Below are 72,089 nucleotides of genomic sequence, written 5' to 3' on the forward strand. Positions count from 1 at the left end.
CTTTGCTGTCACAGAGTGGGCCTCCACGGAGCATTTGCCCGGTCACTGCTTTCCCCGGCCGTCTGTCAGGGCAGTTAGGCTTCTCCCATGTTCTGACTGTTGTAAAGAGTGCAGCTGTGCACACATCCCTCGTGTCAGGGTTTTCCTGCCCTTTGGATGCATGCCCGGGGTGGAATTGCTGGCTCATGAACACATTTCTATCTCTGTTTGAGTCTTCTCTGTACTGTTTTCCCTAGGGACTGCACCACTTTGCATTTAAAACACTCTTAAGGTTTCCTAGAATGTGCTCTCCTGGCAGTGAACACACACAATGGAACTGGGCTGCGGAAGCTGTAAGACCTGTGTGGAAGTCTGAGCTTCTCTGAGGGTCCCTTGTTTGCTCACAGTACCAAGGCAGGGGATATTGAAAACTCCTGATTTACCTACTTACAACCAGCAGAGGGCAGTAAGGACATAGTTGAAGACCTTCACGTTCTTTTCTTTTTTTTTCTTTCTTTCTTTCTTTTTTTTTTTTTTATTTAAGAAAGGATTAACAAAACCATAGGGTAGGAGGGGTACAATTCCACACAATTCCCACCACCCAATCTCCATATCCCACCCCCTTCCCTGACAGCTTTCCTATTCTTTATCCCTCTGGGAGTATGGACCCAGGGTCACTGTGGGGTGCAGAAGGTGGAAGGTCTGGCTTCTGTAATGGCTTCCCCGCTGAACATGGGTGTTGGCAGGTGGATCCACACTCCCAGCCTGTCTCTCTCTTTCCCTAGTGGGGCAGGGCTCTGGGGAAGCAGAGCTCCAGGACACATTGGTGGCGTTGTCTGTCCAGGGAAGTCTGGTCGGCATCATGGTGGCATCTGGAACCTGGTGGCTGAAAAGAGAGTTAACATATAAAGCCAATCCCATTGTTGAACAATCATGGACCTAAAGGCTGGAATAGTGCAGAGGAAGAGTTGGATGAGTTTTCAGAAGCTGCAACTAAGTTCTAATTACTTATTTTTGATTCTAAGTAAATAAATCCCTAATTTGATGTGCATTATCAAAGAGACAAACTAATCTTTTTTTTTATTTACTTATTTATAAAATGGAAACACTGACAAGACCACAGGATAGAAGGGGTACAATTCCCACCACCAGAGCTCCGTATCCCATCCCCTCCCCTGACAGCTTTCCCATTCTCCATCCCTCCGGGAGCATGGACCCAGGATCATTGTGGGTTGCAGAAGGTAGAAGGTCTGGCTTCTGTAATGGCTTCCCCGCTGAACATGGGCGTTGACTGGTCGGTCCATACTTCCAGTCTGCCTCTCTCTTTTCCTAGTAGGGTGGGTCTCTGGGGAAGCGGAGCTCCAGGACATATTGGTGGGGTCTTCAGTCCAGGGAAGCCTGGCCAGCATCCTGATGGCATCTGGAACCTGGTGGCTGAAAAGAGAGTTAACATGCGAAGCCAAACAAATTGTTGACCAATCATGGACCCAAACTTGGAATAATCATGTTCTTTTTTTAAAATTTAACTTAATTCAATTTTATTTTATTTTATTTGTAAAAAGGGAACACTGACAAAACCATAGGATAAGAGGGGTACAACTCCACACAATTCCCACCACCAGAACTCCATATCCCATCCCCTCCCCTGACAGCTTTCCTATTCTCTATCCCTCTGGGATGGACCCAGGGTCATTGTGGTCACGTTCTTAAGGACCCTTCATTTCAGTGCTCAGACATACACAGCCTCGTCCAGTGGATGAGACAAGTCTCTGATATTTTACTCATTGATGCATTTCATTATCATTTTCTTTTCACTCATGGAAATAGGACATTGTTATTAGTTATTGTCCCAATAACTAATATAGTCAACATAAGACATGTAGAAGTAATCAGATCTGCTTGTCTCATTTGGGTAAGATGGGTGAGACTTCGTACACTCACTTGGCCTTTGAGTGGTGGAGACACCGTGCTCTCTTGATGCGGACCCTGAACAACAACGCCTGTCACTCGGGACACACTGGGGCTGGGGCCTGCCTTGTTCTGCTGGTCTGCTTTCCAGTTACTGAGGAGCTGCGTGTAGAACAAAAGGAATGGTGACCACCTGCTGCCTCTCCTGTTCTTCTAGTTAAAACTTCCTGTTCTAGGGCCTGGGTGGTGGCACAGCCATTTAAGCGCACACAGTACTAAGCACAAGGACCTGCACAAGGATCCGGGTTCGAGCCCTGTTCTCCACCTGAAGGGGGAAGCTTCACAAGTGGTGAAGCAGTTCTGCAGGAGTCTCTCTTTTCCGCTCCCTATATCCCCTCCTCTCTCAACTTCTCTCTGTCCTATCCAATAAAATGAGGAAAAATGGCCACCAGGAGCAGTGCATTCTTAGTGCCAGCACCGAGCCCAAGTGATAACTCTGGGGACCGAAAAAAATAAAATCCTGTTATGGGAACTCCCAAAAGACTGTCAGCAATAGTAACTGTAAAGACTAGAAAGAAAAAATAAAATCCTTGTCCAACTGGTGGATGGATGTCTTAAGCTAATGGGCATTTTGGGTCAAGAGACTCCAAGGAAAAAGGCCCAAGACTATCTCCTGTGACAAATACTGCTGCCCTCACAGACCGTGGAACACATGATGTGGACATAGCACTTCCTGCGGATCCAGTGGTCACATGCTACTGCCATGGTGGTCTAACACTAACTGTCATGATATTTTTTTTTGTTTAATTTTTGCTTCTTTCCCCTTTTTGTTGCCCTTGTTGTTTTATTGTGGTTGTTATTAATGTCGTCATTGTTGGATAGGACAAAGAGAAATGGAGAGACGAGGGGAAGACAGAGGGGGAGAGAAAAATAGACACTTGCAAACCTGCTTCACCACCTGTGAAGCGAATCCCCTGCAGATGGGGAGCCAGGGGCTCGAACCGGGATCCTTATGCCAGTCCTTGTGCTTTGCCACGTGCGCTTAACCCCGCTGCGCTACTGATGGACTCCCAACTGTCATGATCTAAGTACACTTACAGAGATGTTTTGGGGGTTTCTTTTCCCAGGCCTTCATGTGAGGCTGAATTTTGATAATAAGTACTCTGTTGTAGTTTTGGTTGAGATCACAGTCCACTATGCGGTGTGTGTGTATGTGTGTGTGTGTGTGTGTGTGTGTGTGTGTGTCATAATAACAGACTTTGGAAACAGCACATGGAATAAGAACTCATTTTAACTTGGACAATGTGCCAGAGTTGTTTTCTAGTTAGCCATCTATACACTTGGGATCCCAGTCTCCTCGTTAATATCTCTGTTTACAAAAATTAATGTTCTAGCCTTAGTCAAGAACTTGTGACTGCGAATACCTGGTCATTTCCCAGGATTCTCAAATATAGATCCTAGAATCTGGTCTTTAGTGAAGTAATTGAGAGATAATGGAAATCAACAGCAATGATATACTGAGCTAACAGCATAAAGAAAACCTAAAATTCAGTAGAGCTATAAAAATATCCTAGTATGACTTCCAAGTCTATGCTCCTAAGTTTGCTAACCAAAATGTAAAGTCTATGCAAAGAAAAAGTTCAACAAAGTCAGAGAAAGTATGAGGAAATGTATGAAAGAAGTCTAACAAATCAGAAAGACAAAGAATAAAGGTAATGAGTTTAAAATAAAGACACTCCTCAAGAAAGGTAGAGACAAAAATCTAAATCAGTGATCTGGAGAATAAGGAAGAAACCATCCCCAAAAAATAGCAAAAAGAAAAAAAATGAAAGAAATAAAGATAATACAAGGCAACTATGGAATACCTTCAAGAGAGATACCATTAGCATTATAGGTCTGCCAGAAGGAGAAAAAATGAAAGATATTTTAATTTGAAGAAATATGTGCTGATAATGTCTCCAAATTGAAGAATATACACAATCATATATAGAAATATTCAAGAACTCCAAGAAAAAGAATCCAAAATCTAAGCTCAGCAGAACACACAATACTTAAAATGATCAACATACAAGACAAAGAAAGAATACTAAAAGCAGAAAGATAAAAACAGCACAAATACCTGTATGGGAACTCCCAAAAGACTGTCAGCAATAGTAACCCTAAAGACTAGACAGAATTGGCAGGAAATATCCAAAGTTATGAATGAAAATACATACAATCAAGCATGTTCTAAATAGCTAGGTTATCAATCAACTTTGAAGAAGTGATATAGATAGACTCAGGCTAACATTAGTTAAGTGAATTCAGTAAAACTAAACCAGTCCTACAAGAAATACTAAAGTAATCTACATAAGAAAAAATAGTGATTGTTCACTCTGTGTGCAATAAATGAAGAAACAATCAAAGCCAAGTGATTTACATACAATACATCAAGAGACCTCTGATGTATTGAAGAACTGTTACCAAAGGAGTTAGGGAGTTGCTTGCAAGGGTGAAAAGAGGTCAATGAACTTATTGGGAAGATACTGGTGCTTTTATTGGTTGGTAAGGTGTGGTTACACATTTTGAAGAGATGTGAAGTTGTACTTATAAAACATTTATGGCCACGTAAACCAAGGTTACACTCAAAACAAATAAAGCTACTATATAATTAAAGAATGCTATCTTTGAATCAATAGGGTCTAACAGACAATGTCTGATAAAATAGAACCTAAATAAATATTCATTAGATGATTCTATGAATAAATAGCTACTGAATTAATACACAAACAAAAATAACTAAAAATAAAACAATTTAGTCATTTAAGTTAACTTTCAAATCAAAGAACTTTGTTTTCTGTCTGCTCCTTATCTATATTCACAATAGGAAAATGTTCTATGTCACAGTTGGGTGACAGTAAATACGTTATCATGAAGCAGGCTAAGCAGTTAAACTCAGATATTTTGTACAATAGTTGTCAACAATAATTAACTAACAGAAAAAGCTCTATTGCATGAAGGTATTGCATAGAAGTTTATCTCAAATGAGCAGACATTGGGAAATGGGACCACTACAGCTCCCATGCTCTACTACCAAGCCATAAATCACTGCTTAGAATAGAAAAAGGCATATAAATTTCCTTCTTTTCTGCACAAAAATAGCAGGCATGTTACTACTCATTCTTCTTCTTAGTAATGAAATTCTGATTGGTATGATAGCCCTGAGATATATTTCTCAGGCAATTGATAACATTTCTCTGTGGTGATCAAACTGATGAATTTCTTTTGCATGTTTCTTTCTAAAGATATTTACATTTCTAGGTGTTCTATAAGTGCCTGACTCCAATTTTACCTTTGACTAATCTCTTTAATAAAAAGAGTATTTATAGATTATAAAATACTATCATGGACATGACCATTCTCTCAAGGATGTATATATTCAAGACAAACATAATCTTAATTATGTCCATTCCTTTTCATGTGAAAAAAATGACATCAAAATTTGTCTTAATCCTTTCAGCTTGGTAGATGTGGATGCCTATAAACAACAGAGATTTAGTTCTCGTTCTCACAGTTCAGGAAATTGGGAAGTCTGACATCAAGATGCCACTAGATTTCTTATATTTTGAGAGACTATTCTCTTGTTGATAGATGGCTATCTTCTAGCTGTCTCTTCACATAGCTGGAGGCATGTGGAAGCTTTCTGGGATATATTATAGCAGGACATTAACTAGAAACCAGCACATTGGAGCCTAGGATTCAGCATACTGATGTTGGGAGACATGTATATTCAGCCTGTAACAGAACTTCACAGGACGTGGGTTTTTCCTCTAATATAGCTTATGTCCAAAATGATTCCTGTCTCTGTGCTTCTAAGGTATCTTTTCCATTTTTTGTTTGTTTGTTTGTTTGTTTCATGTGTCTGAGACAGATGTAAGTTTTAGTTTCTTTCCTTTTTAAATTGAAAAAAAAGAAACATTGACTAAACCACAGGATAAGAGAGGTACAACTCCACACAATTCCCACCACCAGAACTCTGTATCCCATCCCCTCCCCTGACAGCTTTCCTATTCTCTATCCCTCTGGGAGTATGGACCCAGGGACACTGTGGGATGCAGAAGGTGGAAGGTCTGGCTTCTGTAATTGCTTCCCTGCTGAACATGGGCGTTGACTGGCCGATCCATATTCCCAGCCTGCCTCACTCTTTCCCTAGTGGGGAAGGGCTCTGAGGAAGTGGTGTTCCAGGACACATTGGTGGCGTTGTCTGTCCAGGGAAGTCTGTTTGGCATCGTGGTAGCATATGGAACCTGGTGGTTGAATAGAGAGTTAACATACAAAGCCAAACAAATTGTTGACCAATCATAAACCTAAAGGCTAGAATAGTGCAGATGAAGAGTTAGGGGGTCCTCCATTTTGTAGATAGCTAATAGGCACATTTTAGTTATATTCCAAAGGGCCTGTGGCTATACTAGTGCTGTTTTTTTTTTTTTCCTTTTTTCCCCTGAGCCTGAAATCTGATATGCAGGTGGATCCAAGTTATTGTCCAGGAAGGTGATTTCATGGCTGGAAAAGGGACCAGAAAGCTGGATCAGGGAAGAGAGCAGCTCCCTAATATGGAAAAGGGGTATAAATATTATTGACTATAAACCCCATCGATTTGATCTGATCTGGGGCCCATATTCAGCTTAGGAGCCTATGTGACCTCTGCATCTCTCTAGATCTGAGCTCACATTCTGTGGTCATGAGTAGGAATGTTCCAAGCTGCCTCAATATCAACTCATCTTCCTCAGGTGTAGCACAGAGTATGTTGTCCAGCCTCCCTTCAGAGGATGAAACACTCTCTACCACTGTTGATCCAAGTTGAAGGCAAGGTTCTATGGGGGCCCACAAAGGGGTCTATTGTGTTGTTCCTGATAGAAATGACCAGTAACAATGGAGAGAGAGATTTATTTGAGGTCTAGGCCTATTATGTCTGTTTGGGAATCTCTGGACTCCTGGATTAGGGCCCCAGCTGATGGGGTGGCCTGATAATGACTAAAGAGTCATCATTAAAGTATGCCAGTCTCTTGCCCTTATTCAGCTTTTGCAGTCCTTGCTTTGCTAAGGTTAGTTTTGGAGTGAGAGAACTGTAATAGGAAATAGGTGAGGAGGATATCTAAGTCTAAGTAGACACTATTTCATTATAAACTTTATACTGACTCACTACAGACTATTGTGTAATTTTGCATTCAGGAATATATTTTGCCCTAATTTATGGATACATGTGAACATATGCCCTACTTACAGCACCTGGTCTATATCTAGGATTTGGGACTTTGTTAGGAAGTGAACCACTTGGAATGGAATTAGAGAATCCTATGAAAGGAAAGGTCTCACCTGAGTAATGAGGGTGAAGGGTTGACATTCCACGCCTGACGTCTCTGGACACAGTCTGAAGTGAAATATGCTGATGTGGGACTCGTTGCGTTGATTAGGTTGGGATTGGCAGATGCAATATCATTTGGTCTGAATTGATATAAGAAGGCAATAGAGAGTTATTGCTATAATCACATTGTTTGGCAATTGGGTTAACTTTGAAATATCCCTTTGTTAGGATTTGCTGTATCATACTTAACATCACCATAATTTATGTCCTTTGACATTATTTGTATATAGCTGTGTCACCAGTTGCTTCTAACCCTAACCCTAACCCTAACCCTAACCCTAAAAACCAATGAACCCACCTTCTCTGACCCATCTTGGACAGAGCTAGAAGGAATTATGTTAAGTGAACTAAGTCAGAAAGATAAAGATGAGTATGGGATGATCTCACTCATCAACAGAAGCTGACTTAGAAGATCTGAAAGGGAAACTAAAAGCAGGACCTGATCAAATTGTAAGTAGGGCACCAAAGTAAAAACCCAGTGGTGAGGGGTAGACATGTAGCTTCCTGGGCCAGTGGGGGGTGGGAGTGGGCGGGAGGGATGGGTCACAGTCCTTTGGTGGTGGGAATGGTGTTTATGTACACTCCTAGCAAAATGTAGACATATAAATCAGTAGTTAATTAATATGAGAGGGGGAAATCAATTGTATGTCTCAAAGTTTCTCAAAAGACAAACTGAATCTTTTTAATATATAGGCTATGTATTTGATATGCGGACTCTCTCAAAAGCCTAGACCAAGTAGATTAGAAGCATCCAATAGCACAGCTATATACAAGATACTGGGTACTGTACAGCAAACCCTAACAAAGGGACTTTTCAAAGTTAACCCAATTAACAAATAAAGTGATGATAATATTAACTATTGATTGTCTTTTTGAACCCTAAGACAGCAGGAACCTCACTTCTTCACTATAGAGCCCCTACTTCCCCCAGTCCTGGAACCCTTGGATAGGGCCCACTTTCCCGTATGCATCTCCCAATCCAAACCAAATAATATTGCATCCGCCGATCACAACCTAACCAAAGCAACGATTGCCACCTCAACATGCTTCACCTCAGACTGTATCCAGAGACTTCACGTGTGGAATGACAACCCTTCAGCTTCATTACTCGGGTGAGACCTTTCCTTTTATAGTTCACTCTAATTTCATCTCAGGTAGTTCACTTTCTAACAAAGTCCCATAACCTAGATATACACCAGTTTCTGTGAGAGAGAGCTTATGTGCACACGTATCCATAAACTACTGCAAAATATATACCTGAAAGCAGAAGTACACTAGAGTTTGCAGTGAGTACCTCCCTAACACTTCCTCTCCACTATTCCAAGCTTGGGATCCATGATTGCTCAACAAATTGTTTGGCTTCATATGTTAACTCTCTTTTCAATCACCAGGTTCCAGATGCCACCAGGATGCTGGCTAGGCTTCCCTGGATTGAAGACCCCACCAATGTGTCCTGGAGCTCAGCTTCCCCAGAGACATACCTTACTAGGGAAAGAGAGAGGCAGACTGGGGGTATGGACCGACCAGTCAACGCCCATGTTCAGCGGGGAAGCAATTACAGAAGCCAGACCTTCTACCTTCTGCAACCCTCAACGACCCTGGGTCCATGCTCCCAGAGGGCTGGAGAATGGGAAAGCTACCATGGGAGGGGGTGGGTTATGGGGATTGGGTGGTGGGAATTGTGTGGAGTTGTACCCCTCCTACCTTATGTTTTTGTTCACTAATCCTTTCTTAAATAAAAAATTAAAAAATAAATAAATAAAATGTTATAAAAAAACTATCTAAAAGTTATGCTACATGTATATGGTACTAGCCCTTTCTACCTTGTCAATATTCTTACAGAGAAATTCATCTTAATTATTCTCATTAGAATGCGTTAAGCAGTTATATTACTCAGGACCAATAAATTAACAGTTCGCTGTTTAGTGATATAAGAACAAACGATGAACCGCAGCTCAAACACAGGTTTTCTGCAGTTGTCACAGTCCTGCTGGCCGTGCAGCGGCTGCCAGAACAGGCACACGGTGTCAGCGGTCCATTCTCATCAATATGTTACTGCAGCTTCCCAAGTATAAGTTCAGTGCAGAAAGCTTATGTCAATGATGTCAAGAAATGAAAGAATGACTTCTCACATCCTCCATAACATTGTGCATACTTGAGATGGTTTTTCGCATCATTTTTCTTCATTTTCCACGAGAACTAAGCTTAGATTGGTAGCTCAGGGAATATCATTTTCACAAGGACATTCTTCGAATTTACATTTTAGCCTCAGAGTGCAATATGCGGACTGAGCTAACTCTTATTAATACATATGAATGCATCCTTCTGACGCTCATAGCTGTAATAATGAGATTTCTGCAGTATTCAGTAATGCTCCACATACCCTGAGCAAGACAGAGAAGGTAGGGAAGTGACATCTCACAACTGCTTCCTCCTCAGAGCCTTCGCTGAAAGGTTTTAAAGGATGTCTTTAATGTTCCTTGGTGTTTGCAGTTTCCAAGCACTTGCTGAAGTTGTGATTTTTGCCCTTTCCAAATCACAGAAGAAATGGAGTTGACCATAGCCTGATTCCAGCCACAGCTGTTTTCAGCAGAATGGAAATCATTCACCTCATTGCTTTCCTATAATGAGCAGAATATTTGGATTGATATCTTTGTTTGCTTCTCTTTTAGGAGAGAAATGGGGGGGGGGGTTGCACCTGGCTGAGTGCACATGTTACAGAGTTTGAGGACCCAGGTTCAAGCCACCGGACCCCACCTCCAGGGGGAAAGCTTCATGAGGGGTGAAGCAGGGCTGGAGGTGTCTCTCTGTCTCTCTCTCTCTCTCTCTCTTTCTGCCTCCCCCTTCCTCTCAATTTCTGGCTATTAAGTAAAGATAATTTAAAAAAGAAAAAGAGAGAGAAATTGTCAGACTTTAGGTTAGGTCCAGTCTTAATGCTCAGGAGAATCTCCAGCCTGTTTTCTGCCTCATTTTGACCAACTTGCATTCCCAGCAGTGTAGAGGGATTCCTTTTTCTCCTTATTTGCTGTTGTCGTCTTTCCTAATCTATGATATTCTCACTGTTGTCTTTGATTTCTCTAAACATCCATGGCGAGGCACTTTCTCATCTGTCTGCTGGCCCTTTGAGTCACTCCTTGGGTGGAGATTCTGCTCCCAGACTCTCCCCATCTTTGGCTGAGGCTGTCCTGCTGTTGCTGAGTTGGGTGCGTTATTTATGCATATTGGGTATCCATCCTTTGATATGCGGCGTGTAAAGATACCTCATTCTGCTGAAAGTCTCTCTGTTTCCGTCACGGTTCCTTTTGCTGCACTGAAGCTCTTCAACTTCATGTAATCCCACTGGCTTACTTTTGCTTTGGTTTTCCTTGCCATCGGATCTGAGCAGAGTCTTATGCCTGAGTCATGGAGGTTCCAGGTTTTAATCCCAGTACCACCATGAACCAAAGATGAACAGTTTTCTGGTCAAAAACAGTGACAGTCACAACATATAACAGCAACAACAATAAAGAAGAATGAGGCGGAGGAGAAGGAGCTAGGCGGTGGCAACCCTGTTAAGTATACATATCACCACACACAAGGACAGGAGTTTGAGCCCCCCGCCTGCAGGATAGGGAGGAGCTTCACAAGCGGTGAAAGGGGTCTGCAGGTGTTTATCTATCTCTCTCACTCTCTATCTCCCCCTTCTTTCTCAATTTCTCTCTGTCTTGTCAAAGAAAAGTAGAAAAGGGCGGGGGGGGGTGGGTGGAGAAATGGCCACCTGGTGAGACAGATTCCTTGTGCTAGCACTGAGCTCCAGCGATAACCCTGGTGGCAAAAAAAAAAAAAAAAGGAAGAGAAGAATAAGAAGAAAAAGAAGGAGGAGTAGGAAGAGGAGAAGGAGGAAGAGGAGGAGGAGGGAAGGAAAATGATCCATTCCAGTAAAAAATAAATAACATTGAAAGTGGCTTCCCTGGATCTGGTTTCAGTTTTTCAAAACAAAACAAAGAGAATGAAAATTATTCTGGTGTTTTATAATCAATTTGCTTAGAACTTATTTAAAATTTTGCCAGGTTTATTTATTGAGTCATTGCAAACATAAGCAATGGTTAATACTAGTGACAAACACCAAGTTTAATTTAGGAAAACAAAGCCAAATGAACGAGAGGGTTCTCTAGATTCACAGACGAAGGACAAACACGCCTTGTTTTTTTCCCATGGAAAATTAATCTGTGTTCATTTTGATCCAAAGGGACGGAGAGCATAATTCTTTTAGCTTGCCAAGAAATGTTGGGTTCTTTTTTTCCCTTTTCTGAATTTAACTAAAATCACTGAAAAACTAAACTAGTAAAGAATATTCAAGTAGGGATTTGTTGTGATCATACAGAAGGGTTTTCAGAGATTTATCTTATTCTCATTAGAATATTACCAAACTTTTATATATTTAATAAACAATAAATTAGCTGTTCAATATGCAATTACATTAGTTTAATGCTCCAAGAAAAAATGGCTGACGACAGTCCAGATGCAGCTTTCCTGAAATCCTCACGCTTCCACCAGTTCTGTGTTTGATGTGTAGGCAGGGGTCCACTTCAGTCACATGTAGGCTCAGTTTCAGTAGTCATTTCTCATCAATATTTTATCGACGCTTAATAAATAGAAATTAGTACAATGAATAAAGATTAAGTAAAAAAAAAACTCAAAGAAATGAAGTAACAATTTTTTGTAACCTTAATACCATTTTGCACACATGAGATCATTCTTACAATATTCTTTCTTCATTTTTCACAGTAACTAAGCTTCAATTGGTAACTCAGGGCATATCCTTTAAGATTCTGATAGGAGAACTATTACCCTCAGAAACTAAAGTGGCGAACCAAGTTTCCTTCTTAGGCTTATGGCTTCTTAGATTGATTTGTTCACCTTCACAAGAACAGTGCAAGCATTATAAGGCAGTTGTGAGATTGTAAGGGTCCTTATTGATGTTGTGCTGAGGCCACTGAAAATCTACTTAATTGCTATGTTTTTGGAACTAGGATTATTGCTGGGGCACGTTGTCTATGTAACTACATCACCATTCTTGGCAGGCATTTCCCCCTTTTTTAATCTCTCTTCTGTTTGATACAGACAGACAGAAAGAAAGAGGGAGAGAAAGACAGTGACAGCACTGCTGTGTCACTCGCCAACACACACAAACACACATACACACACACTCACACTCACACACACACTCACACACACACTCACACTCACACACACATACACACTCACACACACACACACTCATACACACAAACACACATACACACACACTCAAACACACACTCACACACTCACACACACACTGACACTCACACACACACACTCACACACACACACTCACACACACTCACACACACTGACACTCACACACACACATACACACACACTCACACACACACTCACACACACACAAACACACATACACACACACACTCACACACACTCACACTCACACACACACTCACACACTCACACACACAAACACACATACACACACACTCACACACACACTCACACACACACTCACACTCACAAACACACACACAAACACACACACACTCATACACACACTCACACACACACATACACACACACTCACACTCACACACACACTCACACTCACACACACTCACACACACACACTCACACACACTCACACACACACTCACACACACACTCACATTCACACACACACAAACACACACAGAAACACACATATACACAAACACACATACACACTCACTCACACACACACAAACACACATACACACACACTCACACTCACACACACACACACACACACACACACTCACACACACACACACACACAAACATGCAGGTACTTACCAGGGGCTTGAACCCAAATCTTCATGCATGATAAATGTGCTCAACCCTCCCAGTGCTATTTGTTTAATTAAACTTACAAGTTTTAACACTAACTCTAGCTATTGACTTGTATCCATTGACCCTCAATTTCACATGACAATTTAGAGACTTTTGAATTTATGGCTTGGAGGCTTTGCTTCCACACAATGTTTGGGAATCCAGAAGTATTTCTGTTCAGAATTCCCCATGCAAAACATTTTCATAGACTTGGATAGAATCATGGAATGTCTTTACAAACATATTCCTTTAGCAAATATGACTTTTTGCACTTTATTTTTAGATAGCACTGTGAAGAAAATGAAATAAATCCTGGAACCACTAAGTCCTACATTTTTCATGCTTTTTCTCAACATGGATTCAGAAATGACATTTTGTTACAACCAACTCAATCCTCACATGTGCAGCAGAAATGGAAAGATACAAGCCTATTACTTTTTAAAAATTTTTTCTTATATTTATTTATTCCTTTTATCATTTTTTATCTTTGTAGTTATTGTTGTTGTTATTGATGTTGTCGTTGTTGGATAGGACAAAGAGAAATGGAGAGAGGAGGGGAAGACAGAGAGGGGGAGAGAAAGACAGACACCTGCAGACCTGCTTCACCGCCTGTGAAGTGACTCCCCTGCAGGTGGGGAGCCGGGGGCTCGAACCAGGATCCTTTCGCCGGTCCTTGTGCTTTGTGCCACCTGCGCTTAACCCACTGAGCAACCGCCTGACTCCCCAGCCTATTTCTTTTTAAAGACAGAGGAAACATGTCTGATGTGCAGAATATTCTTACTGTATACCATGGGCAAGGATTTGGTTCTTACAAACTTAAGCAAAATTACTCTTCAAAATTTGTCTGCAGTAGAACTCTGGGATGACTTATGCAAAACAGAGAGAATTATTTATAAACCCCATGCTTAACTGACAGTGTAATAGCCATCAGAGAGAAGTTATTCATAAATCATCGATTATTATCTTGAAGTGGTGAAATTATTATGGTCAAACTTTGGAACTAAATCTTTAAAACTGTCCTTAGACTTAAATTCCATGAAATGAGAATATGGAACCTAGAGATTAAAAATTAAAAGGTTTGGAGTCAGGCAGTAGCACAGGTTAAGCGCACATGGCGTGAAGGGCAAGGACAGGCATAAGGATCTGGGTTCAACCTCCCCACCCCCCCCTACACCCAGCCCCCCACCCCACCCCCAGCTTCCCACCTGCAGGGGAGTCGCTTCACAGGTGATGAAGCAGGTCTGCAGGTGTCTATATTTCTCTCCTCTCTGTCTTCCCCTCCTCTCTTCCATTTCTCTCTGTCCTATCCAACAATGAAGACAGACAACAATAATAACTACAAGAATAAAACAACAAGGGCAGCAAAAAAAGGAATAAATAATAAATATTTAAAATAAAAAGGAGACATTAACAAAACCATAGGATAAGAGGGGCACAACTCCACACAGTTCCCACCACCAGATCTGCGTATCCCATCCCCTCCCCTGATAGCTTTCTTAGTCTTCATCCCCCTGGGAGTATGGACCCAGGGTCATGATGGGGCATAGAAGGTGGCGTGGAGGTTCAAGGCAGAGGAAGGTGAGTGGAGTGAGTTGGTGAGGCTGGCGCTGGTGTTCGCGTGCGGAGGGCATTCTCTCGGTGGCCGGTGGCCTGGCTGGCTGCGCCGGGGCTGGTCTTCTTCCTCAAGGCCAGTAACACTTGAGATACCAGATGGTCTCGTTGTTCAGCCGTGGTCCAAAGAGTGGATTGAGTTGGGCTAGAATCGCAATCGCTCCAAAGAGATAGCAGCAAACTGGACAGGTCACCAGTCTGGTGATGATAACTCCAGGTTGGGACTCTTCGGACAAAGCCCCATGGTGAGAGGCACCATGAGGCTGCTGTGCCATGGCGGCCGCCCCAGCTGCCCTTCCTGGCCCCCGCCGCCTGCTCAGGCCCACCCGCAAGTGTCAACTATCTTTAAAGTTTTATCACACATAGTCCCAACCAAGAATGGAGGAGAAAGCATGATTTTCAGGAATCTTAAACTTTATTCAAGAAAACTGAAAGAACATCCACATTTTGGAGTACATGAGTTCCAGGAGAGAGGGAGAGAGAAATAGAGAGAGAGAATTGGATCCCTCTCTGCACCACCACTGGTCACTTCCAACAGGAATGTCATCACAAGCCCTCTTGTGGGTCCTCTCAGTACTTTGCGCTCACCTTAGAACAGCCATGGTAGGAGTATCCTGGCTGCCACTCAAGGAAGACAGACCCTGAAATGCCTGCCCTGCGATATGCCCAGCTGCGACCATGAGCTGTGAGCTCAGACCGATAGGGACTCAGAGGCTACACTGGCTCTGTTGATGAATAAATAAATATATATCTGCCCTGGGTCAGGTGGAGGGAGGTAAATAGTTCTAGCCACAGAATAACTTCAAGAATGGGAGCTACTCTCTGCCCTTACTCCAGGTCTCTAGCCCTTTTCTCTCTACTCTGACACTATTTTTATCAAACAATATTTTTATCCAACCTCTTACTAGTGATCAGACTCAGGCAGGGACTACCATAGATGTGGGTCCCTGGAAACATGCCTAGGGTGGACCTCCTAGCTTTCTTCCACCCTGGGATGGCTGATCTCATCTGTACTTTTCCTACTTTGGGGCTCCTGCCAACACCCATGTCCAGTGGAGAAGCAATTACAGAAGCTGGAACTCCAGCCTTCTGCTCCCCCAGAACAGCTCTAATCCATACGCCTAGTGAGGGAGAAGTGATAGGAGGGAGAGGATAAGAGGGCTCTGAACTCCAGCTCCGTCAGGGCCCAGAGAAAGGATGAGAAGGGGAGAAATATTTGGATGAAGTAATAGGGCCATATGTGGCTTGGAGGGAAAGAGAGGACTCCACCTGGAAGAAAAAACGTACAAATACAAATGTAGACAGAGAAATGGCAGCCCATGTCTGCGACCTTGGGAGGTGCACAGTGGACTGCAGTACAGGGATCAGGGATTCTGCATTCAGGTGGTGGGAACAGTGGGGAATTATACCCCTGCTGACATGTAATTGTGTGAATTCATATTGAATCACTAATAAAAGAGAGCGAGAAAGACACCACAGCCCTATGTTAACAGGCTCACCTAGGCAGAGAGGGAGCGCCAATCACCTTACAGGCACCCAAGCCCCCTCTTCCCCTCATGTCTAAGCCACACCCACACCTGTCGGCCACTCCCATTTCCTTCCCCAGCGCACCTGCCTGAGGAGCCTGTGTTCTAGTCTGTGCAGCACTGTTTGTGTTCCCCCAGCTTCTTCCCATCATGTCTTAAGGCAACACTCCCATGAGGTCCCATGTTATACAACTGTCGAAAAAGCATTCTATAAAAGTGTTCCGTTTGAACCTGTGAAATTTTGAGAACTCATCCCAGGATTAGAGAAATAGAGCACCAGATGGGGCACCTGTGTTCCCTGAGTGTGGCACAGGGTCAAGTCAAGCCGGGCATGACATGGGAAGTGAGAACATCTCTACCTTCAGTGGGGAGGGCAGGGAGGGAGCTAAATTCACAGTCTCTCCAATCAAAGACACCTGAGGTAGGTGGCCCAAAAGGAAGAATTGAAAAGCCTATTAACGTTTATCACTTCTTTTATTCAAAAACATTTTAAAATAAAAATAGAGACAGAGAAATCATGAGGGGAGGGGATACATAGTGGGAAATAGAGAGACTCGCAGCAGGGGCCCAAGGCTCAAACCCAGGTCCTTATGCATTTTAACATGTGCACTCAACTAGTTGTACCGCTGCCTGGCCCCTTAGAAATTCTCACTGCTTGGGGGAGTCGGGCGGTAGCTCAGAAGGTTAAGCGCATGTGGAGCAAAGCTCAAGGACCGGCCTAAGGATCCTGGTTCAAGCCTCTGGCTCCCCACCTGCAGGGGGGTCGCTTCACAGGAGGTGAAGCAGGTCTGCAGGTGTCTGTCTTTCTCTCCCCCTCTCTGTCTTCCCCTCCTCTCTCCATTTCTCTCTGTCCTATCCAACAACGACGACATTAATAACAACAATAATAACTACAACAATAAAATAACAAGGGCAACAAAAGGGAAAATAAATAAATATTTTTAGAAAGCAAAACAAACAAAAAAAGAATTTCTCACTTCATTGATACCATCTGCATGTTTAAAAGTTTGTGTTACTGGATGGCTCTGTGAAATACAATACATCCTATTGGGTTCTAGTTTTCTCAGAAGGAGATGATCCAATTACCATTATTCTGACCTCCAGTTAAAGTTCTGAGACTCTCAGAGTATCACCGTAAGTTAATGAAAATACACAGTCGGGGGGAGACCACTGCATTGGTGAAGAAGATGCCCATCTATCCTTGTGAGTAACTTCCATCAGATGTGTGGCGTGACTAAGCTATTAGTTTGAGAACTGAGTTACTAGATAAAGACAAAAGGCTGAAAATTTAAAAATAATTGTTTAGGTAGGCAGGATAAAATACTGCTTTCCAGACAGTGGCTTGCTGGCTGGTATTGGAGATCATATGTTTGCAGTGGGATTTCTCAGAGAGATAGAAAGACTGTCTCCAGAGACATCGCTGTTTAGACGAATAGGTGGTGCAGATGGTGCGTGTTGAACTTGTCTTCGTCTTTTTGTTCCGTATAAGGATGAAAGAGTTAGGGGGCAAAAGAATAAAAATAACCTGAGGTGGTGAAAGGATGAGTCTACTATATACAAACTCTTGCCTGGGTCTGAAGGACATGATTAATACAGATAAAAAGGAACTGTAAATAGAAGATTCCCACTGGGTTTAGAAAGCGGCTTCTGTGGAGTTTTCAGTAAAGAGGTTCAGAACTAGAAATCACCTTTTTTTATGCCACGGGGACAAGGAATATATAATAAATCTTGAGCAACAGAAAAAAAATGTAAACAGTGATTTGTGAACTTTTTTTATTGAAATGCAAAGGATTAAAGGGACTTAGTGTAAATGGTTTGGCAACTGAAGGCATTTCACAAAAAGCATGTGACCCCTGTGGTGTGCAGGAGAAAAATGTGTTCTCTCCTGAGACAAACTTAGGAACAAAAATGTCTGTCATTGCTGATCAATGTCTGTCTGCTGTGGCAGCTGAAGACTCCCACTTCTGCATCTAGGGGACACCTCGTTTATTTCTCTGTCACCAAAAATCTCCAGAAGTAAATCCAATTACTCAGCATAGTTCATTTTTCATCTTGTTTTCAACTTGGCATCTGTTTAGAAAAAAAAAACAAAAAATAAAAAACCTCTAACTCCTTTTGAAATCTCAAAAGCGTTCCAACCTTGGTTTGGATGCATGAGTAAAATGGGAACCTGACCCTTTGTCCCTTGATCACATAAGACGAGAGCAAGTCGGGGTCAGCCTGGAACAGACTGGACATGAGAACTTCAAAAACAAAACCACGACATGCATGGAGAAACGCCACTTCTGCTTCCCCACCTCCCCATTTCTCAAAAGTAGGAAGACTGGGAAATCAGAGGTGACTTTCATTCAGCTCAAAGTTAAGCTTTTCCCTTGCAGAAATTATGCTTCTTATCGCCTTGTTGTTGCTGTGTTGTTGTTTGACAAGAATAGCACTCAACTATAAGTTGGTGGTGCCGGAGATCAGGCCTGGGGCTTCCCACACGCATGTGCTGTGAGTTACCGTTATACAATTTCTTCACACTAGACTTTCTCATGAATAAGAAAGTTTGAAAGTTTCGGTGAGATTTTAATGGTGAGAGAACTGTGAAATATCAAGCCAGGAAGATAAGCTTTGTTTTTTTAAAAAAAATATTTTTCAACTTCATTTATTTTGTTTGATGGGACAAAGAGAGAAATATAGAGGGAAGAGGGAGGTTGGGATGGAGGGACAGAGAGAGAGAGAGAGAGAGAGAGAAATACCTGCAGGCCTGCTTCACCACTGGTGAAGCTTTTTCCCTACAAGTGGGGGCCGGGGGCTTGAACTTGGGTCCTGCACACTGTAATGTGTGCATTTAAGCGGGTGCTCCGCCGCCCAGCCCCAGTAAGTTTTTGTTTGTTTTCATACAGAACCACTTATTTTAAGAGATTGTTCCAACTCACTTTGATTGTTCCAACGGAGTATGTAATCATGCCTAAGAGATGAATTTTCAGTCAGAAGGAGAGAGAACAAAGGTTTGAATCTGCCTGGCACCAGAACTCTTGGATAGTGGGTTTTTCCAGCAGTTTGAATTTTTATTTATAAAAAGCAAACACTGTCAAAAACCATAGGATAAGAGGGGTACAACTCCACACAGTTCCCACCACCAGAACTCCATATCCCATCCCCTCCCCTGATAGCTTTCCTATTCTTTATCCCTCTGGGAGTATGGACCCAGGGTCATTGTGGGGTGCAGAGGAGTTTGAATTTTTTTAAGTTTTTCTTTGTTTCCCTCTCAGGTGGGGAACATGGGCTAGAGCCCACCTAGGTCCTTGCTCATGGAAACGTGTGCATGTAACCAGGTGGGCCATGAGCTGCCCCAGACTTCAGAAATATTTTCCTTTGCAGTTCTGAAGAGCCAAGCACAGAATACTTGGAATGATGAAGTTTTCATGTATCATGTGATTTACGTTGTACAAGAAATTATGTTAGAATAAAATCAATGTTTTGAAGCCATTTTCGGGAGTCCGGCGGTGGTGCAGCGGGTTAAGCACACGTGGTGCAAAGCGCAAGGACCAGCTAAAGATCCCAATTCCAGCCCTCAGCTCCCCACCTGCAGGGGAGTCGCTTCACAGGCAGTGAAGCAGGTCTGCAGGTGTCTGTCTTTCTCTCCCCCTCTCTGTCTTCCCCATCTCTCTCCATTTCTCTCTGTCCTATCCAACAATGATGACATCAGTAACAACAGCAATAACAATTACAACAATAAAACAACAAGGGCAACAAAAGGAAATAAATATTTTTTAAAAAAAAAAAAGAAGTCATTTTCATTTTATTGATGATTTTTTTTTGCGTTCTTATAATGCATCCCTCCAAAAATACTGTGATTTTCTTGTTCTGTTTATTTTGTTGATTCACTGGCTGTTTTAAATCTTGGGAATCCTGAAAAACCAAATATATTTTCCATTTTAAAACTAAAAACCACAATATGTTAAGTTTGCTAAAAACAGCTGATGGAAACCTTGTACTAAATATAGCTTTCAAAACCCATACATAATTCTGTCACTGCATTTGTTTATGATGTTTACTTAAGAGTCAAAAAGCACATCAAGGTTACAAATAACTTTAGCTTTATAGGGAAGATGAAAAACATCACTCTACCAAAGAAATAACCAAATAAGAACTTGATAGGAGTTGTCTAAAAGTGGTTCAATTTTGAAAATGCCCGAGTTAGAACATGATTCATAGCTGGCTGCTTTGGAGAGGAAAGTAGGCCCCCCCGTGACGTGGTTTGGCAGGAAGGCGCACATGCACAGCACACGTTAGAAAGGTCCCACCTTTTCTGCCTGTAAAGCAGTTCAAAGTTGTCAGCCACACTTGCAGGAAATATTCTTATTCATAATTAAAATAATAATGCATGAAGCCAACTTAATTAAGGTGGGAAAAAAGTTTAAAAGCACCTTTAAACATCTTTATTTGGGGACCAGGCAGTGGCACACACATTACAGTGCTCAAGGACCTGGGTTCAAGCCTCTGGTCCCCACCTGCAGGGGTTGAGGAAGCTTCATGAGTGGTGAAGCAGGGTTGCAGGTGTCTGTCTCTCCTTCTTTCTATCTCCCTCATCCTCTCTTAATTTCTATCTCTAGTCAATAAAAATAATTAAAAATTTAAAATAAATTAAAAAGAACAATCTTTTTAGAAAAAAAGAAACTTTATTTGCACAGAAACACAGCCACTGGTTCATCCTGAATATGTGTGTGTGTGTGTGTGTGTGTGTGTGTGTGTGTGTCCACCAGTACTACCTACCTCAAATACCTGTGGTCATATTTGTTGAAGATATTAGTAAGATAATATGTTGACTCATGAAACTATCACGGAGCAGAGGGAATTGTTTAATCTGATTTAGTTAGGTTATAACTGAGACATATGCAGTAGTTACCAGTATACCTAATGATTGCTATAAAAAAGGTACATTTACTCCGTCTTTACAGAGTCAAAAATCACTGATGACTATAAAATTAACTCTAATAACTGGCGTCCTTTAATCAATGTGCTTCGGCTTATTGCATAGAAAGCAGTCACTGGCACATCAGGGTTTAATCCTATGGCGTATGATAGCATTACGACTGGCCCATCTTCACCTCTTTGTCCATTTTGCTGCACCTGAAAGCCTTGTGACATAAACTTTTCATTTGTTAAAACTCTAGACAAAGCCTTGAGAGTTTTATGTTTTTTAATTACTGTATCAGAGCATGCGTGTCTAAGGGCCACATCCAGCCACTAGCGTCTCATCCAGAAGCTCTCTGGTCTCTATCTCTCAGCTGTCTCTCTAGTAAAAGAAACGAATCAATATGTATCTATCAAAGGGTGACAATATAGTTGCCACCTTTTACAACAATGAAAGTAAAAATATGTATTCATAGAGAATGCACTTACCTTGCTCTTTCTAGAGATCAGCAGAGTGACCAAAGCTTCAGATTTGTCTCAGATTACCCTTTCCGATTATTGAATTACATATGGATTAGGAAAAAGGACATAACCTCACTTTGTATGTAGCAACAAACATGAAGGTCCAGAAAGGTGAAGTGCCCACATCATTTGTAAGAGAGTGAAGTCCAGGGGCCAGAGGATGATGGTGCATCAGGTTTAGCACAGGTATTGCAATGTACAAGGACCTGGGTTCAAGCCCCCAGTCCCCACCTGCAGGGGGAAAGCCTCACAAGTAGTGAAGCAGGGCTGCAGGGGTCTCTTTCCCTCTCTACTTCTCCCACCCCTTTCAAATGTCTCTCTGTCTCTCTCCAATAGTAAATAAATAAAAAATACAATAACAGGTCAAAATTAATGAAGTCCAGTGCTACTTGCATTGAAAGAAGCAAGAGATGAAAGTTTTTCTTTATCACGGTGCCCCTTTAAGACCAAAGTCTTTTCATGGTTTGTCTTAAGTAACAGTGAGAAAAAAAAAAGAAAAAAGGAAAGCTCTTTGTACTTGGAACCCTAAATTTCAGAAGCCTGGTGTATCTCTGTAAAACCCAAGTCCTAGTCAAGTTCAGCTTCCAGCTCTCTCTTCCCTCATTCCACCTCAGAGCCACAGGACTTCTTTCTTCAAGCTGCGTGGGGGACATTTAGCAAGCTCACCGGGGAGGACACAGAGTCTCTCTCCAGTGTGGCCCAGCAACGTTTTCAAGTTCAACCAGATTTATTTGAAACCTGCCTCGTGTTTATGAAACCCGCATCTGGAATCTGTTACAGAAGTAACTCAGCTTTGAGAAATGCCTGTCAGCCCCCTGGCAAGTCAGACTGTACCCACTTAATGACAAGTAGAGCTGCTAGCTTCTCTCCAAGCTCCCGGAGTCACTGTGTTGCCAACGCAACTGGTACACGATTATTGACCAAGTGCTGACACTGCCGTGATTTGTGTTTGGGCCCAGATCACAAGAAACCACAGTGATACCAGAGCCTTGAACGGTGTTCCCAAACCTTGAAACATCTTTTCCTGTAGCTGTCTGACATTATAAGTAGCTTTTTCCCATTGCATATAGACCTCATAACTGTACCTCCCTAAGGTCCAGAGAATTCTGTGGCAGTGCCCCTTGGGGCACTCCCTCAGGGGGCACACTACTGGAGCTTTAAGAGAATCGCATATGGGGTGGGGAGCAGATGGTGGTGCACCTGGTTGAGCGCACATGTCACAAGGTGCAAGGACCAGGGTTTGAGGCCCCAGACCCCTCCGCAGGAGAAAAGCTTCACGGGTGGTGAAGCAGGAATGCAGGTGTCTCTCTGTCTCTCTCCCTTTCTATCTCCCCCTTCCCTCTTGATTTCTGGCCGTCTCTATCCAATAAATAAATAAAGATAATTTATAAAATAAAAAAGAAAGAAAGAAAGAAAGAAAGAAAGAAAGAAAGAAAGAAAGAAAGAAAGAAAGAGAGAAAGCTACTAAAGTTTCATCCAGTGCTGTGGTGGCTGGGCTGAACCTGGCAAGCGTACCATCCATGTAATTGACCTTGTAGGCCCAAGAATGATAATTCTTTAATAAAAAATAAACCTATGAGCTTAGACTGTGGTGTGCACCCTGAAAAGATCATGTGCTACCACCCACAGGGTCGCAAGTTCAAGGCTCCCGTGCCCACAGTCAGGGGAGGGGCTTGACTAGCAGAGCTGCAGATGTTACTATGCTCCTTCAATCTGTCCCCTTTGTTTTTTGGTGTGTGTGTGTGTGTGTGTGTGTGTGTGTGTGTGTGTATGTGTTTTGGTGGTTTTTTTAAAAAAAAATTTCTTATCTTTATTTATTGGATAAAGACAGCCAGAAATCAAAAGGGAAGGGGGCGATAGAGAAGGAGAGACATGACACCTGCAGCCCTGCTTCACACTCATGAAGCTTTCCCCCTTCAGGTGGGGACCGGGGGCTCGAACCCAGGTCCCTGAGCATTGTAATACATGTGGTCAACCAGGTGCACCACCACCCAGCCCCTGTCTCCTTTGTTTTTTGTTTTTTGTTTTTTTACTTTTTTTTTAATATTTATTTTTATTTATTTTTTCCCTTTTGTTGCCCTTGTTGTTTTATTGTTGTAGTTATTATTGTTGTTGTTTTTGTTGTTTTCATTGTTGGACAGGACAGAGAGAAATGGAGAGAAGAGGGGAAGACAGAGAGGAGGAGAGAAAGACAGACACCTGCAGACCTGCTTCACCGCCTGGGAAGCGACTCCCCTGCAGGTGGGGAGCCGGGGTTCGAACCGGGATACTTATGCCGGTCCTTGTGCTTTGCGCCACCTGCGCTTAACCCGCTGTACTACAGCCCGACTCCCGTCTCCTTTGTCTTTATCTGTTTCTATAAGGAAAGAAAGAAAAAGGAAATTTAAAAAAATTGCATCAGCAGGAGTAATGTCTTTGTCATTCAGGTACTGAGCCTCAAGTATGTCTGACGAAAACTAAATAAATAAGATCATGATGGTACTTTTGTCATCGTTTAAAATATTTATTTACTTAACCCAAACACTGCTCAACTCTGGGGGCAGTGATAGAACCCACAGCCTCTGGAGCTCCGGGCCTGCCCACCAGTGCTCAGACAGGCGGCATTATATCCTTGCCCTGGATGTTCCTGTTTTAGTCGGTGAATATCGTCAATTATCCACGTGTCTAACAGCAGAGATGAAAAGCTAGCAAAGCACAGGAGCTGTATTTTCCTTTTCAACTACATGTCTAACAACAGCTGTTTGCTTAATTCTATGCTGATATGCTTTGATCAAAACCATGATGTTTGAAGGAAGGGCAGGGAAACTAAGATAAAAAGTGAGAACATGGGAATCTTGAGGTAGCGCTGCTGGGTAAGTGCATGTGGTGCAAAAATGCAAGGACCCACGTAAAGATCCAGGTTGGAGCCCCCGGCTCCCCACCTGCAGGGGAGTCGCTTCACAGGCGGTGAAGCAGGTCTGCAGGTGTCTGTCTTTCTCTCCCCCCTCTCTGTCTTCCCCTCCTCTCTCCATTTCTCTCTGTCCTATCCCACAACAACAATAACTACGACAATAAAACAAGGACAACAAAAGTAAATAAATAAAGTAAGTAAGTGAGAACATGATTGCCCCTAGGTTCGGTACATTTGATGTTCTCTCTTCTTTATGATGATGTTTCCATTTCATGACAACTTGTAAATATCCTGGTCTCAAATTGGGCAAGACTCAAGTAATTTGAGACCAAATGAATTATGCTGAGCCCAAGAACTCAACAGTATTTGGAAATTTGTACATTCTGTTTTAGTATTCAGCATCTGCTAAGCATGACAATCCACCTTATTTGTAAACGGGAAGCGTGGATGAGACAGTAATCAATACAGAGATGGAAAAAATGTATCCTGTGAAACCACTTCTCTCCTGCAAAAGTAGCAGATTTCCAAGAAAGACTGCCTAGTCTGGTAACATTCTTTAAAATACTTATTATTTTTATTATTATCATTTTTATTGTTAGCAGGACCTATAAAAGAACACAGCAGTTTGTTTCTAGTAAAAACAGTGGGGTTCCTGGAAGCTGTGGTAGTAGCTTTAGGTTCAAGCCTTAGGGCCAGTAAACAGCCAACTTCTGTCACTGTTGCTGTGTATGACTGTCTATTCCCCTGCAAGCAGCTTCCTGGGCAGGTGCTGCCCACGTCAGAGCAGCCGCCTAAAAGCTGATTCCCAAAACTTCTAATCCCTCCAGTTGCGTCTTTCATAGATTTCTTCCTTTGTTTAAAAAAATTATCATCTGTGTTTATTTATTGGATAGAGACAGCCAGAAGTGGAGGGGAGAGGAGAGGAAGAGAGAGAGAGAGAGAGAGAGACCTACAACACTGCTTTGTTACTCATGACCAAGTATGCAAACTGGGGGCTTGAACCTGGGTCCTTGAGCATGACAACATGTGCACTCAACCAGGCACACCACCACCTGGCCCCTCTTAAGTAGATTTCTTCTCCTTCTTCTCCTTCTCCTTCTCCTTCTCCTTCTCCTTCTCCTTCTCCTTCCTCTTCCTCTTCTTCTTCTTCTTCACATTTCTTTTTTTAAGTATTTATTTATTTTTTCCCTTTTGTTGCCCTTGTTGTTTTATTGTTGTAGTTATTATTGTTGTTGTTATTGATGTCATTGTTGGATAGGACAGAGAGAAATGAAGAGAGGGAAGACAGAGAGGGGGAGAGAAAGACAGACACCTGCAGACCTGCTTCACCGCCTGTGAAGCGACTCCCCTGCAGGTGGGGAGCCGGGGCTGGAACCAGGATCCTTAAGCTGGTCCTTGCATTTTGTGCCACTTGCGCTTAACCTGCTGCACTACCGCCCGACTCCCTTAAGTTATTATGCTCTTTCCATCTCAACTTGTGAAGGCATATGCTAGTACCTTCCTCTTTGTTTCTTGGCTCCAACAATTACCAGGCATAATCAATCGAGAATTTCCAACAATCATCAGTAGGGCTTCCCCTTTCCAGAGAGAGACAGAGAGAGAAAAGGAAAAACATCACAGCAACTTGATCACAGAATTTTTCTCTTGGTTCATTCTATGTCTATAAATATTAATTGAACATTTACCAGTGGTATTTCTGTCATGTGCATCAGTCTTTATTCACTCAGAATAGTGATAAGGAACCACACCGCATACCGCTTTTGGTTAACCATAAGGAAAATCAAGGAGACTAATAGATATCCAGATACTTAATAAATTACCGTTAAATTCAATTTCCTCAGTGGTCGTAGAAAAAATATATATGTATAGCATACAGAAGGGTCTAATTTTCCACAAAAGGGAGGCAAAAATGAAGAAAGAAACCAAGGCAATTAGTAAGAAGGACTAAACGGAAGCATTTTAAGTCTAGTCACTAGAATTGGTAGCTGTTTACTTAACTATGTCAATAAATTGCATTACTATTGTCTGTGCTTTAAAGATGAAGCAATTGAGTTTCCAAGAAGTTAAGTAATCAGCTGAGTCAGAATTGGATCTCAAAGGCCAGACCCTTTATCCAATGAGGCCCTGTCCTTCCCTGCAAGACACAGAACTTAGCACTGCTTTGCCTTGTGGTATAAGCAGAGAATTTATGGAGGAAAAGGCCAACAGCCATACCAGTCTAGTTTCTCAAATTCATTCAACCTTAGATGATTAATAAATCAGGGAGTTAGCGTCTTCTTCCATTAAAGAATGACAATCCAGAGCTAAGGACACCTCTCCAAGCACAGTGTACTTCAGTACTTCTTGTCATAGATCTTTGCAATGTTTATAGTTAGAAAGCAGGAACTGAATTTTCATTGCATGTGCAAGAAACAAAACTCATAAACTATAGGTATAGTTAGACCGCACTAATGGGAGTGAATCCAGGTCTTTGACTCCTCTTTCAGTGCTCATTTCCCTATGACCAGAGTTCTCAGTTCTTTTAGAATCATCAGACCTAGTAATTTGTAAATTTTGTGCATCAGGAACTTCAAGAAATACAATCTGTTAAAATTTAAAAACCAACGAAGAACACACCATCTACAGAACTTTTACAGAGTCCTAACATAGGATCATAGTAATTGACACATATTATTCATATTATTCACACTTGTACAAAAATATTATCAATATTGTAATTTAATAAATTTCAATATGGAAAGACCTCTGGGAATATGAAAAACTATTACTGAAGTTATAGAGGCCAAGGACTGATGGAAAATAAAGACTTCATTTCTTTTTTTAAATAATTTTATTTTTAAATTTTGTACTAGTGAATTAATAATGATTAACAAGATTCTAAGATATCAGGGTTATAATTCTACACAGTTCCCATCACCAGAGTTCCGTGTCCCATCCCTACCATTGAAAGCTTCCCAGTTTTTTATCCCTCTAGGAGTATGGACCAAAATGCTTTATGAGGTGCAGAAGGTAGAAGGTCTGTTTTCTGTAATTGCTTCTTTTTATTTGTTGTATAGAGACAGCCAGAAATCAAGGGTAGGGGGAGAGAGAGAGAGAGAGAGAGGGGGGGGGGAGAAGAGGGAGAGAGAGAGACCTGCAGCCCTGCTTCACCACTTACAAAGCTTTCCCCCTGCAGGTGGGGACCTTGCACATTGTAATATGTGCACTCAACCAGGTGCGTCATCACCCAGTCCCAAGACTGCATTTTCTATTCACAAATATCACAGATAACATTTACAATGAAAGGTAGAAGGGGATTAAATGGATGTCAATATCAAATAAACATAGTTCGGTGATAAATTTCTTAATTTCGTAGTAACTAAGTATTTTAGCTTAGCTTCCTCTTTGGTGATAAAATATTCAGCTGCTCACACACAGCCCTAATTCTATACAACCTGGCCAGGTAAACAGCTTACTCTATGCACTGAAAGAAGCCTCGGTACTATAACATATCTTTCTCTCTCTCTCTCCTTTCTCTCTCTGTAGAAAAAAATCTGCTACAACGCATAAAGTGACTACAAAAGACAAACACTTTCAGGAAACAATACATAAGACTTTTCTTAGGATTCTTTAATTAGTTTCTCTTTTCTGACAATTTTTCTTTTTATTATTGTGATTTAATCATGATTAACAATATTGTAGGATCAGGTAGTACAATTCCACACATTTTCCACCACCAGAGTTCCATACCCCATCCCCTCCATTGGAAGCTTCCCTGTTCTTTATCCCTCTGGGAGGATGGACCCAAATTCTTTATGGGGAGCAGAAGGTGGAAGGTCTGGCTTCTGTCATTGCTTCTCCACTGGACATGGGTGTTGGCAGGTGGATCCACACCCCCAGCCTGTGTCTGTCTGTCCCTAGTGGGGCAGGGCTCTGAGGAGGGGAGGCTCTGGGACACACTGGTGAAGTTGTCTATCCTGGGAAGTCAGGTTGGCGTCATGGTAGCATCTGCAGTTTGGTGGTTGAAAAGTATTAAGATATAAAGCTGAATAAATTGTTTAATAATCTGAAACCTAATGGTAAGAAAACCAATAAAGGTAGCATCTAAAATTAGGAGCAAACACTATGAATTTACTTGATTTCTGTGTGCACAGGCTCTGACCTGAGTATCTGAAACATTCTTTCTTGCCTAGGACACATATTCCTTTGTCAAGACAAAAAGAAGGCTTCCAACTACCTATCACTTGAAGCAGATGCACTTTTATTTTTCAAAGAAGACAGTATATGCTTCCACAGAGGTAAACTACACATCATGAAAATTTGACCCCAGAGGACTGGCTGGTGACATAAGATCTGATTTGTATGAAGTTCAGATCATGCAGCATTAAGGTACATAGTATTACTGTTACCAGCATGTATCTCGAGATCTTAAAGAAAAATTAAAGAATGACTACACTGACTAACAGTTACTTTTGAGCAGCAGTGACAAAACAAGTTTGGTTCAATTTTTTTCCCTACAATAAGTTATTTGCTACATAAACATTTCGGTGTCTAGTCAAACAACCTCACCAATGTGTCCGGGAACCCCACCTCCCCAGAGCCCTGCTACACTAGGGAAAGACAGAAATTGGCTTGGGGGATGGATCCACCTGCCAACATTCATATCCAGTGGAGAAGTAATTACAGAAGCCAGAATTCCCACCTTCTGCTCCCCAAAAAGAATTTGGATCCATCCTCCCCGTGAGGGAGACGTGGTAGGGGCAAGATGACCAGCAGGCTCTGAGCTCCAACTCCAACAGGACCCAGAGAAAAAGGAAAAAGGGAGTGACATTTGGATGCAGTAGTAGTCATATGTGTGACGTGAAAAGGAAGAGAAGATAGGACCTTAAAAGAGAAAGGATGGGCAAATACATACAAATATAAGCACGCAGAAGTAATAGTTAGCCCCCACCTGCAGCCTTGGGAGAGCTGCTGTCGCTTCTAGTGGAGGGAGTGGGGATCCAGAGCGCTGGTGGTGGGTACCCCTGTTACATGTAATTTTGTAATTCAATATTAAATTACTAATACAAAAAGAATTTTGGTGTCTTTTATATCTTGAATATGTTTTAAGATTTTTGTATCTAGTTAATATTTCACATTTTTAGAAAATAAACTGAAATTGCTCCAATTATTGCAAAACAGGGAAATGAGTTTTCACTTGACCTTGTCTTCAAAAGAATTTGGCAATATCACTAGGCAGACACCGTGAAGAACTACAGCCCAGCTCCAACAGACATGGCCACGAAGTTCTTCAAGAAATCAAGCATATTAATCAAAAACCAATTGAGACAATTAATTTAACTATCTGCCTAGCACTGAGAAATCTACGAGCATCTGCTGGACCGGAATCTGGTTAACCAATGGAAGAGCGCAGCATCACTTCACTTGAAAATTCTTCTAAGATTTATTTGACTGAAGAAGATAGTTGGAGAATGTTTTCCTTAATAGTTAAGAAGAAATAGAAGGTAATGCGTAACATTTGAACTGCGTGAACACTTAGATATTCCTAGATGTTGACTCTTAATCTTAGGCAGGTTGTTTTTTAATAATTTTAAAACTTATTATTTATTTTATATTTTACAAGAGTGCTGCTCGACTCTGAATTATGGTAGTTTGTGAAATTGAACCTGCGGACTTGGAGCTTCTGGTGGAGTCTTTGTGCATCACTGTTATGCCAATGCCCCTGCCTGGCAGTTTCCATCTATAAAGAACCCAGTGCTTGAGTTGGACCAGAGGCAATTTAAGTCCAAATATCTCAGGCTGTTAGCTAAGTTTTAGTATTGACAAAAATTCCGAATGTAGTTCAATGCTCAGTCAGTGCCACTCATTGTTTCAGTGCCAAAACTTCTTTGGTAAAAAAAATTCAGTGGGACCAGGTGATGGTGTATCCTGTTGAGCAAGGACCTGGGTTCAAACCTGTAGGGAAGATGCTTCATGGCTTTATGAGTGGTGGGTTCATAGTGCTGGCACTGAGCCCCAACAATAGCCCTAGGGGCAAGAAGAAAAGAAGAAAAGAAATGAAAGGAAGAAAGAAAGAAAGAGAAAGAGCTACCTATGTCTTTTCCCATTTTTTTTAACAGGGTTGCTAAATTTTGTGAGTTCTTGATATATTTTGGCTATTTGATCTTTGTCTAATATATGGCTTTTTTTCTTAGAAGAATTTTCAAGCTCAGTGAAATGATATATATGGTTATTTGATCTTTGTCTAATATATGGCTCTAATATATAAGCTAATATATAATATATAAGTCTAATATATATATATGTATATTAGTCTAATATATATGTCTAATATATAAGCTCTCCCATTCAATAGGGCTTTTTTTTTTCTATTTTAGTGATAGTTCCTTTGTGCAGAATCTCTTCACTTTGATGTAGTCCCATTGGATGATACTTTGTTTCTGTTCTTTCTTGCAGTTGGACTTGATTCTTCAAAGGCTCATCTGAAGCGAACATGGTGTTCTACCATTGGTTTATTATATGTACTTGATGGTTTCTGTTCTAACATTCATGGTTTCGATCTACCAAAGCCATGTTTCAGTTGTTTTTTTTTCTCAGAAACATGATCATTACAGAGATTTTCAAAAATATAGAATGTAAATTAAAAATCATATTAGAAGTCATTACACCACCAGACACCGCTAACACTAACATCTGAGGATATTTCTTTGTAGTTATTTAATGTGGCTCCTTTAGTCATGGAATATGCTACTAGCAACTTTCTAAATTTTAAAAATTGGCTTAATTCTTATTTCTCCTTATTAAAAAGGGCTATAGCAAATGAGTTGGGTTGCGTGGTTCACCCACTAACGTGAACACAACACCATGCACAAGAACCCGGGTTCAAGTCCCTGGTCCCTATCCGTACAAAGAAAGCTTCACAAGCAGCAATGCTGCCCTGTAGTCTTTCCGCCCTCCCCCACCATCATTCAAGGAGGTCTGTCTCCGGGGTAACGTCTTCTGATCCCCAGAATCCACGTGGCTTAACACAGCTACAGGGACAATCAGTGGGCAACTCCCCTCGTGTTACCACCTGCATGGACCAGACACCTCCCAGTCGCCACAAAGAGCCATCATTCTGCCAGTGTATCTGCTGCCCTTTTGCCCTCTGCCACCTCTCCATGTCTTCGACACCCATGAACTTGCTCTTCCTGACAAGAAATGATCCCTTTTCCTTCAGTGGCATCACTATCCTGTCACAACAGACATCCCAAAAATCTCTTAAAAATTCTCATTAGAGTGAAAGTTCGGCTTCACAATTTGGAGGCACCCAGTACATGGAACCAATCTGCTTCTGACTATAGAGGAGTGAAACATGCCCTTCTTACAACAAGAAAATCTGTGCATGTTTATAGAAAGTCGTGAAACTGTTCTGTCACACATGAGCCCAAGTCCAAGTAGATTTGGAGGCTATCCAACATTATTCCCTTGTGTTGAAGATGAGAGAACCCAAGTCCGGTCACAACACCCAAGTTACCTGAGCAGAGTGGGAACTAAAGTCACATGGGTTTTATTTTCTTCGTTTTCACAGCAGCAAATTCTAGGATATACAAAAGGTGATGGCAAATGTGTAAGGAATCTCATGAAACTCACCACTGTCCAAGGAGCTCTAAAAAATATATTTGTGTATATCTACACATCTAAGTTACCTATCACTGTAGGCTGCATAGATAAAAACCATTTGGCCCTGTCAGTATCTAAGACACAGTGATTATCAGATACCCCTGAAGGGCACAAAGCACAGTGAGGTCAAGTATATTACTGGAGATCCTAACCATAGGATATTTTTTATTATCGATTTATAAAATTATAAGATAACAGGGGTACAACGCCACACCATTCCTGCTGCCAGAGTTCTGAATTCCTGATCCCTCCATTGGAAGCTACAGCAGTTCTCTTAATTTTCAGATAGATATGGGTTAACTATTATTTCTACAGAAATATATCTGGATTTGTATAGATTCGCATTTTTTTTTAATATTCCTATCATCCCATCTTTGTCACACAGACACCTATCACTACATTCAAATGTCCCTCCACTTTTCCTCTTCTCTCTCTGGCTCTTCATGGAGTTGGGAGTTCAGAGCTCTCTGGTCATCTTCCCCTGTCATTTCTCACTTCCTAGGAGTATGGACCAAAACTCTTTATGGGGAGCAGAAGGTGGTGGAAGTTCTGGTTGCTGGCTTCTGTCATTGCTTCTCCACTGGACATGGGTGTTGGCAGACAACCTATCCCCCCAGCCTGTCTCTGTCTTTCCCTAGTTGGGCAGGGCTCTGGGGAGCTGGGGTTCCAGGACACATGGGTGAGGTTGTCTGCCCCGCGAAGTAAAGACGGCAAAGCACGATAGCATCTGTAATTCTTAACCATCGCATTTTTATAGGGAGAAAAAAAAATCCACTGTCCTTAATATCCTATCCTGCTTGTCAAGTATTCCTGGAAAGAGATTCTGAAGAGAATATCGCTAAGTTTAGAAACCCACAAGAAGAAAGAGCTCTTGACTGCTAAGAAGACAATCATCCTAGCTTCAGCATAACGACTACAAACTGGGTCAAGATGGACATTTGATCAGTATGAGAGCCTCTCCCAAGGCCAGGCTCAATCCTTTAAGAAGAGAGGTGGCTGGCTTTATCCTCCACTTTGATATCATCTTTCTGGGGTTGCAGGGGGGTGTCCAGAGCGGTGCTTGTTCAGACTTCACTGAATGAAGCAGCACGTGACTACTGTTTCCGCGAGGTCAGCTGGGACTAGTGTGAGTCACAGGCAGCCAGGCACCGCTGGCTTAGCAGAGCTGCATCGATTACCCCTCCTGCGCCACCCCCAAGGTCTTGAACGGAGAATGAGGTGGCAGTGCACAGAGCTGCTGGCAACATGTGTGGGCCTATATCCATGAACCAGAACCTGCAAGGCTTGAAGTTTGTTTTTAGGCCACAGTTCATGTGGACTTAGTAAGAGCAGCTTCAACAGCTGTCCTTTTATGAAATCTCTTTACTAATTTTTTCCAGATGTTTTTTTTTTTTTTCTCATTTCAGAGTCTAGACTGAAATCTCTGAAGTCTGATCTGTTGCCTCTCATTTCAAGATGCCTGGGGGTATTTTCAGCAAACGTCAGTCATCTGTTGATTAGACTGTTGGTAAGGAGCCTCGTCCCCTCAGGTGACAGCTCTTGCTTTGTACCTAGTCCTCACCCACACATTCTTTCTTCCCTGTCCTCTTGTTCTGTTCTGTATCCATTCTCTCCCTCTACCTTCTGATTGTGACCACTAATTCTTCTTCTCATCAGTCAAAGGCCATGTGTCTGAGGACACTCCAGAAATTCTAAACCAATGTCAGATCGCAATATCAGCATCGTGATTCATCCTCTGCCTCCTTGGTTTTATGTGTGCCGTGTGGGTGAACTCCTAAGCACACAGGAGCCGACAGCCTTCCATCCTGGCCTGAGGCTTCTGTGGCCTTTCTTGCTCTGGGAGGGACCAAAGTGACATGGCAGGGAAAAGCCCACCTAGCGCTGGAGCGAGTCATGAATGAGATGACTTGAAGATACCCAGAACAGGAGGCCTCGCAAAGCTACACAGTGCAGAGAAAATTCCAGTCGTCCATCTCTGCTCTCTCTTCACATTTAGTTTTAAATTTTCTCTCTCCAAGCATCTCACAGCTCCCTGTTCTCTAGCAAATCTTCATCTTCTTTCCTGGGTAATGTTCCCATTACTATACTCAGCAACACTGGACACTTTCAAATCACTATTTCCACAAGCTCAAACTCCCATGAATTTAAACTCTAGTGCAGAATATAGCTCATTTATATGACGCATGTAGAAGTATAATAAATAAAAAGAATATCCAAGGGAAATTCTACTTTATTTTTCTTTTTTTTTTTTATTTTTGCCTCCAGAGTTATCACAGGGGCTCAGTGCTGACACCATGAATCTGCTGCTTCTGGTGGCAATTTTTCCCCCCATTTTATTGTACAGGACAGACAGAAACTGGGCGGGGGGGTAGAGAGGGATGGAGAAAGAGAGACACCTGCAGACCTGCTTCACCACTTGTGAAGTGTCCTCCTTGCAGGAAGGGAGCTAGGGGCTTGAACTCGGGTCCTTGTGTTTGTCCTTGGGCTTCATACTCTGGGCGCTTAACTGGGCGTACCACAGCCCAGCTCCCTCAAGGGGGCAATTTTATTCCTCATACTTTGGAAACTGATGCAAATAAGTGGTTTAAAAGGTCTCTGGAAAAAATTAGAAAAGAATAAGTTCCAGAGATCTTTTAAATTTAGATGTAGTTATCTGACCCGACAAAATGAAGCAATTACTAACCTCAAAAATACAAAACAATGAAATGAGATCATCACAACCTTTAAAAGCCAGATGCAGTGCAGGGCAAAAGCTGGAGAGAGGGCTTCATTGCAGCCTTCAAGCCCTGCTCTGAAGTCATATGCAATCATAGCATCCGTTAATTTTAAGTATTGATTGTTACTACTTTTTTTCACCAGGACTCTCTCCTCAAATAAATCATTCATGTAGGACCATTCAATTTTCTTTTAAAAATTCATTTTTTCCTAGAAATATAAATCTAACGTGCCATGTAATAGATTTGAAAATCAAGGAGGCCATAAAATTATATTCACAAAACAGACAAAGAAACATTTTAGTGTCGTGGTCATAAAAGGAGGGAAGGAGACAGGCAAGAGGTCCAGATGAGGAGAGGCAGGAAGGAAAAGCCTGAGGCAGGAAGGAGAAGACGGATCCCAAGAAGCAGCGGCAGAGACACTGGGGGGCAAGTTCTCAATAATGAGATTGTAGTTTGCACCTGTGAGAAGGTCATCATTTGGGAAAAAAAAAAAAAAAAAGAAAGAAACAAGTGCTAGAGAGGATGTGGAGAAAAGGGGACATTTGTACAGCCCTGCTGGCAATGCAGACTGGAAAAACATTCTGGAGATTTCTCAGAACACTAAAAGGAATCTGTCATATGACCCAGCAATTTCTGCCCTCAGGATTCATCCAAAGGAAGCAATAATACCTGTCTGAAGACATCTCCGCCCGCCTATGGTCACAGCAGTGTAATTTATAATAATCCAAATTGGAAGCAGCCCAGATATCAGAGAACAGATGAGGGGCCAAGGAAGCTGTGGACTATATACACAAAGGAATACTACTCAGCTCTTCAAAATGATGGATTCAGTTTTTTTTTAATCTTATCTCAGATGGATTTCAAAGGCATCATGTTGAGATAAGGCAAAATAAGAAAAAAAAAATAGTAGGTAGGTGTACTTACATTAGAGACTTAAGAAGCAAGTCAGGAAAGGGAAAACACACAGTGAAACTTAGACTCAGCATGGTATAAACTACCAAAATCAAAGACTCGGGGAGAAAAGAGCATGGAAGGGGTAGTCGGTCTTGGCAACCCGGAGCACGGTAATGGTGAAGGGCCTAGGGTGGAAGGGACAGTGTTTTGCAGCAACTATTAAGAGGAGATATTCATAGCATCACGGTTTTTTTAAAATATTTTTATTTATTTACTATTGGGTAGGGAAAGAAATTGAGTAGAGGCTGTAGAGATAGAGAGAGAGAGAGACAGAGAGACACCCACAGCTCTGCTTCACCACTCATGCAGGTGAGGACCAGGGGCTCGAACCTGTGTCTTTGCGCACTGGAATGTGAGCACTTAGACAGGTGCAGCCCTGCCTGGCCCCTTGCATCACAGTTTTTACAATCTCAAACTTGGAAAAACAACCCAGGTCTACGATGATAAATCGGTGTCTGAGAAAGTAGTGTTATATATGTGTGTATGTATGTATGTGTCTGTGTGTGTGCATGTGAGTGTGTGTGCATGCTCACGCACACATAGAATGGAGTACTATGTAGCCATAAAAATGATGAAGTTGGTTTTGTCTCACTCTGAACAGAACGTAAAGAAATCACGTTAAGTGAGGTAAGCCGGAAGGAAAGGGACAAATACTTGCTGACCTCACACGTTCTAAACTAAGAAAAGGACAGAGGAGGGAGTCGGGTGGTAGCACAGCGGGTTAAGTGCAGGTGGTGCAAAGCACAAGGACCCACATAAGGATCCCGGTTCGAGCCCCCGGATCCCCACCTGCTGGGGAGTCGCTTCACAGGCGGTGAAGCTGGTCTGCAGGTGTCTATCTTTCTCTTCCCCTCTCTGTCTTCCCCTCCTCTCTCCATTTCTCTCTGTCCTATCCAACAACAATGACATCAATAACAACAATAACAATAACTACAACAATAAAAACAAGGGCAACAAAAGGAAAAATAAATTTAAAAAAAAAAGACAGAGTTAATCACTAAGTATCATATGGACTGTGTATGATGTATTCCAGAAAAATAAAAATCTGTGGGAAGGGGGAGGAGAGAGAATCAGGACAGCTGTGGAGAGGTGGTGAAGTGGCACATACTCACCTACTAAGAAGAGGTAAAAAATTGTCACCGTGTGCCAACCACTGCCCTGTCAATCATTTCTTTTCTAATCAAGTCATTTCAAAAATAATTCATGGGAAAGACAGGATTTGTTTGGTCTTAAACTATAATGCTAATAATAGTTTATTATTACTTTGGTGCATATTCATATCAAGTTCTATGCTTTGCATAGGTCACCTCACTTAGTCTTCATAGAACCTTTTTAAAAAACTTTTTAGGGAGTCGGGCGGTAGTGCGGCGGGTTAAGCGCATGTGGCGCAAAGCACAAAGACCGGCCTAAGGATCCCAGTTCAAGCCCCCGGCTCCCCACCTGCAGGGGAGTCGCTTCACAGGCAGTGAAGCAGGTCTGCAGGTGTCTGTCTTTCTCTCCTCCTCTCTGTCTTCCCCTCCTCTCTCCATTTCTCTCTGTCCTATCCAACAATGACAACAACAATAATAACTACAATAATAATAAAAAACAACAAGGGCAACAAAAGGGAATAAATATTAAAAAAACTTTTTATTTATAAAATGGAAATATTGAAAAGATCATAGGACAAGAAGGGTACAACTCCACACAATTCCCAACACCAGATCTCTGTATCCCTCCCCTCCCCTGACAGCTTTCCTATTCTTTATCCCTCTGGGAGTATGGACCCAGGGTCACTGTGGGATGCAGAAGGTGGGAGGTCTGGCTTCTGTCATTGCTTCCCCGCTGAACATGGGCGTTGACAGGTGGATCCATACTCCCAGTCTGCCTCTCTCTTTCCCTAGTGGGGCAGGGCTCTGGGGAAGCGGGGCTCCAGGACACATTGGTGGGGGTCAACCACATAGAACTTTTTAAAGCATAAAGTGGACATGTTTATTTTATAAAAAACAACTAAGGTAAGAAATATAAAGTTAGGGGCCAGGTGGTGGCGCACCTGGCTGAGCACACATGTTACAAAGCACAAGGACCCGGGTTTGAGCCCCCAGTCCCCACCTGCAGGGGGAAAGGTTTGCAAGTAGTGAAGCAGGGCTACAGGTGTCTCTCTGTCTCTCTCCCTCTCTCCTGCCCCCTTCCCTCTTGATTTCTAACTATCTTTATCCAATAAATAAAGACAATAAAAATTTTTAAATAAATATAAAATTACCTGTGAAATGGTGGTAGAGTGCTGAATGTATTTCCCGTTGTATATGATGCCAAACATGTGAAATGGTGGTAGAGTGCTGAATGTATTTCCCGTTGTATATGATGCCAAACACGTTTTCAGAATTTGATTCTGTTTTGTGTCTGATTCAATTTTTGGACAAGTTTAGCAAGCACCATGCAAGATCATGATCGCAGACATGTCTGCCTAGATTTCTCAGAATCATCTTCTTAAAGACCTAGACCTTTCTGTCTACTTGTTCAGGCCTGGCGTGTTTATCTTGGGTACTCTAATATTAAAATGTTGTTGAGTTTGAAAGAGACTGCCAAGAACTCTGAACATGTCCAAGTAAAATCTGACTACATATCAGACTAACTTAGAGAGTCTGCTAACACTACAGATGCATAGGTATGATTTATTAAAAGCTGTGTGTTTTTGCATGAGCATGTGTAATCCACAGCTCATGTTATATTCATGGATCAGTTGCCCTAAGACTTGGCTGATCTTACTGACAAATTCTCACTTAGATCATAGCATCTCTGAGATTATTCTGTTAGTTATTTAAGAAGATAAGTTTTCATCAAAACTATTAATCAACCACTATGTCAAATTATAAACTTATGGAAGGGACAGTGACTTCTTTGAAAGGATCACTAACAGTTGATGTAGAAAGAGATTTAAGAGTCCAGAACTGCAGGTAAGTATCAGAATCAGTTTCTGAACAGGATTCGGTAAGAACACCTCAGACAGGACCCCACACTCCCAGCTTCTACTTCCTCAGGCTCTTCCTCTCCACGCTCCTCCCCACACAGCTTACATTACATGATTTAATTGATTCTTCCCAATATCCCTAATAATGGGACGGTCATTATTAATTTCAAAGATAAGGAGATTGGAACCCCAATCTTTTTGAAATGTCTAAAGATGCATACATTTTTTTTCTGAGACATGTCTCAGAAAGAACTTTTAAAAACCAGTTATGTTTTTCTTTCTGTTTCTATTGTTAACACCAGGGTTATCACGGGGACTCTGAATTCAGTTCTGTAATAAAGACAAACAAGGAAGAGGATATAAGCCTTATATTTGTAGAACATTTCAGATTTATAAAGATTGGCATCAGTCTTTATAAATGGTCCCATGCATGTACCATGACACTAATAATGCCAGTAACTTTATCTCCATTTTATAGATAAGGAAACATACTCAGATAAGAAATTTGGGCAAGTTCATAAAGCTTATCAGTGCTAGACTACACAAGAGTCTTGGATTATTTTATTTTAGGTAGGTGAAAAGTAGTCAGATTATGTAACAGCCCAGCTCAGTAGTCAAGCACATCAATCAAAAATATTAAGAACACTAGGGTCGTGTTCCAACAGAAGAGGAAGAGTTGACATAAACACCAAGTAGAGTGGAAGTTTCTAAGTGTTAAGAACACTTACTTGAGGAAGGCCAATTGAACTAAAGGGTTTGTGCATGTCTCCTCAGCGTGCTCAGCTTGGCAGCTGTCTGTCTCTACTGCTCTGTAGCAAGGAAATAAATATCTTTGAAAACCACACAGCGTAAGCAGAGATCTAGTACCTTACAGTCAGCTTGTAATGGAGGTGTCACGAGTGCCTTCTCAGTCCTCGTCTGCACTAAGAATTCTGGTTAATTTTCACCCCTCAATAGATGAGTCACTTACGTGTGTTTTCTAATTCTTTGCGCCTCTGGGGCTAAAGTCACATTTGCTACTCATGTTTGTGTCAGAGTGGCACAATATACAATCATTTCTTCTGTTTTCGTAGATGTCCCACCTCCTTATCTGATCTCGAAAGTTCCTTTTAGGAAGAATGTGTACATGTACACACTCTCCTCTCTCTCTCTCTCTCCCTCTCTCTCTTTCTCTCTGTCTCTCTCTGTCTGTCTGTCTCTCTCTCTTTGTGATATTTCCTATTATAAATTTTGAGAAAAAAAAAACTCTAGCATGGGGGGCCGGGCAGTAGCACAGCCAGTTAAGCACACATAGTACGAAGCACAAGGATCCCAGTTCAAGCCCCCAGGCAGTGAAGCAGGTCTGCAGGTGTCTGTTTTTCTCTCCCCGTCGTCTCTGTCTTTCCCCTCCTCTCTCTATTTCTCTCTGTCCTATCCAACAGCAACAACAACAATGGGGGGATAAAGTAAAAAAAAAAATCAATTCTAATTTCTTTATCTCCACCAATATATTTTTCCCATTATAAAAATGTTGGTGATGGCAGGCATTGACTACTACTTACACACATGTCAGCCTGACACTATATTCCTGAGAAACTTATAATTTCCTAAGCCGCTATTAAAGTATATAATAAATTTAATTATGACATATGTAAAAGATTATAAACAATGCCTAACTATAACATGTGTGTGAGCTATGGTGTCAGCTAATGAAAATGTTAACCTTCATATAGAAACTTTTGAAACATATTCTTATTTATTTATTAGATAGAAACAGAGAAATAGAGAAGGCAGAGGGAGACAGAGAAAAAGGAAAGAGAGACCCTTGCAGCATGGTTCCACATCTCACGAAGCACCCCCACAGGTGGGGGCCATAGGCTTTAGCCCAATTCCTTGAACACTGCAACATGTGCGCTCAGCTGCCAGGCCCTTTCTAGATGCCTTTCCAAACTTTAATAAGATATATACTTCTTTTTAAAAAAAGATTTTATTTACTTGTGAGAAAAGAGAGGAAGAAAGGGAGAAAAGGGAGGAGAGAGAGAAGGAACCAGATGTCACTCTGGTCCATGTGCTGCTGGGGATTGAACTCAGGACCTCATGTTTGAGAGTCCAGTGCTTTATCCACTGCACCATCTCCTGGGCCACAAATTCTTTTTTATTCTTTTTAGTATATTTTTTAAAGATTTTTATTTATTAGTGATAAAGATAGGAGAAGAGAAAGGAAGAATCAGACATCACTCTGGTCATGTGCTGCTGAGGACTGAACTCAGGACCTCGGGCTTGAGAGTCCAAGATATATCCTTTCTGTTGCTATCTGAAGAATCTAGAAAGCCAAACCAATACATAATCAATGTAGTCACCTCAATTTTTTCTCGTTTTCTCCTGAAGGACACAAAGTTATCCTTTGAAAATAAGAGCTAGGTAAACATAACTAAACTGCAAATCGTATCTCAGACTTTGTGAGCACTGTGACATTATAGGAATTGTGAACGGTATGGTGTGGAGCCATGCCCTGTACCCTTACCATCTCGTGAACCACTGATAAACTTTTTAAAAATGTGAGTGTGAAAACTAGGAAAAAGTTTCAAATAAAACATATTATAAATATAAAATATACATAAAATTATCTGTGATTATGAAGACTATTATACTGAATTTCTAAACACAAAAGGCATATGTTCATTTTTTTAATTAAAAACTCTAGGGTGGGTGGGGGGCAGATTTCAGGTCCTGGAAAAGGATGACAGAGGACCTAGGGGGGGGGTTGTATTGTTATGTGGAAAACTGGGAAATGTTATGCATGTACAAACTATTGTATTTACCGTTGACTGTAAAACATGAATCTCCCAATAAAGAAATAAAAAAAGAAAAACAAGGATGTTTGAAACGTTCCTAGAATTGCTGAGGGAGTGATGATATTCAAGGTCAGGAGAGTAGTGAAATAACAAAGCACACTTGCTTCACCTTCATCCGATAATGCCACGATAGCGTTAGCCAGCTAAGCCAGATAAGAAAGCAGATGTGTTTTCTCCACTCTCTCACTACTGCAGCCCAGAAATAACCGGGCTGTGTCCCTCCCATCTCTAGAACGAAAGCTCATTGAATCACTGATCCACGTCAGTATTGCAGAGACATTTCTGACTCACTTTTGCCTTTTTTCCCCCCTCTCTACTTACTTAATTTCGAGTAGTGGGATAGGGATTCCCGGTAAGCACACACTGTTCTCACGGGGCGGGAAGCTCTCACCATTGACGTGTCTCCTACTTCATCTTGTTAGCCCTCAATACCTTCCAGATCTGAGAGTAGTTACTAATTTTTTTTAGCGGAGTCTTAACCAATATCATCCTCGGTCCATGTCGACCCAGACTTCTTCCTTGGTGTATTAAGTTTATATTGCTGAGTAATAAATTACACCTAGATCTTTTTTTTTTTTTTTTGGCCTCCAGGGTTACTGCTGGGGCTCAGTGCTGGCAGTATGAATCCACTGCTCCTGGAGGCCATTTGATCCATTCTACTATGGCAGGACACACAGAAGTTGAAAGAGGAGGGGAAAGAGAGCGAAAGAGAAAGATAGGCACCCACCGATCTGCTTCAGCACTTGTGAAAAGACATCCCTGCTGCAGGGAGGGAGCCAGGGCTCGAACCCTGATCCTTGGCAGGTCCTGCACTCAGCACTGTATGTGCTTCATCGGTGTGCCACCGCCCAGCCCCCAGACTTAGAATCTTTTAGCAACAAATTTCTATTGTATAATGCCATCCTCTGAATCAAGAATCTGAGGTTGGTCTAATTGGGTGGTTTCACCAAAAGCTCAAGATCTACCATGAGGTTCTAATCGAGAAATGGTAGATAGATGGATGGATGGATGGATAGATAGATAGACAGATAGATAAATTGATTATAGATAGAGAGGTGATAGATGATAAATATAGATAGATAGATAGATAGATAGATAGATAGATGATAGATAGATAATAGATGATAGATAGATTGATAGATAGATTGATTATAGATAGAGAGGTGATAGATGATAAATAGACAGATAGATAGATAGATGATAGATGATAGATGGATAGATGATAGATAGATAGATTGATTATAGATAGAGAGGTGATAGATGATAAATAGACAGATAGATAGATAGATGATAGATGATAGATGGATAGATGATAGATAGATAGATTGATTGATTATAGATAGAGAGGTGATAGATGATAAATAGATAGATAGATGATAGATATATAGATGATAGATTGATTGACTGATTGATTATAGATAGAGAGGTGATAGATGATAAATAGACAGATAGATAGATAGATGATAGATTGATTGATTATAGATAGAGAGGTGATAGATAGATGATAGATAGATAGATGATAGATAGATTGATTGATTATAGATAGAGAGGTGATAGATAGATGATAAATAGATAGATAGATGATAGATTGATTGATTGATTATAGATAGAGAGGTGATAAATAGATGATAAATAGACAGATAGATGATAGATGGATAGATGATAGATAGATTGATTGATTATAGATAGAGAGGTGATAGATGGTAGATAGATAGATATAGATGGATGATAGATAGATTGATTGATTATAGATAGAGAGGTGATAGATGATAAATAGACAGATAGATAGATAGATAATAGATAGATAGATTGATTGATTATAGATATAGAGGTGATAGATAGATGATAGATAGATAGATAGATAGATAGATAGATGATAGATAGATGATAGATCGATTGATTGATTATAGAGAGGTGATAGATGATAAATATAGATAGATAGATAGATAGATGATAGATAGATGATAGATTGATTGATTATAGAGAGGTGATAGATGATAAATAGACAGATAGATAGATAGATAGATAGACCTGCAGATAAACAAACAGATAAACAGTCGGTGGGAGCAGCTAACTCAACAAATCAAACACAAAACCATCAGCACTATCATCATGTCCTGAGGTGGTGTGAGCGTGAGGTCACGTGGGCGGCCACCGGCTCCCCTTGCCCACCTGCTTTCATGGGACGTCCACCACCAACCCCGACTGGGCTGGACTGGTGCGGGATGGGGCTGGCTCACTGCTGACGACCCCTAAGGTAAAAGGAGAAAGAGTGGAAGTGGGGGTTTAGGAGGGAAAGTACTGAGTACTACGTCACAATCAAGGCGGCGACTGAGCACACGTTACAATGTGCAAGGACCTGGGTTCGAGTCCCTGCTTTCCTCCTGCAGCGGGAAAGCTTTGGGAGTGGTGAAGCGGTGCTGCAGGTGTCTCCCTCTGGCTCTCTCTCTCTCTCTCTCTCCTGTCTATCACGTCTTCCTTCCTCTCCATTTCTGGCTGTCTCTATCCAATACATAAGTAGATGAAAGATCATTAAAAAGAACAAGTTACAATTTAAAAAGAAAAGTATTTTCACATTTTTCTCTCCCTCCCTCCAGGAAAGAGGCCTCAGCAGAGATATCTCAAGTCTCAGATAAACGTCCGAGGAATGTAACCACCACTTCTGAGAATACAAATGTGTCATGAGCAAGACCAGCCCGGGGGGCCCAGACTGAAGTATGTCGATTACACGCCAGGCCTGGTGTGGGCCATGCAGCTCTCTGATGAGGTCGGCCGGATCAAAGTCTTTGTAACTGTCTATTTTCAGGACTGAAAAGCCACATGGTGGCTTCTCACCAGGAACCAGCACTTCTGCATCCCTGTAAACACCCTCCCATAGTGTCTCTCCACACGAGACACCACCTGGGCCTCACCATAGACTGACTGTGTGCTAACAGGGTAGATGCCTTCCTCAAAGCTGTTCAATCTAGAGAGCCAGCAAGCATCAGGCCGCACTACCTTAACGGCTGAGGGTAAAAAGGATGAATCATTACTTCTGCTATTTTTTTTTTAACTACATACAAAGAGTCCAATTTTGAAGGGAAGGATGGAAAGAACCTGTGTAGCTATTTTTAAGCAAGCACATATGAGTTATTTAATTTAACCACAGATCATCTTAAGGCTAAGATTAAGATCAGTATACAAAGAATTGTGCTTGTTGTCACACATTTTAGTTTATAAATTAGTTGGTACTTTGACCTCCTTTTGTCTGACTGTAAGTAAGGAAGGCGAGGGGACTGGATGACACCTTTAATGCATTTAATCTTAATTTTCACGCATCTGTCAGTTCAATGGTAAGAAATCAAACTATTGGGGCCAGGTGGTGGCGCACCTGGTTAAGTGCTCACATTATGATGCACAAGGACCCAGGTTCGAGCCCCCAGTCCCCACTTGCAGTGGGGAAGCTTCACGAGTGGTGAAGCAGGGCTGCAGGTGTCTCTCTGTCTCTCTCTCTCTCCCTCTCTATCTCCCCGACCCATCTCGATTTCTCTCTGTCTCTATCCTAAGTCAATAAAAATATTTTTTAAAAAAATTAAAGACTAACAGAAAAAGAAATCAAATTGCTTACACATCCATTCAATTGATTGATCACTTAGAATGATGGCGAATTTCACGATTTTAAATGGATACTTTTCTGTTTAAAGGAGCCCAGGTAAAATCCCCATAGTCAGCATAATGATGCTGACAATAGTCAAGAAGGCTTCAACCTGAAAGCTTAGTCAGAGAAAACGCCTTGTGCACCAGCCTCATTTCCAGCCGCATTCGCAGACATCCTCAGCCCAGAAGTGAACTGTTAGAACTGACTCTTCCCACAGGAATGCCAGCAAACAAGTGAAGCAAAGTGAACTTATTTATTACAGGACAGGTGGCAACAAGCCCTCTCGGAGGGCTCTGGGGTTTGTTTTATTTAGTATTAGGAAACGCTCAGGAGCGGTCCATCCTCTCTACTTACAGCTGCGGCTGCCGCGCTTCTACTGGAAGAAAAACTCAGTTTGTGAACTGTGCTGAGGACAGAAAGGCAGCCTCACGCTGGTGGCGGTGGACGGCATTGTGCAACCCTGGGCCTTGGGCTGCTCTTCCTGTTTTAAGTAACTGCGCCAGGCAGAAGGCGCTGAGTCCCTAGATTGAGGGGAAATTACTGACTACAGACATCTCGGCATTACTGCTAAAGCCGGCTGTTTTTTCTCTTAAGCTTGTAGCTTGAGAAACTGATTGTTTTCTCTGTTCCTTTTAGTTGTGCAAACATTTTAAGTAGTGGACACTGGAAGCAACGGGCAAAAAGCACCAGAGCTGCTGTCCTTTGTGGCTTCTCCCTGAAGATAGTCTCTGCCCGCCTGCCCTCAACTCTATGTTGCTACCAAGGCGCCTCAGAGCTCAGTCTGCTCACTGCTAGCTCTCCCACCTCTTTCTTCTTGCCCAGTTGACTGGAGCAGATTAATGTGGAGTAAATTAGAGAATGTGCCTCTTTAAAGTTAAAGCATTGCTATACCTTGAAAAGCAAATTAATTCACTATAAACTCCCAAGAGTGAACGGGGAGGTTTTTTCAGAGCTTTGAAAAGAGAGTTAAACGCATCATCCACTACTGCCTCTGAAATAAACAAATACACTGGGAATTTGTGCACCCATGTTAATAATAGCATTTATTCACAAACAGTAAAATGATACAAGGAAATGCAGCACGTATTAACAGATGAATGAATAAATATCAATAAAATGTGTTGTATACATACAACAGAGTGTGAGTCATAAAAACGAAATAAATTCTGGACAGGCATCCTCATAGATGACTTGAATATAGTGTGTTAAGTTACAAAAGTCGGTCACAAGACGTCAAATATTATGTCTCACCTATATGAATTACAGTAAGAGACTCATCTCACCCAAACAGCGCCCATAGCTTGTATGCACAAGGCAGTGAGTGGAAGAGAAAAACAGTACTGACAACTAGCTGTATTATTTTGTCTGTGCCTTTTCTACACTATTTGAAAAGCAAACTTACTACATGCCGTATTTCATTTTCTGTGTGTGTTATTAAGCCTGCTTGGCACAATCTCATGATCTCATATCCTTTTCATGTATCTTTGATTTTTTTTAAAGAACTTTTCTTTTTTTTTGTATGCATTTATTATTGGATAGATACAGGGAGAATCTGAGAGGGGAGGGGAAGATAGAGAAGGATAGAAACAGAGGGATGCCTGCATCCCTGCTTCACCACTCATGAAGCCTTCCCTTGGGTGAACAATAAACCATGTACTCCACTGCCTGGCCCTATCTTTGATGTTTCTTAGAATAATTCTCTAGATACACTGTGGTGCTCACCATTCCTTTAGTGAGTATGCTATTTGGGTAAAAGTAAGTCATTTATGCTACTCTTACTTTACAATTTTCCTTTAGTGAGTATGCTATTTGGGTAAAAGTAAGTCATTTATGCTACTCTTACTTTACAATTTCGATTTATCCTTGTATTTTGGTTATCCTTTCTTAGCAGAGAGCAGATGTGAGCATGTAAGCACAATTACTGAGGAATGTGGGAATTATACATTCAGTGCATGTCGGACATCTTTCCTGTCACTTTTCCTTTCTATCTCCTTTTGATAATTCTCCCTTATCATGATGTTTTTCTCAGGAATCCAGGAATAAAAATATATGCCACTGCGTGTAGTTATGTGTCTATAGCAACATGAAAATAACATGTTGTGCAAACATGCCATGGTAGCTTCTTAAATACAGAGCAAAGAAAGAAGCCTAGGCCTCCGTGCATCAGAAACACCCCTCAGCGATTTCTATCTCCCCTCTGTAGAGATCTTTCACTATTCACTGAAATCATTGGTAAGATTCGGTTCTGATTTTTCAATGTCTTAGTAACAAGATGAAGATGATCTCTAACCCTGTCTACCCATGCATAAAGACATCGCTCAAACTAAATTCCATGGGTTCTGATCTTAGGTATTTATTTATTTAGGTATTTATTTTGCCACTAGGGTTATTGATGCAGCTTAGTAACTGGACCATGACTTGATTTCTCCTGGAAATGTTAATTTTTTCCTTCTGATAGAAGATCAGAGAAAGAGAGACACTGTGTTGGTCCAAAGCTCATGACTCTTTCCCCTCACCCCACTAGGTGGTGACTAGGAGCTAGAAACTGAGTTCTCACTCATGGTGCTGTGTATGCTCTGTGGGGTGCACCACCGCCTGTCCCCCCAGGGTCTGAGTGTGAAGTCAAAGGGTTTTAACTGATGAGCCTCGTCAACAAGTTTCTATCGTAACAAATCTGGAGATGACAGGGAGTATACATACCACTCACTATCTCTTGTTTACACAGATTGAAGAGAACCTCTATCTTTGGGGCTCTAGAGGAACAGAGACCAACAACTAAGAGTCAGTTTGGACAATTTCTGATCAGAAATACCCCATAGTAATTCTATTCAGAATCCATGATTCAGAGCAAGTCTTGTGAGAGCATGAACCCAAGAGAATAGAAAAGTATCCTTTGCAAGGACGAGAAGCAAACATTTTGAACAATCCTAGTACTATCAGGGGTACCCAAGCAGGGTATACTGCTAAGGTCACTACTATTATTGCACAAAAGAACTTATTTCAGGGTTATTCTAGACAGAAAACAGATTCTGAGAGTAGAGAAAGTATCGAATATCCCAATCAATTCCTCGAAGATAATTTAAAGCCAAGAATGGAACAATACTGTGAATAAAATACTAAGTATACACAAGTCATGCAGGGTAATCACATACACTTGCACTTGACAAGGTGCGTGTGACCACTACATAGTGTCAGCCCCAGAGCCTGGGGAACCACAAACCGTAATTTCTATACCAAAACGAGAAGAGATATGAGCGTGTGCAACAGAAATCAACCAAGAATAGAGGTAGGTACTTACCGTCAGGTACGCCAAACTAACAACATACTGATACTTTGAAATTCATAACGTCAAGTCCTTTTCCTACTGAAAAGGTGAGAAAACAACAGCAGAATAAACATGGTTCAGTGTTAAGTGACAGTCGTGCATGAATGAATCCAGAGTCTTCTGATCAGTAAAAGATCAATTCATAGTTCAAGGTTTAAAACTAACCAGGCTGGGGAAAGGAGCAGTTGTGGAGTTTCCAAGGAGAAGACTACAGATGGGTAAAGTCTCACGGCACTAAGTTTTCTACCCAGTTTGGTTGTTGTAGCTGTAAATAATGAAATACATCAAGTTCTGCTTGAGAACATACTGAGAGATAGAGAATGTGTGTGTGTGTGTGTGTGTGAGAGAGAGAGAGAGAGAGAGAGAGAGAGACAGAAATAGTGAGGGGGAGAGAGAGTGAGGAAGAGCGAGAGGGAGAGCAAGAGGGAGAGGGAGAGAGAGAGGCATAAAATTAGAAAGAAAATTGGAGGTGATAAAAAGGAAGGAAATGTTTTCCATTTCTATATGAATGAGGATGGAGAGGACAGAATTTGATTCAGTCTCATTCTTCATGGAATTGTAGAGAAAGTCTTCTTATGAATAAGAAGAAATAGCATTTCCTAAATGTGAGGTTTCACTAGCCAGCACCATTTTCTTGATGATAAAAAGACATAGTTTGAAAGTCATTACTCTCCAGGAAGACAAAAATAATGCTCTGTGAGAACCTTATAGTGTCATTTGTGGTAAAGTTACGTTTATTGCAGATTTATATATATATTATTCCCACATCACAGTTTGTCTTTGTATCTAGATCTAAAGATAGTTGTTTTCAGAAATTCAAGAAATTAGAATTCCAGCAGGCAACCCTCCTTTTCAGACCACAACAAACACTGGTGCTGAAAGCTCTTTGAATGAAACAGAGACTGGAAATATGAAAACACTGCCTGAAGAAGGGAGTACTGACTGAGTTATTTACTGCTTGCCATCACAATTAAGATCAGTATGTAGTGGGGGGGGGAGCAACAGCCTGCGTTTCCTGACAATTAGCCACATTGCACATCTTGTTAGTTTTTGACATTTTCATTAGAAGACATAAAATACTGTTACACTCAACATGACAACTCTGGGCAGGACCAGCTGTGGAAACAAAAAGTTACTGCTACAGAACCCCGTAAGCTGACACTTGCAGTGTGGAACTGAAACTGGGACTAGCATGAGTGAGAAACAGCGGGACAGAGCACTGCATGCAAGCTCCAGGTACAGGAGTGCGTATGCCATAGTGGGTGGCTGAAGCTGGTTATGAAGTCATCTTGGCCTCCTCTTGGATGGGTCTTGAAGGAATCATGTTAAGTGAGATAAGCCCAAATGAGAAGGACGGAGACCACATGATCTTACTCATAGCTAGAACTTAAGAAACAAGGTCAGAAAGGGAAAACACCAAGTGAAACGTGGGCTGGATGAGGCCCCTCACACCAGAGCAAAGAATCCTGTGGATGGAGTGGAGGGGAAGCGGCTGGGCAGGGCAGGGCGGTAGGTTCTGCTGTGTGGCGGTGGGGAAGTGACCTACTTTGGAAGTGAGTGTTTCGCAGACACTCTCACAGGGAGATGAGAAATGGCACCTATGAGTCAAAGCTACTGTAATCCATTAACACCCCCCAATAAACAAAAAAACAAAAGCAGAAGGAAAGGGAGAATGAGGAGAAAGCAAAGAAGAGGAGGGAGAAGAGGAGGAAAAAAACTAGAGAATGCAAAGAGGGATGTACTGGAAACATTTAGAAAGAAAGGATCACAGTCCACATTCTACTTGGTGTTCTTCCTCTCTGTCCTTGTTTCTTAAGTTCCACCTATGAAGGAGACCATCCCATATTCATCCTTCTTCTCCTCCTTCTCCTCTTCTCCTCCTTCTCCTTCTCCTTCTTCTTCTCCTTCTTCTTATTTCATTTAATCGGATTCCTTTAAGCTCCATTCAAGATGAGATGGAGGAGATGACTTCATCATCTCTAACAGCTGATGTATATATATTACGATTGCCGTATACACCTATGTTGCTCCCAAGTTTGGGCAACTATGAACACATGTGTACATAGATCCTTACAAACAGGTGTGTTTGTTTCTTCTGGCTATATGGGCAGGAGAGGACTTGCCAGGCCGTAGTAGACTCATTCTAGCCTTCTAAGAATCCCCAGACTGCTCTCTACACAGGCTGGACCAATTTGCTTTCCCCGCAGCAGTGCAGGATGGTTCCTTTAACTCTCACAGCCTCTAGAACATTCGTTGATACTGTCCTTTCCGATGTATGACATTCTCACAGGAGTGAAGTATATCTTGCTGTCTTTCATTTCATACATGTATTTGTTCATACATGTGTTGGCCCTTTGGATCTCTTCTTTGGTGAAGATTCTGTCCACATCCTCTCCCCAAAGTTGTGTGGGGTCCTTTGTATTTTTGTTGCTGTGTTTGGTGAGTCCTTTATACATTTTGGGTATTAGCCTTTTGTCTGATGTATGGCATTTAAAGAGCTTCTCCCTTATGTGGGCTGGGTGGTGGCACACCTGGTTGATCACACATGTTACAGTGCACAAGGACCCAGGTTTGAGCCCCCAGTCCCCACCTGCAGGGGGAAAGCTTTGTGAGTAATGAAGCAGGTCTATGGGTGTCTCTCTGTCACTCTCTCCTCTCTCTCTCTCTCTCTCTCTCTGTTTCTCTCTCTCTCTCTCTCTCTCTCTGCCTCTCTCTCTATATATATATATGTATATATACATATATATATGTATATATATATATATATATATATTACTCCTCTCAATTTCTGGCTGTCTCTATCCAATAAATAAGTAAACATAATAAAAAAATTTAAAAAAGATCTCCCATTATGCAGAGTCTCTTTGTTTTTGATGGTAGTTCTTTTTGCCACAAAGGGATGTTTCAATTTGATGTAGTCCCATTGGTTTATTTTTGTTTTCCTTGTGATTGGACTTGAGACACTGAAGATGCCTTTGAAACTTGGGTCAGATAGAGTTTTGCCAATGTTCTCCTCTAAATGTTTGATGGTTTCTGGTATGATACCAAATTTTTTTTTTATCTATTTGGAGTTTATTTTTGATTGTGATGAAATACTATGGTCCAATTTTAGTATTCGGCGTGACTGAATTTTCCCAATTTCCCCAACATCCTTGTTGAAGGAGCCTCAGCATGGTCAACTACATATAACATGGTCTACTATGTCTAACATGGTCAACTGTGTCTAACATGGTCAACTATGTCTAACATGGTCAACTATGTCTAACTTGGTCAACTATGTCTAATGCCCGGCCAATTAATGACAGGCCACCAGATACTGGGGGCTTTATAAATAACACTTCCAGCAATTATCATTTCTTGTGGAAAGGAATCCTGAGCAAAGAAAACACTCTAAAGGGTGAAACTATGACTTGAATTTCTGAATTAGGTAACTTCTGTATCTCTATTTAGAGTCACAGAATAATCACATTTTATTTTTAATATCATCATTTACCATAGCTCTCTTTTCATTCTTTATTGGGAAAAATATAGACATGTTTCACACTGAAAAATGGAATTCAATTTGCATCCCTGTGGATTCATATAGTCCTCTGTCCATCTTGTGTTTTATTACTCTTTGTACTAGTTCTTACTCCATCTATTGTTTCCAAGTCCTATCACTAGACAACACCAATACCTTACATACGTCCAGGTATGAAGAGACAGTGAAAACTATAGGTACCAACATGTGCTTAAACAATTCAAGACATAGGATATGGTGACCCCACGTCTCATCTGCTCTATTCTTACTTTTAGGTCCCTGATTACTAAACAATATGTTCTGCTTTATATCTGAATGCTTTTTCAACCACCAAGTTGCAGATACTACTATAAAGCCATCCTAACTTCCCTGGGCAGACACCCTCACCCATGTGTCCTGGAGCCTCCCCTCCCCAGAGCCCTGCCCCACTAGGGACAGACAGACACAGGCTGGGGGTGTGGATCCACCTGCCAACACCCATGTCCAGCGGAGAAGCAGTTACAGAAGCCAGACCTTCCACCTTCTGCACCTCATAATGACCCTGGGTCCATGATCCCAGAGAGATAAAGAAGTTTCCAATGGAGGGGATGGGACACAGAACTCCGGTGGTGTAATTGTTTGAAATTGTACCCCTCTTATCCTATGCTCTTGTCGATCATTATTAAATCAATAAAAAAAAGAAATGGGAAAAATCCTTATTGATAATTGATAACACACACTTTGGGAAGACGACACTATATCAGTATGGTATATTTACTACTGTATAATATATGCAGACAAACACTGTAAAAATATTTTCTCTATGACAAGAATTTTCAGTCCTAAACTGATTTCCTTTTTTAATTTCTCATGAGCTGTGAAAAGTTTGTGGAGAGATAAGGAAACGTGAGTGCAGGTGAAACAAAGTTGATAACCAGATCTTTACTGTTTAGATTAGAACATGGCTTCTTTCTAGTGTATTTCCTGGGCTTGCCTTTACCATTATTATTAACTGGGCCTTAGTCATCATCTCTGTATTACTGTATATTACTCTTTGATAGCATAATAAACATTAGAGTTAGTTCCCCAGTGACATTATAAGCTCTCCGAAAGCAACACACTCCTCTTTTATCTTCCATGACGTCAAGTATCGTGTCAGAAAACATTAAGAAAAAAAGTGTAGTCTTTGCCAACAAACAGATATGGGCTCTCCTTTCAAGGTTCTAGCACTCATGGGCTGTGTAAACTTGCACAACTACTCACCCTCTTCACATCCAGCAAAGTTCCACATGCTGTGAGCTTGAACTGCGCCGCCAACTTCCAAGCCATCAAAGCAACCCTGTAGCGAGAATTCAACCCCAGCTCTAGTTGTCCTGTAGACACTGTCTGTTCTTAGCATGCTGACCTGGTGATGTGGATCAGAAGTTGCCAGGATACACTGATTCTGACTTATACACTCCAGTTCCATCCGTTTATTTCCGGTGCATGACATTTATCTAAGACAACATTTAAAGGATACTCATCTGCTCTATTGACAAAATCAGACTTCTGAACCATAAAGTTGAGCACTTGGGAATGTTTGAAATGACACTGTAAATATTACATTGTAAGAGCACCCAGAAGACCTTCCTAGAGATAGCCAGTCTCCCGTAGGCCTCAACGAACTGCAAGCTGTTTGGCAAAGCAGATTCTGAAGATTAGAAAAAGGTATTTATACCACCTGCACTTAACCCACTGTGCTACCACCCAACTCCCCAGACCTTCAACCTTCTGTGTCCCACAAGGACCCTGGGTCCATACTCCCAGAGGGATAAAGAACAAGAAATCTATCAGGGGAGGGGATGGGATACAGAATTCTGGTGGTGGGAATTGTATGAAGTTGTACCCCTCTTATCGTGTGACTTAGTCAGTGCTTCCTTTTTATAAATAAAATTTTTTAAAAAGGTATTTAGTAGATGATAGTCCTCACAAGAGTTCACATACTTAGGTTGTATGCTTGATAATTTTCAGTTCTTAATATTCACACATGACTTAAGTGATGTAATAAATGCTTGTAGTTTTGCTAATAGTAACTCAAGAGAATTGAAGTAGAATTATTCATATAGAATGATTTTATATAACTTGATTTCAAAGTTTTAGACTTAAACAAGCAAGTTAAATGGTCTTCTACCATTTTTATTTTTAATATGTGTATTTCTGCATCATCAGTTGTTGTAATTGTGCTTCCTAACTTCTGACTGTCTTTCTAATAGCTCTCTCTCTCTCCCTTAGTGAGTGTGACCTGTGGTTCCTTTCCACATGAGTTTCACTGACCTTCTCTATTATCTTTTTTCTATTTCATTCATTTGTTTATATTCATATACTCATCATCTCCCTTTTCTGTCGACATTTCAGTCTTTTTGGTCTTTTTTTCTAGTTCCTTCTATTGTGACTGATTATTTTATGAAATTCTTTTCTTTATTCATGCATTCTTCATTCTTAATACTATTTAAGCTTTACCCCAAAGTATCTGGTCTATACATTTTCACATATATACTTTTTTAATTCCTTTTTTTAAATCTCTTCACTGATCTGGGTATTATTTAGAAGCAAGTGGCTCTGTCTCCTTATTTTAAACAATTCTTTCGTCCTCTTTTTATGGTTGATTACTAGTTTCATAACGTTAGGATTTACAAGTCTCTGTCCTCAACAGCAGCAGAAAAATAAAAACATGGGGAGAGGATATGGACAGAATCTTCACTGAGGAAGAGACACAGAGGCCCAACAGACATTATGAGGAAGTTCTCGAAGTCGCTGACTATCAGAGAAATATCTTAACGGCCACACTGAAATGCCGCTTTTCACCTGTGATAACTTCATACATAGGAAAAGACAGAAACAGTTGTTGGCAGGGAAACAATTGTGGAGGGGACAGGAACTCTTCTGTACTCCTGGTGGGAATGTACATTTTTCTAATCCCTCTGGATTGCACACCTGGTAGAGCTTTCATTACTACGTACAAAAAATGCAGGTTCAAACCTCTGATCCTCACTTTCAGAGGGAAGCTTCACAAGCTGTAAAGCAGTGCTACAACTCCCCTGCTCTCTCTCTCTCTCTCTCTCTCTCACTCTGCATCTATCTAAAAAAAACCTGAAAAGTTCAGTAAAAGAAGAGGTGTAAAACTTAGCTGAGATAGAATGGGTATCTTCAAGTGGTATTTATCTCGTTTACCAAAAAAGAGCATCGTGCTTGATACATTGAGGAAAAGCAGGATGGACAGAGGTTTAACAAAGAGAGAAAGAAGTGGTCAATGAAAACTAGTTCAATTCCCTTGCCTGGCCTGGAAAATGTGCCCTCATAAAGAGTGTTTGTTATTTACAAGACTTTATGACTTGGGAAGGAGCTCTGGACTATCCTCTGCACAGCCTCTAATATGACTGTGTCAGAAAACAAATGTCCCCACTGTCTTTAAAGTGGAAGGAAAGGGAAATAGAATATAGTTTAGGAAAATTCCCAAAGATGTATTTAGACCACTGCCTGATTGGGAACAAAATTTTTAGAGGGGAGCTCCCCGCTCTGCTTTCTTTCTCTCTCTCTTCCTCTCTGCCTCTCTAGCTCTCTGTCTCCGTTGATCAGTCAGTCAGTCAGCCAGGGGTCTGGGAGGTAGCACATCCAGTTGATTACACCTAGCAGGGACTTTGGTTCAAGCCCTTGGTCCCCAACTACTGTGGGACAGCTTCACTACGGAGCTGAGAATAATCGGCCTGTTTACTGTACAGATCGTACAAAAGTTAGTTGGATTTGTATTCAAGTTAAATCAAAGCTTTTTTTTTTTTTTTTTTCTGAATAATGTCTGTTTCAAGACACCCTCCACCCTCCAAGCTGGTTAGACTAATCAGCCTGATTCATGGAGCTTGTGGGCCCCACCCACTCTAGAAGCCAGCTACGGCTCAAATCAAAACTTTCTAGCATAGACATTAGAAAGAAACTACAAGGGAGTCGGGCAGTAGTGCGGCAGGTTGAGTGCAGGGGGTTCAAAGCACAAGGATCCCGGTTCGAGCCCCGGCTCCCCACCTGCAGGGGAGTCGCTTCACAGGCGGTGAAGCAGGTCTGCAGGTGTCTGTCTTTCTCTCTCCCCCCTCTGTCTTCCCCTCCTCTCTCCATTTCTCTCTGTCCTGTCCATCAACGACAACAACAATAACCACAACAATGAAACAAGGGCAATAAAAGAGAATAAATAAATAAATATTTTTTAAAAAGCAAAAAGAAACTGCTTTGATGAGTTGTCTTCATGAAAAGGCTGAGTGGTGGTGCACCCGGTTGAGTGCACCTGTTACAACGCTCAAGGACCCCGGTTCAAGCCCCTGGTCCTGCAGGAGAAGGAGCAGTAAAACAGGGCTGCAGGTCTCTCTGTCTCTCTCCGTCTCTGTGGCCTTCTTCCTCTCAGTTTCTGGTGGTCTCTATCAAATAAATGAAGATAATAAAAAATAATAAAAAGGAGGGGAGTCGGGCTGTAGCGCAGCGGGTTAAGCGCAGGTGGCGCAAAGCGCAGGGCCCGGCGTAAGGATCCCGGTTCGAACCCCGGCTCCCCACCTGCAGGGGAGTCGCTTCACAGGCGGTGAAGCAGGTCTGCAGGTGTCTGTCTTTCTCTCCTCCTCTCTGTCTTCCCCTCCTCTCTCCATTTCTCTCTGTCCTATCCAACAACAACGACAACAACAATAAAAACTACAACAATAAAACAACAAGGGCAAGGGAATAAATAAATAAAATAAAATATTAATAATAATAATAATAAAAAGGAGTGGTCTTCTTGATATTTGAAAAGAGGCAGAAATTATAATGAGCAAATATTAGCCTTGGACAAATACTAATATTTACTAAAGATTTTTTGTGAACTATACCAGCTATGCACTTTGTTTCTCCATGATATTTGCAAAAGGCTTCTATCATTAGTTGTAGTTTCTGGAATGACTAAGATTCAGAGATATATATGTCCAGTAATTCCTCAGGATAGCTAAGCTAATTGCTCATAATTATGTCACAAATATATCTTAACGTAATAGATATAACCAATTACATATGCCACTAACTTGTTTTCATTAAAACTACTAGCAAATTTGACAGTCTTCGGGAAGTGGGTGAGGGTAAATTTATAATGTTTTTAGAATGAAATCATTTTAGGGAAAAGGTTAAGAAAGATTCATACACAATAATTTTCCATGGGAATATTTACCAAAAAAAAAAAAAAAAAACTTGATCATACAAAGAAAAACTGAATTCTATTTTGATGAAAGTGGTTTAATATTTATATGACTCAGACACAAAAAGGAATGGAAATGAATGTCTTCTTAGGACGTTTGTTGTTGTTGGTTTGAGGATCAGCCTTTAGCAACACAAGGCAGCGGAGAGCTGTAGCTTTCTGCTAAACTCAGCCTCTTCATGTTGATACAAATCAGGCCTCTCAGTGATTGTTCACATAAAATACTCTTCAAAAGCTTATGTTTAATTCCATAGTTTTGTTTCTCCTTTTTTTTTTTTTTTGTTCCTAAAATTATGAGGAAGGACCATAAATGATCACAAGACAAAGGCAAGTTCTCAGTTGTGTGACATCAATCATAAAAAACAAAGAATTTCCCCCCACCCTGCCCCACCCCCACCCTTGCCCCAGGGCACCACGTGGTTTGCGTGGTTTGCGCTGGAGAAAAACCAGACCAAAGGGAGGTGCATCTCTGTAGCTCACAGCTCTACATGGGGGAGGAGGCATTTCCTCCTTGCTTGTGGGGAGTTGACTATCTACCTTGCAATCATATTTGTGTTGAAAAATATATATATATATATACATATATATAACCCAGTCTACATAGTGGAACCCTGGCACTCTGAATGCCCTTAGTTCAATAGGCCAAAACCAAACAGAAAATCCCGCTGGCTGTCATTACTAACGCATTCTATCACTTGGGCTTGGTGCCTGCCTGCCTCAGGACGCCACTGCGGCCCCTCACCCCCTTGGCTAGAGGGGAAAAGACAGGAGAGGAGGAGAGACAGTCAGGAAAACTTCACTGCGGTCGGCACTCGGGTGTGGTGGTGACCAGGCTGGAATCTGGGGCCTCGCCTCACGTATGGTAATGTTTGTTCTCTGCTGGGTGAACCACCCTTTTAACCCCTAAAATATTTTTTATGTGGAACAGTCTCAATGCAAGAATTGCAGAAAATGTCACATCTACCTGTGATTTGCTGTTCTGCATTATGCACTGAACCTGGACTACTATTCTGGGACTCACTGAATCTGACACTGAAGCAAAAATGATTGCAGGACACTTGTTCAGTCTCTCCTCAGTTACTCAGAAAATACCTGAAGGCAGATTTCTCTTGTTTAGTGTCCCCTTGGGTGGCGCACTGGGTTAAGCGCACATAGTAGGAAGTGCAAAGGCCTACTCAAGGATCTGGGTTCGAGCCTCCGGCTCCCCACCTGCAGTGGGGTCACCTCATAAGTGGTGAAGCAAATCTGCAGGTGTCTATCTTTCTCTCCCCATCTCTGTCTTCCTCTCCTTTCTCGATCTCTCTCTGTCCTGTCCAAAAATGTGAAAAAATGGCCACCAGGAGCAGTGGGTTTGTAGTGCAGGCACCAAGTCTCAGCAATCACCCTGGAGACAAAAATAAAAATTAACAAAAAGTGTCTCCTTCAATTAATTATTCCTAATCAAAAAGGGAAGGGACAAACTCAATATTATAGCAATCAATTCTACCCACTTCTCTTCCCTAGTCTGAGATAATTTGTATTTTTCCAGCAATTGGAAAGAGTACTGTAGATTCTTATATTATTGAAATGTATATGGGTATACATATATGGTAACATACATGTGTTTTCTTCACAGATAATAGGTCATAACTCCTAGAAACCAGAGCTTCAAGCTTGAGACATTGCTTAGCAGTTGAGACCTGGACTTGCTGTCAGAGATCCCAGTGGGACCAGATTCAATTTTTGACTCCATATTCTATCTTGGATAAGAAGTGCTTCTCTACCTCAAAATTGCATGGATAAACAAATGAATAACTCCATTCTTTGAACGGAGAAGATCAAATACTCTCTAGCCTGGACCAACAAATTGTGTATACAAGAGAAAGAAATTTCTTCTTTAGTGTTACAATGCTTCATTATTTTCCTAGTATAGTTTCCTGGCTTTGTTTTCTAACCTGGCAATTGTGTTTAGTGTTTTATAAACACTTTAAGCAAATTCCGCAAAGCAGTGTCCTTTTTCATATATAAAAACTGTAAAAAATGGAATAATCTCCACACCCTAAGATAAACAAACTAAATCAACATTAGCAGGTCCTATACTTACCCCTTCCACATTGTATCAGTGATGTTATCTTGGTTCAACATAGCCCTTTCCAGAAAGGCACAGGAGAATGGAACTGCCAGCTGCTTAGTCAATACAGTAACCATTGGCAGTGCTTGGTTTTCCAAAAGAATCAATCAAATAGAATGATTCTGTGCACCATGGTATATACGATGTAAGTATAATGGGGCTATGTGATAGAGATTCTTTTTTATTTATGAGAGGGGAAAAAGAGCATCACTCTAGCACATGTGGTGCTGGGAATCAGCCTGGGAGCCTCATGCTGGCAAGTCCTTCTCTCCACTGCTGAGCCACTTCCGGGCCTCTCTACTACAAAGCATAATAAAATTTCATGAAGCGACAAGAAAAACTCCATGTGCAAAAGCTCGGATCCACTGGGTGAAAATTCCAGTGCATTTGATATGCCGAGCAGAGAGAAAGAGGCGTGGGGACGGGCTTTGGAAGTAAGGAAGTTACAAATGTTATTTATAACACTGAAGTCAATAAGAGGAATAAGGTCTAACATAAATATTCACATGATCTTCCTTCTATGTTCTAACATTTATTTATTTATTCTTAATGAATTAATTGTTCTTCTATTTACACTTGTCTAAAGGACACCTCACACATCTAATATCATAGCAACACTATAAGCAAATAGCCCAGAGCTGGACTCAATCCAACGTCTCATGGTGGAGGAGTGATCAAGAAAGCCGCGTTCCTGTGCACAGTGGAATGGTCCCCAGCTCTAAGCAATGGTGACACCTTCTCTTTTGCTTTATCTTCCATGGAACTTGAAGGAACCGTGTGAGAAGAGGCAGAAGAAGGCAGTCAAGTACCAGATGACCTCACCTTCAGGTGAAACTCAAGAAACAGAGAGAGAGAGGAAGCACAGGCCGAGTCCTGGACTAGCTGCGCTCTCAGGCAGCAGCACTAAGGGCTCTAAGCTGGGGGGTGGGGTGAGGTGGGGTGAGTGGGGTGGGAGGTAAAAAGTGATGGGAGGACAAGGGGGCACAGTGCAAGATGGTGGCCAAACAGAAGTGCACCCCTTGGTGGGAGTGGTACACAGACTCCCAACAAGGGGGCCACAGAAAGCGTGCTTGTGTAACGACTGTCCTGCAAACCATTATTTTCTCCAGTAAAGTGATCTGGAAACAAACCCAAACCCCTTTCAGAAATTCTAACCAAAGTTTTCTATTTTGTGGCAGAGAGGCCAGGGAAGCAGCAACAGTGATTATGTAAAAAGCTTTCGGTGTCAGAGTCCCAAAGGCCCCCAGCTCAATCCCCGACCCCACCATGGGCCAGAGCTAAGTGGTGCTCTGGTTAAAAGACAAAGATGGACCTTCAAATCATCATTGCCCTAATAAAGCAATAAAAATAAACAGAATCTGTTCCTAGATTTTATGATAGGGAAGACTAAATGCTTAAGTATTAGAAGCAATTTTCAAGTGCCAAAAATGGTTAAACCTTTAAAAATTCTCGTAGTAAGTTTTTTTTTCTCTTTTTTTCTGAAGAAAACTTTTCAGATTTGGGATTTTCAACCACACAAGTATTAAGAAAGTTGCCTTACCTTGTTCTCTTCAAAAAAAATCAAAGCTGCTATAAATTAAAAACAAAAATGGTAATGTGGAAAATGTTTTTTATTATGGTAAATTTTAGAAGATAATAGAAGTAAATTTTGGGTTGGGAAGACAGTGTAATGGTCACATAAGATGTTTTTGACAGAAACTCAGACCAGCACCTCTGTAAATGAGAGCTGAGCCCTCTCTGACCTTTCAGTATCCTTTTCCCTGTACCTCTCTCATTAAATAAAGTATCACAAAAAGAACTACATTCTAACCTTTTGGGCATCCTAGCTTTTAACTATTAAGGTGTGTGTGTGTGTGTGTGTGTGTGTGTGTGTGTGTGTGTGTGTTGTACTGGAATTAGAAAGACAGTCACATATGGCCCTGTGCTTTTTAAAAATTTAGTGATCCATCTCTAATGTATTTACTACTCTTCTTTTACTGGATAATTATTTAAATTAAGTGAGCTGAAATGGAAGGAATAGCAGGAAAGACAGGCAAATGTTACCTTTTCATTACTTGAAGAAAACTGCAAAGACTGTGAGAGAAGATAGAACTAGAGCAGTGGCAGCATGGTGGGAAGCTGTGAAAACAGAGAGTTTGGGCAAGGCGTGCAGTCCAGACTGTGTGTTCTAAAATGATACCTTCACTGAAAAGGGTGGCAAGTGTTTCGAGAAGGCCAAATCACTATGGGACAGCTGTTCTCCGCTGTTTTATAATCTATGCCACACCAAGAAATAAGGTATTAAAACTATATTTTGTTATTTATTTTTTTTAAAAGTTTTTATTTATTTACTTATTATTATCTTTATTTATTGGATAGAGACAGCAAGAAATCAAGAGGTAAGGGGGTGATAGAGAAGGAGAGAGATAGAGAGACACCTGTAGCCCTGCTTTACCACTCATAAAGCTTTCCCCCTGCAGGTGGGGGCCGGGGGCTCAAACCCAGGTTCTTGTGTATTGTTATACATGTGTTCAACCAGGTGCGCCACCACGTGGCCCCTTTGTTGTTATTTTTTTTACATGAATTTTGAAGATTAGGAACTCTCAAAATAGCTCTGTTAAGCTGGCAATCTTGATGTCCATTTAAATAACAATTCATGTCACTATGGAAATCTTGAAGTTTTTTTTCTATTTCATAAAATCCTGACTGTAAACGCTCCCCCTGGAGCTTTTTACTGGCAGATTAGTCAATCAGTTGTTATACAAAGCAAAATGGCCTTTAGAGCAAGACAAAGAATTTAGTAACCCTTTAACAGACATGATTTAATGTGCTTGTCTGTGTGCATGTAAGAACACAGCATGAGATTAAATCTCTTCAGTAAGTCCAAATATACAATACGGTATTGTTAATTATAAGCATAATGCTGAACAGAAGTTTTCAAGAGCTGTTCACCTTACACAACCGGACACACCTCATACACACTGGACAGCCACTTCTTGCTCCTCCTCCCTTCACCCCCTGGAAGCCATTATTCCATTTTCTACTACAGGAGGAGATATTTCTGAGACATTACATAAATGGACTCATACATATTTGCCCTTGGTAACTGACTTTTCTTTCAGCTAACAAGGGCCTGCAGGTTTATCCATGTTGTTACAGAGTTTTCTTAACACTGCCGAGTATTCCACTGAATAGATGTTGGATCCATAGATGAAATATAGATGACAGACAGAAAGATAGATAATAGATGACAGGTGATAGGTGATGATAGATGATAGATAATAATAATGACGATGATGATAGATAATAGAGACAGATGATAAATATATAGATAGAAAGATAGAGCACAAGGACCGGCGTAAGGATCGCGGTTTGAGCCCCCAGCTCCCCACCTGCAGGGGAGTCACTTCACAGGTGGTGATGATCTGCAGCTGTCTGTCTTTCTCTCCCCCTCTGTCTTTCCCTCCTCTCTCCATTTCTCTCTGTCCTATCCAACAACAACGACATCAACAATAACAATAACTACAACAATTAAAAACAGCAAGGGCAACAAAAGAGAAAAATAAATAAATAAATAAATAAATATAAAAAAGAAAGATAGATAATAGAGACAGATGATAGGTAGATAGATAGATAGATAGATAAATAGATAATAGAGACAGATGATAGATAGATAGATAGATAGATAGATAGATAGATAGATAGATAGATAGATAATGGAGATAGATAGATAGATAGGTAGATAGATGATGGATGGATGATGGATAGATGGATGATGGATGGATGGATGATGGATGGATGGATGGATGGATGGATGGATGGATGGATGGATGGATGGATGGATGGATGGATTATAGATGGTAGATGAATCACATTGTCTTTCTCCATTTATCCACTGATGGACATTAAGTTTCTCCATGTCCTGGCTATACTGATTATAGGGCAATAAATAAGCAAATGTAACTACTGACTTCATCTCTTCCAGATATATACCAAGATGTATGATTACTGAATCATACAGCAGTTCTTGTTAATGTTTTACTAAGTATTCAAATTAAATGGAATGCTGAAGTGTTTGCACAAATCACTATTTAGCACTGTTTTTGCTAAAATAAAACATCGACACTGCAAGACAGTGAAGGCTTATTTTTCCTCTAAGGCATTAACTGGGTTGATACCATAAATGCCTGTCTCCAATACTGCTCAATTTTTGAATAATAATAGATGTGCTTACATGTTTGAGAGCCAAAGTGTTAAGAAGTTGTGAAACATCCTCAATATTGATTTCAAAAGAATTTTCTTCAAGCAAAAGCTCTTCTAGTTCCAACTCCAGAATTCATCATGTATATAAGAAACGAAAGATATCTCTGGTGGCCATTTCATTGAAAATGATAATTTGAAAATCGGTTTAATGTGTGCCTACACTGAAAGGACAAATTTAAGAAAATAGCAGAAGGATGGTAATTCAATTACTTAGCCTAAAGTCTGGACATTTTAAACTGTCAATAAAAATTTCTAAGCCTTCACCAAGCTCTTGATCATAGTTCCAGATAGGTTTGAGTCAGATTACTAGAACCCTAATTTGTAATTTAAATACTGGTTATCATCTTCACATTTGGGGACTTTTTTTACACAGTCCTTGATGGCACCCCTGGTCTGGTATAACACCAAATTGTGTTTGCCTGTTTTGTTTCTGTCATCCAGACATCTATTTTCTATTTTGTGGATAAATCTTTTTTTTCTTTTGACTTGGGGATTATTGGTTTACAATACAGTCGCTGACACAATGGGTACAGTTACTCATCTCCCTGTAATAAGTGTCTGCAAAACATTCTCACCTCCTTGCTCCACCATCAAATTATCTCCTTCCACCCATGACCATTTCCTTCACTGTCCTCCCTCTCCAGAGCCCTCTGCTTTGGTGCAATATGCCACACCCAGTCCAAGTTCGACTTTACGCTTTCCTTTCCAGCCTCTCTTAAATTCTGCCCATGTGTGAGACCATCTGCTACTCATCCTTCTCTTTTTTGGCTTATTTCTCTTAACGCAATTCCTTCAAGCTCCATCAAAGAGAAGAGTTGCTGGGCCATAGCATAGGTCCATTCCTGACAATCTGGGCATTCTCCAGGCTGCTCACCACGGTCTTTACAACAAATTGCATTTCTGCCAGCAGTGTAGAAGGGTTCCCCTACCATCTGCAACCTCTCCAACATTTATTGTCACTGCCCTTTCTAATGTTCAGAGCTGCCATTGTATAGAATTCATAGACAAAACTGTTTTGGACCAACTATACTCTGAATTCATTCTTTCAGTGGCCTGTGGTAGTAAAATAACAGAAAGATACCTTCTGCTGGATGAGTTGTGGCACCAGTGGCTGAGCCTACTTCACACATGTCCTGAAGACTTGAGTGCATGATTGCCTGCATAGGCCATGGTGACATTATGATTCTCTGTTCTCCTCTCCTCTCCTCTCCTCTCCTCTCCTCTCCTCTCCTCTCCTCTCCTCTCCTCTCCTCTCCTTTTCTCTTCTCTTTCTCTCTCCCTCTCAATGGAGAAAAAACTATACCTTCTAAGTTATTGAAACCAGAAACTTTATGATCACGAACCTTTGTTTTCACCCTGTTACTGAGAAGGAAAAGAATTTAGAGAACAGCTGAGGAAGTCAGGCCTTTGCTTTCCTTACCTAGAAGGGAAGATGAAAAAGGAAGGACTCTCAGAAGTGGTAATTGGTGTGGGTATGACTTAGAAAGGAAATGAAGGGAGGTTAGAATAACATAATGGTTCTGCAAAGAAACTTTCATGCCTGAAGCTCCAAAGTCCCAGGCTCAGTCATTCACACCACTATAAGCCAGAGCCGAGCAGTGCTCTGGCAAAGAAAGAAAGAATGAAAGAAAGAAAGGGAGAGAGAGAGAAATTATTTATTGGTATATTTCACTAAAGTAAAAGACCTGAGTGGGTTTGGGGGAGGGTTCAAGTCCTGTAACATGATGACAGAGGACCTAGTGGGGGTTGTATTGTTATGTGGAAAACTGGGAAATGTGATGCATGTACAAACTATTGTATTTACTTTCGACTGTAAAACATTAACCTTCCAATAAAGGGAAAAGAAAGAAGGGAAAGGAGGCAGGGGCTTGGAAGCTCATAAAAACAGGCCGAATTTTCTGGTGCACACGTTTTCTTTTTTAACTTTTTCCCCTCTTGTTTCCCTTACTGTTTATCGTCATTGCTATTGTTATTGTTGTTGTTGTTGTTGCTGTTGTTGTTGTGACATAGGACAGAGAGAAATGGAGAGAGGAGGGGAAGACAGAGAGGGGGAGAGAAAGAGACACACCTGCAGACCTGTTTCTCCGCCTGTGAAGCGAAGCCCCCTACCTTTAGGAAGCCTGGGGTGTATTTTCTTTTTCCTTATTAAAAGGTTAAAATATATGAAGTCACACTCTCTTCTCCAAGTTGAGAATGAAGCTGTGGTGAACCAGACACCAAGGGGCTCCCACTTGGGCCACTTTCCTCTGAAACAGTAGTTTCTGCAAAGAGTTTATGGCACATCTGCCTGAATGTCTAGACTCTGGCCCTCGAAGAAAGAGATTGCCAAGTTCTAGTGTATGTGACAGTCTGAAGTGGTGTTAGCCACACATAGAAACAAAAGTGGAAAGTGATGCTTATGACAGCTGTTTCTCCAGAACCCACTGCTGAGGTCAGATATGACAGGAAATTCCTAGGGGGACACAGACACTGCTGCACCACACCAGAGCACCTGTGTGCCCAGGGGGCGAGGGAATTGCTGCACAGGAAGTGGGAGTGATAACAGGTGTGGATGTAGCTTAGAAAGGAGGTGACGGTGGGGCTTGGGTGTTTACACTTGTGAGCATGGCTTTCACTCTCTCTGCCTAGGTGAGCCTGCCAACATGAGCAAGGGCCCCCCCCCCCCTCTCTCTCTCTCCCCAGACGGCGGATCCATTCATCTCTGCAAAGTCCCCTTCTTCCTTTTGCTCTTTCAGCTCCCTTTTCTCTCTTTAATTCCTCTAGCCTTGCAAAAGCACGTTACAAAAACTCCTGTGGAAAGCATCCACTGTACTTATTGAACTATCTATGTCCTTCTTCTTTCAGCTTTTTTCATAATCTTTATTTATTTATTGGATAGAGACAGAGAGAAACTGACAGAGAGTAGATGGGAAGATAGCGAGGGAGAGAGAGACACCTGCAGCCCTGCTTCACCACTTGCAATGCTTTCCCCTTGCAGGTGGGAACCAGGAGCTCGGACCCTGGTCCTCGCATACTGTAATGTGTGCACTCAATCAGGCGCTCCACCACCCAACCACTGTCCTTTCTCTTTCCATGACACTGCCCATACAGATACAGTATTCAGTATACTCTATTTTTTTTCCTCTCCCTGTGGCCACACATTCTTTCATCACACATACAGATTACCACCGCCTCCCTTGGGAGCTCAGAATCCCATAGTATTTCCACATTCTCATCACACATCATGATAGAGTAATTGCTACATGGGCTTCAGGTTGATATAAAGAGCAGAAAGGAAATGTCAGTCACTGGACACAGCTGGTAATCTGGTAGTGATTTGTGAAATCATAAATATCTACAGAGGGGACAGGTAATGGCATACCTGGTTGAGCACACAAGTTGCAGTGCTCAAGGACCCAGGTTCGAGCCCCTGGCCCCCACCTGCAGGTAGAAAGCTTCATGAATGGTGAAGCAGGGTTGTAGGTATCTTTCCATCTCTTTACTTTTTTCTCTATTCCCCTTCCCTCTTAATTTCTCTTTGTCTCTATCCAATAGTAAATAAAGAAAAAAATATTTTTAAAAAAGATCTATAGTGTTCCTTCTCCTTTTACCTATATTGGGGTCTCAACTGATTTTTAAATTTAAAACAGGGGACACTTCATAGTAACAAGACAATCAAACAAAAGCCACCAATCAGCATTGTAACTGTAAATTAAACTAAGCAACTTGTAGTCAGATACATTGGTAGCTGGAAAAGGCTTTCTAGTTAATGGGCCCTGTTCTCAACACAACACCATGACTTTTGTCTTTTAAGTCATCATAAGAAATTAAGAGATCAGAAGAATACCAAAAGAGACCACCTGAGACAGCAATAAGACAGGACTAGAGAGACTTCAGGAACCCACCACATCACTGGTGAGTGCAAACACCTGTGGATTGTGGACATAAAGGGGCCTAGGGAGAGACTTAATGTCTGTTAAGAGTCTGGAAGTTTACCAGTTGAGACACCACCTCCAGTCTGTTTCACCAACAAAAAGACAGCTGAAGGGAGGAGAGGACTACCCTAAGACTCACCAGATGCAGCTGCGAGTCTCCATTGTTATTGCCCATGGAAGCGGGGGCAGTGGCAGGGTGGGGTTGGGGGAGGCACTGTGCTGACACCAGGGGACAGAGAACTAACCAGGATACTCAGGAGAAGATCTAGACCTCAGTGGCCTAGCGGTGGGGCTGTGAGAGTCTCTTTGCATAACCACTGGATTATCTCTGCCCCACCCTACTTTATCTCTTGGTTAGGAATCAGTGATTAAGTTAAGAAGCCTACTTATAGCTTAAAAGCCCTCAGGCTCCCATAGCCTACAGGGAAGAAAAAGAACAAAAGAGGTTTTTAAACCACTGAGCTCCAACTCAGGGATTAAAATAATATTGAGACAACTGTCAATTTCCACAACTGTGAACCCTTTAGTTACCTTACTTAGACACAAATCAATCCAGGCAAGAGTGATCAGTAATTTGAAAAGTCCTGAGAGAGGGACCTCATAACATACTATATAGAATGATTAAACCAACAAGAAGAAATACTGGAGAAATGAACCAGGACAAGAGTCCAGCAAAAAGCCCCCCAAAGGTTGAAGCACAAAATAATGCAGTAAACATACAAACAGAAGTTAAGGAAATAATCACAGGAGTGAGTAAAAAGAGTTTGAAAGAATTGTCATCAGAAATGCAGAAACAACAAATAAGACTCTGGAAGAAAACACTAATTATCTCAAGGTTATTAGAGAGCTGAAATAGCTGAGCGAAGAACACAACTAGCTGAACAAGCTAAAACAATATCAGAACAGGGTAGCAAAATAGATAAACTACAGAGAACAGTAGATGGGAGAGAGAATAGAATAGAATAAATGAGGCTAAAAACAGAATTAGCAAGATTGAGGACAAACTAGAAACAACTAAAAAAGAAGTAAGAGATCAAGAGATACTGAAAACAACAACAGAGACATATGGAATGACTTCAGAAGAAATAATATATGCATTATTGGCTGGCTTACCAGAGGAAGAGAGAGAGGGAGGGGAAGAAAGCATTCTTCAGGACAAATAGCTGAGAGCTTCTCTAGTCTAGACAACATCAAAGACATAAAAGTTCAAGAAGCCCAGAGGGTCCCAAACAGAATTAACCCAGACTTAAAGACACCAAGGTACATCCTATTTAGACTAGAAAGGAATAAGGATAAAGAAAGGATCCTGAAGGCTGCAAGAGAAAAACAAAGAGTCACCTACAGAGAAAAACCCATAATATTAGCAGCAGACTTCTCCACATAAACACTACAGGCTAGAAGAGAATGGCAAGATATCTATTGAGTACTCAATGAGAAAGCCTTTCAACCAAGACTACTGTATCCTGCTGGACTGTCATTCAGACTATTCGGAGGCATAAAAACTTTCTCAGACAAGCAATAGTTGAAAGAATCAACTATCACCAAGCCTGCCCTGAAAGAAGTTCTGAAAGTTCTCCTATAAACAGTCAGACCACAATAAATAGGCCATATATCAGAACACTTTAAAAATCTACAAGAATAGCATTAAAATATCTTCAATTTTTGATATCAATAAATGTCAATGGCCTGAATTCATCTATTAAAAGGCACAGAGTAGGAAGATGGATCAGAAAACACAACCCAACAACAGGAATTAAGGGATCAGAGCTGGGTGGTGGCACACCTGTTTGAGCACATGTTACAATGCTCGAGGACATGAGTTCAAGCTCCCAGTCCCCACTTGCAGGAAGAAACCTTTTTGAGTGGTAAAACAGAGGTACAGATGTCTCTCTATCTCTCCCCCTTCCCTCTTTATTTCTGGATTCCTCTATCCGATAAATAAATAAATATAATATAATAAAAATTTAAAATAGATATTCTGAATACATTTCATATTTATAATAAGACAGGTGTGATCTTTGGAAAATAATTTCTTTCATGATTCTAATTTATCTGCAAAAGTGTTCCATACAGATTTTTCCCAAGAAGTATAGCAATGATGAAAGTTACTATTACTATCAAGAGTGATCAGATTAGGAAGGTACAAAAAGGAAGTATACTTTTTAATACACCATATTATGTAATCAATTAGACAACAATAATGTGCCTCTGTGCCTTTGTGATATTCTTAATCTTGTGTACACTCTTCTTCATATCATTGGCATGTAAAAAAAACCCGTGACATGTTTTTCATTTTCTTGTTTATAAAATGCAAGTATCGATAAGACCATAGGATAAGAGGGGTACATTTCCACACAGTGGACACCCCCAGAGCTCCATATCCAGCCCCCTCCCTTGATAGCTTCCCTATGCTTTTATCCTTCTGGGATCATGGACCCAAGATAACTGTGGGGATGCAGAAGGTGGAAGGCCTGGCTTCTGTAATTGCTTCTCTGCTGAACATGGGCATTGGGAGGTCGATCCATACTCCCAGCCTATCTCTTTCCCTAGTGTGGCAGGGATCTGGGGAGGCAGGGCTCCAAGACACATGGTGGGGTTGTCTGCCCAGGGAGGTCGAGTTGGCATCATGATAGTGTCTGCAACCTGGTGGTAGAGTAATGAAGCTGAAAGGTTGACATTCCATGCCTAACATCTCTGGACAGGGCCCAAAGTGAAACATGCGGAGGTGGTACTGACTGCATTGATTAGTCTGGGATTAGCAGATGCAGTATCATTTGGTATGACTGATTCATTGTTTTTCAACTTTTTATTAGTGATTTAATGATGGTTAACAAGTTTGTAAGATAACAGGGGTACGATTCCATATAGCTCCCACCACCGGAGTCCTGTGTCCTCTCCCCTCCACTGGAAGCTTCCCTATTCTTTATCCTCTTAGGAGTATGGACCCAGGATCATTCTGGGGAGCAGAAGGTGAGAGTTCTGGCTTCTGTCATTGCTTCTCCACTGGACATGGGTGTTGGCAGGTGGACCCACACCCCCAGTCTATCTGTCTTTCCCTAGTAGGGCAGGGCTCTGGGGAGAGGATTCAGCATAACACATTTTTCTATGCTTTTCTGTGCAAATCATGCCATAAATTTCAAATATCCAAATAGAATCAACCATGTTTTAAAGATTTTCCTTGTTACTCTTGAAACTCTGAAGTATCAAAGATCCTCTTTGATCTAGAACAGTTTTTACTTTCTGTTAAAAAACGCATCAGCACCTTCCTGTCTTACAAATGGGGGGTGGGTATCACACCCCAATATCATCCAAACTGAGTGGGAAGACTCTGAACAACGTGATGACACACACTCCTCATAAAAGACTTTCAACACTAGGCCTGTAAGTCATAACATGGTCTCATTTGTTTTGTTTTGTCGTTAATTTTTTTATAATCTTTATTTATTTATTGGATAGAGACAGCCAGAAATCAAGAGGGAAGGGGGGGTAGAGAGGAAGAGAGACAAAGAGACACCTACAGCATGACTCCATCACTCGTGAAGATTTCCCCCTTCAGGTGGGAACCGGGGACTCAAACCTGGGTCCTTGTGTATTGTAACGCACACTCAACCAGGTGCGCCACTGCCCAGCCCCTAGTCTTGGGGGTGGGGGGACTTTGTTTTAACTGCAGGATGTTATTTCCCATTTGAGAAACTAGAGCACAGCAGTTGTTCATTTAGAAGAACCACACTTTTTTAAAAAGCAATTTTTTTTAACTTCATATTATTGGATAGAGACAGAGAGAAATTGAGATGGGAGGAAGGAGGGAAAGAGACAGAAAGACACTGGCAGACCTGCTTCATTGCTCATGAAGCTTTCCCTCTATGGGTGGGGACCGGGGCTTGAACCTGGTTCCCTGCATACAGTAATTTGTGCACTTAACCAGGGTGCCCCCACCGGCCCCTGTAAAATCAAACTTTTAAAGTTACACGTCATTTCCCACATCATTTCCTCCCAGTGTGAATCACACTTACACACTGACACGCTGCACCTGGGCTCTCTAACACCAGACTGGAGTCCATTCTGAGCCCACTTTGATGTCAGTGTGACCCTGTGTCTGTTTCATTGTTAGGGCCACGGACATGAAAAGACTCAATGTGTTCAATGTCTGGAATGTTCTAACAGACCATAAATGATATCTCTATGTCTAATATTTCAAAAATTATTATCTCAAAAAAAAAAAAAAAACAGTGAAAAAATATATGTCTCGGAATGGCTGGGGTATGAAGAGACCCAGACCTGGGTGGCACACACGTCACCAGGAGAGCTGTCGACCCCTGGATAGGAGACATAGTCAGAACCTTTGACAACACCTCCGACAGAGACTTCATAAGAACAAGGCTAA

The 72,089-nt window shown here is 41.4% G+C and overlaps 1 long non-coding RNA gene across 1 annotated transcript; it reads right to left on the minus strand.

The window, feature by feature from the left end:
- Positions 1-34,612: 34,612 nt before the first annotated feature.
- LOC132538568 (uncharacterized) lies at positions 34,613-39,726 on the minus strand. Its single transcript, XR_009549905.1, has 3 exons — positions 39,634-39,726; positions 35,671-35,783; positions 34,613-34,879 (listed from the first exon to the last, which is right to left on the minus strand). It is a non-coding gene; the product is annotated as an uncharacterized LOC132538568 (long non-coding RNA).
- Positions 39,727-72,089: the final 32,363 nt, after the last annotated feature.

This window comes from Erinaceus europaeus, chromosome 5 (genome assembly GCF_950295315.1).
Source record: "Erinaceus europaeus chromosome 5, mEriEur2.1, whole genome shotgun sequence".
Taxonomy (NCBI): domain Eukaryota; kingdom Metazoa; phylum Chordata; class Mammalia; order Eulipotyphla; family Erinaceidae; genus Erinaceus; species Erinaceus europaeus.